Below are 55,113 nucleotides of genomic sequence, written 5' to 3'. Positions count from 1 at the left end.
CTCTGGACTCCAAGAAACAAACTGAGGGTTACAGAAGGGAGGTGGGGTGGGGAGATGGGGTAACTAAGGGATGGCTATTAAGGAGGACACGCGTGATGAGCACAGGGTCTTATACACAACTAATGAATCAGACACTACATCAAAAACTAATGATGTACTATATGTTGGCTAACTGAACATAATAAAAAAATTTTTTTAAAGGTGGGCACATGATGTGATGAGCACCGGGTATAAGACTGATGGATCACTGAACTCTACCTTTGAAACTAATAATACACTACATGTTAACTTAATTTAAATTAAAAATAAAATAATTTTTTTTTAAAACCCAGGATCCAGGACTTCCATCCCAGCTGTGGACCCGTTGCCAAAATGGAGGCTCTGTGCCTCACCACCTGCCCAAAGGCTCTCCTTCACCCATCTTTTTTGACATTTCTTTCTCCTCCTCCCCCTTTTCTCCTCATAATAGTAATAATAATTCTATTATATAAAGTTTATAAAATATTATAAAATATAAAATATTTACATTATAGAATGCTACCCCCCAAACAGAAGCAAAACTAAAATAATGCCATATTCCTACAACCAAGCAATTACCATTATTAACACCTTAGTGTACGTCCTCCCAAATATTTGTGTGTGTGTGTCTGTTACCAAAATGAGACTGTTATCTGCTGTTTTATTATCTTCTTATTTTACTTAATGTTTCCCAGCTTTCCATGTCAACACATTTCATCTTGTCTGACAGTTATTCCAGATTCAAATTCCACAATTTGTTCCCAAAATGACAACCCAATCCAAGGCCATATTTTGCCTTCATGTCCCTTAAGTGTCTGGATCTAGCACAGTCCCTCTTTTTTCTTTTAATGACTCTTAATTGTTAAAGAGACCCAGTCTGTTGTCCTCTCTCTCAGCTTGCCAGCTTGCCACCTTGTCAGGCCATTAAGCTTGTTCTTCAAGCCCTGAAATTGAAACCTGAGAGTTAAAGAGTTGATGAATTTAAGCTTTTATTTTAGCTAGGATATATAACAGATGATATTGTGCTTCATGTGGCATTTTCAACCTATCACAGAAATACATTATTAATATACATTAGTACATAGGAACATATCCCATATTTGACAAGTGATATATTATTATAAAATATTAACTAATTGCTGCCCTAATCCCTGAGTTAGGATAGGAACCGGAGACTTTTACCAGTAATTAAAACTCTTTGTACCCCTTACGACAATAATATGAGCTTTGTGGTATTATTTTGTCCTTAACATGTCTAGCTCCTAGCAATCATATACCTAAATGTATTCATAACAACTGAACATCCTTGACAAAATCAATAATTTTAATAGAGGGGACAAAATGACGATTTTCCAATTTTATCATTCCTTCTACATTCTGATGCTGGCTTTTTTCTGTGAAATAGAATTTTCCCTCATCAGTTGGAGCTGTACCATTACTCTAAGATATATTTACTACAGGAAAATTGGATAAATATTTAATTATCTTTAGTTACCCATTATCAAAGTAAGAAGTCAATTTACAGGTCATCTCAAAATGATGACCTATGAGGTCTTTTGACTTTCTCTTTTGTATCTTTATATAAAGACATGTGGACTTTATCAAATCCACTGGATAATTATTTTTTTGATGTTCAAATTGTAACTTTGGGCAGTGGCTGGACTTCCTATTTTTAGTTTTTTTTTTTTTTTACCATAAGTTTTACAGATAAAATTTCTTCCTCCAGACTCTATCCTAATCTTCAATGTATGCTTAATATTTTCTTTTGCCAGTGTTCTTCTCTGTCATTAATTTAGGTAACACTCTTTATTATATATCTGTGTTTTGTTGCATGTAAACAATTTTCAACCTTTTGATTGTCAGCTCAACAATTCATGATCATAAAAAGTATTTACCTCCAGGGGCGCCTGGGTGGCTCAGTGGGTTAAAGCCTCTGCCTTCGGCTCAGGTCATGATCCCAGGGTCCTGGGATTGAGCCCCGCATCGGGCTCTCTGCTCAGTGGGGAACCTGCTTCCTCCTCTCTCTCTTTCTGCCTGCCTCTCTGCCTACTTGTGATCTCTGTCTGTCAAATAAATAAATAAATAAAATCTTAAAAAAAAAAAAAGTATTTACCTCTGGTCTGCCACATCAGTAGTTTTAGTCCATTACCTCTATAATTTTGAAAATCGTATCGCTATTGTTTCTTCTACTGTCTTTGTCTTCATGGAGAGGTAGGCAGAACCAAGGCCTGATGGGTTTTATACACCAAGTTGAAAATTTTCGCCTTTAACCTGAGGCAGTGGGAAGACACTGACCAGGGAAGGGGAGTATAATGATTCAGGCTATAATATGGAGAACTGAACAAAGGTGAACAGGACTAGAGCCCGGAGAACCAGTTAGGAAACCTCCTCACCAGATAACCAGGTAACCAGATCTAAGAAAGTGGAAGTGCAGATAGAAAGAAGTGGACAGATCAGAAAAGTGTCCAAACAGGTTTTGATAATTATTCACACACACAGGTCAAGGAAGAGGGAAGAGCCAAGGATGACCACACGTTCCTGGCTTGAGCAACTGCATGAGCAATGATGCGTATTCATTGGGATGGAGAATGTTGGATGCAAATCTGGCCTGAGGGGGAGGATGGAATGTTGCCTTTACAAATGCCAACTTTCATCACAGCTTATTCTCTTTTTTGAAATATTTTTAAAAGATTTTATTTATTTGGCAGAGAGAGAGAGAGAGACAGCAAGAGAAAGAACACAAGCAGAGGGAGTGGGACAGGGAGAAGCAGGCTTTCCGCTGAGCAGGGAGCCCAAGGTGGTGTTCGATTCCAGGACCCAGACCCAGGACCCAGAAGTCATGACCTGAGCCACCCAGGTGCCCCTCACAACAGCTTACTCTAATATAAGCAACCACCTTCCCAACAAATGCACTTTCCTACTCTAGAAGGTAGTCACATACTATTTCTACTTGAAATTGCCAACATTTCCTCATCCTTCTCTTTTTGGACAACTTCCTCATCCTCCCAGCTAATTCTACCAACCTGCTTATCCACACACGTTGAATTCCATTCAGCTTCAGTGGAGGAGATGTGCCTGCTTCCCTTTATGTCATGCCTCTATTTGCACCCTAAATCCTTCTCCTCTTAAAATACTTAAGTTCTTTGCACTGGCAAGTACTGATTTTCTCTTTTGTGTCATCTTTTTCTCCCTTTCTCCATGTGATTTCCATCTACATGCTACCACCCATGTTTAAAAGAAAACTCTTGACCCCACAACCCCTCCAGCCAGCACCCTTGAATTTCTCAGCACCCCTCAAAGCTCTCCAGACATATCCAAGTAGTTATGTTCACTGCTGTCTCCTTTCTCATCTTCTGTTTTCTCCACATTCTCTCTCATAGCTCCTCTCATGTCAGGTTTTTTTTCCCCACCACTCTGCTAACAGTGCTCTTAGCAGATCACCAGTGATGTATCTCCTATAAAAGTCAGTAGCTGCTTCTCTGCATCATATTAGACTTGTCAGTAGCAGCAGTCCAGCCTGCCAGGGCCTCATTATTCACTCAACACATATTTATTGAGTGCTAACTATATGCCAGATACAGTTCTAATCTTTGGAACACACCAGTGAAGTAAAGAGAAAAAGAACACTTCCCTCTAGGAACTGATATTCTATCAGAGGGAGGCACTTAATAAGCAAAACCCCGTAGATAACTAAGTTGTGTGGTTAATTATAGTCAATAAGGGCTGGGGAAAAGAGGAAACAGAAGTCAGCAGTGATCTTGTAGAATTTTCCTTTAACACAAATATGACTAAAACCGTATGTGACACTTTTTATTTTTTAAAATATGTATGTATGTATGTATCTAAGAGAGAGAGAGAGAGCAAAAGAGAGAACACAAGCAGGGGGGAGGAGATAGAAGGAGAAGCAGACACCCCACTGAGCAGGGAGCTGGACACAGGACTTGATCCCAGGAACCTGGGATCATGACCTGAGCCAAAGGCAGATGCTTAGCTGACTGAGTCACCCAGGTGCACCGTGACAATAGTATTTAATGTCAAATCCTAGGATATGTCTATATGTCCCTGTAAAATAAAAATGAGTCACATTTTCATCTGCAATCCTACTTGAGTCCATATTTTTCTCCCTCCTGTTTCTCTTGGATTTGATGTGAGGAAACTGCAGGAAAGAAAATGTAGAAACTCAGGAGAAAGGATGGTGAAGAGGTGGCATTTCATGGTTTGTGATACTTAGTATTGGGTTTTGGGCACTGGTAACAGAAATAGAAGTGACCAGACCTCTAGGGCATAAGCTAACTCATTTTTCACTTCTTTTTAAAACTATGTCAAGTATTTTCTGGCAGTGGCAGAACTCAAAGAATGATAGCATGGTCAAGGACTAGAATTTTCTATAGGTAATGCTTTTTGTTTTAATCTTAAAGAAAATAGGAGGAGTTAAGATGGTGGAGGAGTAGGGGACCCTAAGCGTTCTTCATCCCTTGAACATAGCTAGATAAATATCAAATCATTCTAAACACCAAAGAAATCAATCTGAGGACTGAGAGACTAAAACTGCAAGTCTGTAAGTACAATCATGGAAGTTAGGAACAATGGACAGTTGATTTGGGGGAGATAAGAGCTGCAGGGGCTGCAGAAAGGAGGGTGCCTGCTTCAGAGACTACCATAAGTTATCCTAAACAGCAGAACATAAAATCTGAAGTTTTAGAAGTCCACCACTGCCGTGTTGTGCCTAGCTTAGCAATGTTCCTATGGGGAAGGAGAGTAGAGACCTAGGAGCAGACAGTGTGGTCTGAGGATCCCCTGGTTCCCACAGGGAGAAAAGGTTCCCTTACTTGGAGTGCATTTGGGAGCAGTAGCAAATCCTCTCTGGAGACAGAAGAATGGATGGTGCCAACATGCTGTACTGTTCCCAGGCATAGAAGCGAGGATGCTGGCTGAGAGCAGAGAATCCTGGTGCACCTTTCTGCTCTGCTTTGCCATAAACTCTGAACCACTGGGAAGTTGTGCAACTACTTTCCTGGGACAGGCTGGCAAATGGAAAAAGTGTGGCCAGACGCTACCCCAGAGAATCAGCCCATGACCTCGCCACATGAATCCCTAAAATTTGTTGAGTTTAGAAACCCAGCCAAGTACCTGAGATTAAACAAGGAGTACTGTACAGCCTGGCAGGCTGACAGCTCAAACACAGAAATGGTGAAGACAGGGACGCAAGAGGGGAGATTGTTTGCTCTTCTGTGAGGGCTTCTTGAAGAGTGGCAGGTGCGAGCTCTCCTTTCCAGGCTGAGAAGGTGGAGTCATACCATTTTGCCCTCTGCCCACCAGCACTGACTACTTCATTGAGCTAAACAGCACCACCAAGTGGAGACCAGAGCTACTTACACCAAGCCCCTTGCTCAGACCAAGTCTACTGATCAGAGTGCTATAAAGCGTCAGCTCTAGAGGAAATGGGATCTAGCTTCCTTTTCCTTTTTCTTTTTTAACTTTTTAAATTTTATTTTCATCTTTTTAAAAGATTTCATTTATTCATTTATTTGTCAGAGAGAGAAAGAGCGAGAGAGAGAGCGTGCACAAGCAGGCAGAGCAGCAGGCATAGGCAGAGAAGGAAGCAGGTTCCCTGCTGAGCAAGGACATGGTACTCAATTCCAGGACCCCAGGATCATGACCTGAGCCAAAGGCAGTGGCTTAACCCACTGAGCCAACCAAGTGTCCCTATTTTCATTTTTTTAATGTATATATATTTTTTACTTTTATTTTTTGGGTCTAGCTTCTTTTAACAAGCAAAGCAACACACTTAGGATCTAGCTTTTCTTTTTTTTTTGTCCTGGACAAAATAATGAGATGGAGACATTCACCCGTAAAGAAAGAACAGGACATAGAAGTTATAGGCAGGGATTTAATCAATACAGATATAAGTAAGATGTCTGAACTGGAATTTAAAACAACAATTATAAGGATACTGGCTGGGTTTGAAAAAAGCATAGAAGACATTAGAGAATACCACACTGCAGATAAAGAAGAAATAAAGTCTAGTCAGACTAAAATTAAAAATGCTATAACTAAGATGCAAACCTGAATGGATCCTATAAAAATGAGGATGGATAAAGAAGAACAAATCAGTGATATAGAAAATTAAAATTATGGAGAATAATGAAGCTGAAAAGAGGAGGGAAAGAAAGGTATTAGATCACAAAGGTAGACTTAGGGAACTCAGCAACTTCTTAAAATGTAATAGCATAGGCATCATAGGAGTCCCAGAAGATGAAGAGAGAAAGGAGGCAGAAGATTTATTTGAGCAAATCATAGCCAAAAACTTCCCTAATCTGGGGAAGGACACAGTCCTCAAACTCCAAAAAGTACAGAGGCCTCCTATTAAATTCAACAAAAGCTGGTGATCACCAAGACATATCATAGTCAAATTCACAAACTACACAAACAAGGGAAGACTCCTGAGAGCAGCAATGGAAAAAAAAAGTCCTTAACCTGCAAAGGAAGACAGACCAGGTTTTCAGAAGATCTGTCCACAGAACCTTGCATTATATATTGTAATGCTACAATATATTCACAGTGCTGAATGGGAAAAATGTGCACCCAAGAATACTTTATCAAGCAAGGCAGTCATTTAGAATAAAAGGAGAGATAAAGAGTTTACCAGCCAAACAAAAACTAAACCAGCCCTGCAAGAAATATTAAAGGAGACTCTTTGAGTGGGGGAAAAAGACCAAAAACAGCAGAGACTAGAAAGGAACAGAGAACAACACCAGAACCACCAACTTTATAGGTAACAATTTAGTGGCACTAAATTCATGTCTATCAATAATCACCCTGAATGTAAATGGGCTAAATCATCCAGTCAAAAAACACAGGATGGGGCACCTGATGACTTACTTGTTTGAGCATCCAAATCTTGATTTTGGCTCAGGTTTTGACCTCAGGGCCATGGGATCAAGCCCCCCATTGGGCTCTGCACTCAGTGCAGCAACTGCTTCTCTCTCTCCCTCCCCCTCTATCCCTTCCTCTCTATCCCTCCCCCTGCTTTCTCTCTCTCATACACACTCTTAAATAAACAAATAAATAAAATCTTTAATAAAATAAATGCATACTTTCCTTAAAAATAGAATATTTTCATTTAAAAAAAGACAAAAGTATAAGATTGGATTTTTAAAAAAAAGACCCATCTATATGCTGCTTATGAGAGATTCATTTTAGACCTAAAGACACCTGCGAGTGAAGGGATGGAGAGTCATCTATCATGCTAATGGACATCAAAAGAAATCCAGAGGGGCGCCTGGGTGGCTCAGTGGGTTAAAGCCTCTGCCTTCGGCTCGGGTCATGGTCCCAGGGTTCTGGGATAGAGCCCTGCATCGGGCTCTCTGTTCGGTGGGGAGCCTGCTTCCTCCTCTCTCTATCTCTCTCTCTGCCTGCCTCTCTGCCTACTTGTGATCTCTGTCAAATAAATAAATAAATAATTTAAAAAAAAAAAAAAGGAAAAAAAAAAAAAGAAGTCCAGAGTAGCCACCCTTATATCAGAGAAACTCAATTTTAAAACAAGACTGCAAGAAGAGTTGAGAAAGGGCATTATATCATAATAAAGGGGTCTATCCACCAAGAAAATCTAACAATTGTAAATATTTATGCCCCCAACTTGGGAGCACCCAAATATATAAAACAATAACAAACATAAAGAAACTCATTGATAATACAATCATAGTAGGGGACTTTAACACCCTACTTGCAGTAATGGACAGATCATCTAAGCAGAAAATCAACAAGGAAGCAATACCTTTGAATGATACACTGCCAGATGGACTTAACAGATATATTCAGAACATTTCATCCTAAAGTAGCAGAATACACATTCTTTTCCAGTGCACATGGGACACTCTCTAGAATAGATCACATACTAGGTCACAAATCAGGATTCAACAAGAACAAAAAGATTGAGATCATACCATGCATATTTTCAGACCACAAGACTATGAAACTTGAAGTCAACCACAAGAAAATGTGGAAAGACCTCAAATACATGGAGGTTAAAAAACATCTACTAAAGAATGAATAGGTTAATCAGGAAATTAAAGAAGGACTAAAGAAGTATATGGAAGCAAATAAAATGAAAACACAATGGTCTAAAACCTTTGGGATACAGAAAAGGCAGTCTTAAAAGGGAAATATATTGCAAAACAGGCCTACCTCAAGAAGCAAGAAAAGTCTCAAATACAAAAACCTAAACTTACACCTAAAGGAGCTAGAAGATGAATAGCAAATGAGGCCTGAAGCCAGCAGAAGAAGGAAAATTATAAAGATTAGAGCAGATATAAACAATTTGGGAACAAATAAATGAAAAAACTCCAACAGATTAAGGAAATGAAGAGATGGTTCTTTGAAAGAATTTATAACATTGATAAACCCCTACCCAGACGTATCACAAAGAAAAGTGAAAGGGCAAAAATAAATAAAATTGTGAATGAAAGAGGAGAGATCATAACCAACACCACAGAAAATTACCAAAAAATCACAAGAGAATATTATGAAAAAATATATGACAACAAGTTGGGCAATCTGGAAGAAATGGACAAATTCATAGAAACATACAAACTGCCAAAACTGAAACAGGAAGAAATAGAAAATTGGGGAAGACTTATAACCAGTAAAGAAATTAAGTCAGTAATAAAAAATCTCCCAACAAACAAAAGTCCAGGACCAGATGGCTTCCCTGGGGAATTCTATCAGACATTTAAAGAAGAGCTTGTGTCCTTATCAAATTGTTCCAAAAAATAGAAATGGGAGGAAAATTTCCAAATTTCTTCTTTAAGGCTAGCATTACCTTGATTCTAAAACCAGACAAAGACCCCACCATAAAGGAGAACTATAGGCCAATATTTCTGATGAACATGAATGTAAAAATTCTCAAAAAGATACTAGCAAGTTGAATCTGGCAGTACATTAAAAGAATTATTCACCATGACCAAGTGGGGTTTATTCCTGGGTTGCATGGATGGCTCAACACTCACAAATCAATCAATGTGATACATCACTATAATAAAAGAAAGGATAAGAATTTTATGATCCGTTCAATAGATGCAGAAAAAGCATTTGACAAAAATACAGCATCACTTCTTGCTAAAAAAACAAAAAACAAAAAAAACCATAAAACCTCAACAGAGTTGGGATAGGTAGAACATGTTGCAACATCGTAAAGGCCATATACAAAAGACCTACAGCTAATATTATTCTCAATGGGGAAAAACTAAGAGCTTTTCCTCTGTGGTCAGGAATAAGACTGGATGTCCACTGTCATTATTACTATTTAACATAATACTGGAAGTCTTCCCTCAGCAATTAGACAACAGAAGTGATGGGACTTAAGAAGTGTACTTGTGATGAGAACCGGGTGGTGTATGGTAGAGTGTTGAATCATTATATTGCACCAGAAACTAATATAACACTGTATGTTAACTACCTGGAATTTAAATAAAAACTTTAAAACAACAACAACAACAAAGCAATCTGACTCTAGAACCCTTGCTCTTCAAACTATACTCTGCTGTCTCAGTAAATATATGCCTTAATAAATTGTTGTTGAGTGAGTAAATAAATGGAGTATAGATTTCCAGAAATGCAATTTATGGACCTCAGAGTATGAGCATTTTTTATGCCTTTAATGCATATTGCAGTATAAGCTATTCAATATGCTTTTAATTTTTTTAAAAAGATAGTATGGAAAATTTTACATATAATATCATAGCTGTGAAAACAAAGGTGCATAGAAGAAAAATTGAAAGAAACACATCAAGATGTTAAGAGTGGTCATATTTAATGGGTACACATTCATGGGTGACTTTTTTCTTGCTTCTAATTTTTCCAAAATTTCTGTAATGCGTTTTTACTTTATACAAACACATTGAATAAATATAGCTTGATTTTTCTGTTATATGTGCTTTTCTGCCTATAGTTGGTTTTGAAAGCAAACCTTTCTAAGTAAAGATAATTTTCATGGCTATATTGGGTTCTTTGTTCTCTATCAATCTTAAAAAGGAAATTAGAATCATAGGCAATTTGCCTTCCTGACATTATTGGAAAAATTCATTTAATCTAACCCCTGGTGCTAGTAAGCATTTCTGATAGTTCCCATCTAAGGACAAAAGAACTATTGTACTCCTACATCCGTTTGCAAAGCACTTTTTATTGACTGGTTTTGCAAAGACTTTATCAAATTGTTTCTCAAACAATCCTATGATGTTGTAATAAGTCCCACAAAGACTTGGATATACACACACCTACGTGAAGGCAAATGTTATAATTTGATATATTAACCTATGTGTTTTATTGCCCAGTACTTGCTGGTAGTCCAGCCCTTTCCCTAGTTCTAGCAACAGGGAAAGGACAGTGTAACAGAACACAGGTGTCAGTGTTTGGCATAAGACTTTTGAAAGATTAGGCATAAAGGAGACCTCGATAGAGCAAAGAGACAAGAAAGAGCAAAGTAGTCCCACTTCTTCCCCATCTGGGTCCACAGGCTGCAAAGGGGGGAAGGTGAAGTCCAAGCCAACAAGAGAGCTTCAAATGTTAACAAAGGAGTGTCCTGGATAGTGTGGCTCTGCACCCCAGATCCCAGAGAAGTTTGAGGGATCTGAGGGAAGAGAAAACCCATGCTTTGCTTCATGGGTAAAAACAGAACAAGCCTCATATGGTATGGGAAGAGTGAGAATATTTCCAATGAGCATAAATATAATGATGACAAGGAAAGAAAGGTGACCAGATGTGATTAGTCCTTAAGCGCACTCTTTCTTCTGCCAACTCCAAGTTGCTGTAAATTTTAGTTCTAGAATTTCCATTCAGTTCTTTTTTATAGTTTCTGTTTCTCTACTAAGATTCTGTACCTACCCACTTAACCCTTAATTTTTTTTTAACCTAGTCTCAAAATTGGCTTTTATTGACTGCATTTTGGGTTGGATTTTTTTTAATTTTTTTTAATTTTTTTACTTTTTTATTTCCAGCTTTATGAGAGAGGGACTTCCTGACAATGGTAGTATCAGAATTGGGTTAAGGGATGACAAAAATCTAATGTCAAAGCAGTCACTTGAAGTAGGGCAGGGCATCATCTTGTTAGAAATGGTGCAAAATATGTGATGATCTCCAATCTTCAAATAAGGATAGTTACAAAACCCTTATGGAAATATAAGAATATATCTCCAATCTTCTCCAGTCTTAGACAACTGGCAAGACCTGCCCACTTATTCGACAGTAGAACTGGAAGAGGATTTAAAACATTAGGATCTAACTCCCTGCTTTCTGCCAAGAAAGACAGTTTCCTCCAATGATTAACTTTTTCTAAATAAAAAGCAGCTTTCTTGAATTTCCTAACATAAAGGTAACACATATTTATAGGAAAATCAGCCAAAACAGGCAGGCATAAAGAAGAAATTACTACTAACATTTTGCTGAACATCCTTTGAGATGCTGCTCTGTGCAAATATTTATGCATATAATTTTAAATGAATGAAATAATAAACATGATTTTAACTCAATATGTGGTAAAGATTATTATCAAGAAATACAGAGACACATCATCCTTTTTAATGACTATATATTCCCTTGCATGGGTTGTACCAAAATTTATTAAACCAGCCCTTTAGGGAATGACATTTAGTTCTAGATTCTTAGAATAATGAACATTTTTCCTGTTCTGTGTCTGTGTGTGTATGAGACAACTTTGTGTATTTTCCAGATTATGTCTCCTTCAGGCAGTACACTTCTATAACATTATTTCTGGGTCAAAGCATATTCAAAGTTTGTGATAATTAATAAACCATTCTTACCAGAAAGGTTGTACCCACACTCACACTTCCATCAACAGCGAGCCCCTTTCTCTCCCTTTGGTCATACTGGATATGTGTAATCCTTTCAAAATTTATCAATACGTCAGGCAAACAGTAACATCTAAATTGTGTTGAGTGACTTGCCAATGAGCACTAATGCTCATTGAGGATGGGTATTGTGCTGAGTGCTCCCTTCTGGCCTTAGATGGACAGTGCGTGCAATATGCAGAGATCTGTAATGTAAATGAGATGGTCTGGGCTCCACACTCCTAGCTTTGCACTACCTTTGTGTATCCTTGGGTAAGATACTCAACTTTCCTGAGTGTCAGTTTCTTGAGCTGCAAATGAAAAACTCGGAATGGGTGTTCTTGCACTTCCTCTCTGGCTGTAACAGGGGGTAGACGTGAGTTCACTGCAAGATCTGCAGCAGACACTGCTGGCTGACTAACCCAATGCCACTCCCAGCCCCTTCTCCCCGGCCTGCCTCTACTCTGGAAGAAGCCGGAAATGTTCAATAGCCTCCTTTGGAGCTAAGGAGTGGCCATGTTACCAAATTCTGGCTAATGAGACACGAAGGGAAGGCTATGAGGGTACTTCTGGAAAAGCAGCTTTTCTGATGAAAGAAACAGGCACAAGAGAGAGCAAGCTCACAGTGGCTGTGTCTTTCTCATGCTCTGCTTTCCGTGCAGACTTGATGCCTGGACCTGTGGGGCATGCGGTAGCTTTATACTGAGTGAACTCAGCTGAACAGGATCTGTGCTTCAGAATCCTGGCCAGTTTCAAGGCTAACATTAGCCACAAGAGAAGTGTTGTATGAGACTGAGAAGGCATCAGGGAAGCAGCAGCCATGGTTTTCATGCTCTGAAGGACAATGCAGGGCTCCAGACACGGTGATAACTCTGGTACATTGTCACTGATCTGCCAGCTCACCTTGCTGATATGAGGCAGCACGTGGGCTCCCGCTGCCATCAGATCTCCTTCAGCTTCTCTGCATCCTAAGCCAAGTGCAAGTGTAGCCCCATGAAGGGTGCCAGCTTCTCCCACAATACACTTGCATTATCAAGGTCAGAGGTAGTAAGAGAGACACACAAATCTGTTCTGTCTTTGAAGATTCTAGTTGTTCATGAATTCTAGTTTAGCCCTGTAGGTCTCAAGCCTGTACGTGCTTTCATCCACAACCAGCTTTCTACCCTGACCACCATTCGGTCTGACCTATGGTAACTTCCGGTTCGGTCAGGGCTAGACAGCAAACAGCTTTGCATGGCCTTCTCCAGGAGCTCCCACAATCATGTAGTGTCTAATGCATCACTCTCCAATAGAGCTTCTGTGATGACAGAAGTGTTTTGTATATGAGCTGCCCAATATGATAGCCACTAATCACATGCATATGGCTACTGAGCGCTTGAAGTGTACCTAGTGCAACTGAGAAACTACACTGTTAATTTTGACTCATCTAAATTTAAACTGCCACCTGTGGCTGGTGGCTATCATATTGAAGAGTGCAGGTCTAGTGCCTAATAATAAATCTTTCATTCTTCATCACGTACAGTGGTTCTGTTTCTCTGGTTGCATCCTGACCCATCTGAGCAGTGACTGGTGACTACACAAGGAAGGACATGTAGACAGCATGCTAGGTATGAAAGGCTAGAGATCAGAAAGAGACTGGTTCTCTGGGAGGCTCAGCCACCTGTGACTGTTGAACTTCTTATATGAGAAAAGTAGACTCCCTTTGAACTTGCCCTGTTGGGAGCCTCATCTCCATTCCAGTCCCCAGGCTAGAGTTATCAAGGTGAGCTAAAATATTCATGGAGAGCAAGCAGGCTGTGGTAAGATGTGCTCTTCAGCACCTAATGTTTTCGGGATTCCACCATGAGGACTTTTACCCCTTGCTTATTCCCTATGCGGATCCTTCCATCTCCCAGTTCTTCCTCCTTCCCCACGTGAATATGACTTTCCTGACACAATGCAGTTACCCCCCTTTTGTCTGTCACACTGGATTTTGTTTGTTCAAACAGTTTTAAACACCAGCCCATTTTCAGGAGTCTGCAATTGTGACAGTGGGGGTGGCGGACAACCACTTTTGTCAGCTCTAGTTTCTAAAACTGTCCACTTACTAATAAGCTTTAGGAGGAATCTGTCTTTCCAGATGTGCTCTGCACCGTTAACCTGAAAGAATTAATCCTGAGCAAGAGCTTCTTTCAAGACTGTGCTTGACGAGAGTACAATGAGCAATGATTTCAAGCTGTGTTCACAAACAATTCTACACACAAGGAACATTTCTTTTTCTTTCTTTTCTGGCTTGCTTAAACAAGTGGTTATCCGTTATGGTGTTGACATAGGAAAAGGCGAAATGCTGGCAACCGAATCAAAGCAGCAGGGCAACAGACAGCTCAGCGGCAAAGTTTGGTTCCTTGGACAACCAGGCGAGCTTTTCACTTCCTCCTAATTTGGGTCCCGCCCTCTAAGTTGATCTTCCTGAGAATGTCAAAAGAAAGAGAAAAGAACATATTGGTCCAACTGCACGCGGTCTTTGGTGCTTGTTGCTCCAAATACTTATACTCATCTTCCAGGATAGGGTCCTTCTAACTTCTCTATCGTTTGGTGAGTCACTTTGCTATCCTGTTGTTGCCTTCGGTGAATTCTGCGCACACCCCACAAGTGCCCCGCACTCCCTCCCGGCCCTCTGCTGGGGCTAAACGCGTCCTAGCCAAGGTCGGCGGCCGCGCGGCTTCCAGCTCCCAATCCCGAGGGAACGGATCAGGGAGAGGAGGGGGACACCCCGGGGTCCGCGCTCCCGCCCTTTCTTCTCTCACTCCCGGACGAGGGACTCGCGGTGCTCCCAAGGGGAGTGCGCGCGGTCCACTTGGGTAGCTGGAGGGCGCTAGCCCCTGGCGCTGTGACCCGACGTCTGGGTCCAACCCCGGGCGGGTGCGGAAGCGGTGACGGCTGCCCCGCGGTGCGGGCTCCCGGCAGAGGTGGGTGCGGATCAGCTGCGGAGGCCGGAGCGCCGCCCGGATGCTGCAGCCTAGTGGTGGCCTCTCCGAGAGCACCGCGAGCCCTGGGGCCGAGTCCGCCCTGGGCGCGCAGGGGGCCGGAAGGGGGCTGTGGACTTGGGTCCCTCCTCCTTTCCCTCAGCTTCTCGGAGCGCTCCTGCTCTCAGACCCTCCTCCTCCCAGGTACGAGCCGCGAGAGGAGGGCGCATCTCTCCTCCCGGCACTCCACCATGGGCAATATCTCCGAAGACTCCTCGCGGGAGGACTGCAAGTCTCTGCAGTCGCTCCCCTCCGGCGAAAGCCCGGCCATCAGCTCGGTGATGTTCTCGGCCGGGGTGCTGGGGAACCTCATCGCGCTGGCGCTGCTGGCGCGCCGCTGGCGGGGGGACGCGGGACGCAGCGCAGGACGCGGGAACTCTATCTCCCTGTTCCACGTGTTGGTGACAGAGCTGGTGTTCACCGACCTGCTTGGGACCTGCCTCATCAGCCCGGTGGTGCTGGCTTCCTACGCTCGGAACCAGACCTTGGTGGCCCTGGCGCCTGAGCGCCGCGTGTGTATCTACTTCGCCTTCGCCATGACCTTCTTCAGCTTGGCCACTATGCTCATGCTCTTCGCCATGGCCCTGGAGCGCTACCTATCCATCGGGCACCCCTACTTCTACCAGCGCTGGGTCACGCGCCGAGGCGGCCTGGCGGTGCTGCCCACCATCTACACGGTATCTCTGATCTTTTGCTCCCTGCCGCTGCTGGATCCAGAGAAGTACGTCCAGTACTGCCCTGGGACGTGGTGCTTCATCCAGCACAGCCAGACCACGTACCTGCAGCTCTACGCCACCGTGCTGCTGCTCCTCATCGTCGCGGTGCTCGCCTGCAACTTCAGTGTCATCCTCAACCTCATCCGCATGCACCGTCGGAGCAGGAGAAGTCGCTGCGGACCCTCCTTGGGCAGCTGCCGGGACGGCCCTGGGACCCGCAGGAGAGGGGAAAGGGTGTCCATGGCGGAGGAGACGGACCACCTCATTCTCCTGGCTATTATGACCATCACCTTTGCGGTCTGCTCCTTGCCTTTCACGGTAAGTTAACTCGCTTCCTTCCCGCAGCCCCGCTCCGAGCAGCCTTCTCACTCTCTACCCTCTGCCTCCCACACTTTCCACCGTCTTACCTTTGCAATTTGTAAAACCACGTTCTGATTCTTGAGGTCTAGAGCCTTCTCCTCTCGCTTCTCACCTTTGTCCCACTTCCTTCCTCCCCTAACCTTTGGTGGCTCTGTGCTAGTGTTTCTCACACCTAGTATAGCCCCCCTGAGATGGATCCTTGACCCTCCACTAAGCCAGCCCAGACCCCCAGCCTAGAGTTAAAAGGGGGAGAGGGATAGGTCGCTGTCCGCCTCTGCCAGACTGGCTTCTGCCTGAGGAGAGGCAGGCCCTTCCACCTGTGGATGGGTATCAGCTACAGCTTGACTTCCCTGGGCTACAGTTCACCTCTAGGTGTTCTCCACCCATTGGTGCGAACTCTCCGTGCTTTCGCCTTCTCCCAACACAAAAGGTGGTACCCAACACCCAACCTTCCAACTGCCATTCTCGCCCTAGGTGAGAAACATCCCTGTTGGTAAGTTTAGAGCATTCATTACTTGTCCTAAAAGTTCAACAATCACAGACTTTACAAGTTTCCCAATTTACATATTAGGAGCATAACCCTTTGGGGCCATGTGGACATTATATTATGTCCATAATGATAATTAAAGGGAAAGATGGTTGCTTGGAGAAACCCCTTGCCGAACTCTTGCAATTCCTCTAAAGGACACATTTGTACTTCCTTATGAAATATCCTCTTCATATCACTATCAGATATATCTATAGGTGTTCTTCACCTTATAGCCATGCATTTGCTGAGCACAAAGCCAGATACAGGAATGGCTGGTCCATCTTGGGGATGGGAGAGTTAAGCACATCCAGCTTGTTCTGTGACCCAGCAAGCCAGAGGCTGCCCCAGGGAACTGAAGACAGGAGCCCAGGTTTGGGAATGGCTGCTGTCTTAGTCTGGGGCAAGCTTAGCTGTTAGTTCTGTGATGCTATGAACTGGAGCCTCCCCAGGTGTAACGCAGGTAACAGAGCCCCAGATGTGTCTGAGCATGGCCCCCTACCAGAAGCTGGGGAGGAGGAGTCTTGGTAGTCCCGCTTCCCGCTCTTCAAAAGAATAAGACTGACTAACAGGGAGTAAGCAGTTGGCAGTGATTCCCTCCTGCCACAGTCTTGGAGAAAAGAAAGAGATAGTCAGTGCCTACGTTACCAGGTCTGACCGTAGAAACTAAAGAAGTAACTTTTTCCTCACTTTTGGCCTCCATCACTGTTGATTATCTTCATATGCTCCTCCTGGGGGGGAAAGGACACTTGTCCTCCTAAATGAACTGATTCATAACCATGTTCTCTTCTCCCTGGTCCCCATTGTCCTCACACTCCTACCCCATTCTCTGTCAGGGCAGAAGCTGGTCTGAATCCATAAGGACAGGAAGGTACCCCCTTATGAAAGGAGGTAGCACTATGGGACCCCGCCTCTTCCATTCCACCCTGAACTGGGGCATTTGTACAGCAGAAGGGCTGTGATGACCAGCATGACTTCTATGCATTTATTTTACTAGTAGAAACTTTTGATGTCAGGGGTTAAATCAACTTTTTTGGGTCAGGACAAAGACGCAGAACCTGTATCTATGAGAGAATAAGCATTTCCAGTTCCACTAAACAACTTAGAATCCAACGTAGAGGCCATAAATGCCTTCTGAGTTGGGCAGTGCTGGTCTTAGCCTGATGAGAATCGGGAAATCAGTTCTTGGAGTCTCATCTGTGATTTCTGAGTGTGTATTTAAAAATACCCCATAGGGCTCCGAGGGGACCACAGACTTGTGAACAGGGTTATTATTCCCTAAGCTCTTTAGAAGAAGAGAACAGGAGGAAAAGATCTTTCCTTTGATCATGACTAACCCATTGCATAAATATATTATCAAATGTAGAGGCAGTGATTTTCAACAGGTTCTCCTGTTTTCAGGTAAATTTGCCTTTTATCATGGGAACTCAGTCATTGCTATATGTTGATTTTCAAGTCTTCCTGTGTAAACACACACACACACACACACACACACTTACATGAATATTTATTCTCCTCCTTTATTTACTATTAAGGGAAGCTCCAGAGTTGCCAAATGGAAGGGGCTTAGAGCTAGAAGTCTGGTTAGAAGGAGTAGGGTAGTAGGAGGTTTGCTTTGAAGCTGTATTTTTATTCAGATTGTCTATTTATGGCTTGAGGACACCAGATGAAGATTATGAGGGCCCCTTATGATAGTGGCATTGACACCCTCACCAAATATTATCCGTATTTGCTTCTGAATGTATGCATGGCAAAGATTCTCAAAAAGTAAAGGAAAAGCCTAGAGTGAACATAATCAGAAAGCCAGACATGCTCATCCTTGCCTTGGGGCTAACATGACATATTATCTAGATGCAGAATGGGTAACTCACCAGGTCCCAAATAGATATTTGAACTGTACCCTGAAGTTGTCTTTTAGTAAGGAAATTTACACCGACCATTGACTAATTTTACTTTGTCAATAAATTACTGGCACTTGTTAGAAAATTTCATTTACATGGCACTTTAAACCTTATAAAATGCTATAGTATCCTGATTTTTGCTATCTCCTGGAGAGCTTATCTGATGATTCCAAAGTCATAGCTACCATTTGGTGCATTCATTCTGCTATTTCAGAATGCTTGCCATGGGTGCTCGGGGAGGGGCACTTTCCCCTCATGTCCTTTTCGTCTTTTTGGTCTACATGAAAATTGTGTAGAAATGGCCCATACCCATCTCCCACACAAGGCAGGAATAATTTTCATACATCCTAACTGGGATGCTGTTAGACAAGGCAAAGACTTGTGGTTGTCTTCAGAAATTCTCCTGTTTCTCCAACAGAACATACGCAGTCCAACAAAAGTACAGTTGAGCCACATATGGGATTTTAAATATTCTATTAGCCAAACAACAAAAAATAAAAAGAAACATAATCTTCTTCAAAAAGAAACGGTAAAAATTCATCAATATCTTTTATTAAGCCAGTATATATCAAAATGTAATCACTGTAAAGTGATTATTAATGAGCTATTACAACTAATTGACTTCCTAGTTCCCAGAAAGTGCTAGCAATCTACTCTATCTCTGTCTGTTTCTTCCTTAGGATTACAGAACTGCTTTCTATGTCCCTCGAAAAGTAGGCCACATCACTGGCCCAGGAAAGAGGAGATTTCACAGCTGTGTACCCAGTGGGGCACCAGCCTTTTTCAGCACTCCAGTAGTGAGGGAAGGAGGAGAGTGGGGAATTTAAGAAACCTGGATATAATCGTGTCAATGTTATCCCAAGGAAGGGCAGGTTAGAATGACTGCTTCCTCCAGTCCCAGTCTAGGACTTCCAATGTTTGGCAGTAAAAACTATCAAAATGGAAAATACCAGCACCCTGGGATGAAGTCAAATTTAAACTTCAAATATCATTATTATCAACATCAAAATGGCTAATATTTTGAGTGCTAATTTTTTTTATACACTAACCCATTATCTCCACAACAACCTGCAAAATAGATGGTACTGCTGTTTCTTTTTTACAGATGAGGCCAATAATGCCCTGGGTCCCCCAGTTAGTGATCACTGGAGCTGGGGTTCAAAGCCAGACAGTTTAAAAATGCAGAGCCTGTCCTCTTAGCCACAGTACTAACAGAGGGAAAAGTACTTCTTTCAGGGGAAATGTGTTAAAATAGTAACCCAAGATTTCACAAAGGAATGGCGAGGATGTTATAAATTATCTGGATCACTTTGTTTTGATTCCAACTTGTTAGCTTTTTTTTTTTTTTTTTTTTGAGAGAGAGAGAGAGAAAGAGAGAGAGAGAGAGAGCTTGTGTACACACACCCCAATGGGGTGGGGGAGGAGCAGAAATGGAAAGTATCCCAAGCCGACTCTGGGCTGAAGGGTGGGGAGCCCAAGAAGCTCTATCCCACAACCCTGAGATCATGACCTGAGCCAAAATGCTCAACTAACTGAGCCCCCCACGGGCCCCCCACCTTATTCAGTTTAAAAATAAAATGGCAAAGACCTTTTTTCCATCCCGATCAAGGGACCTGAGCTGGGGCCAAGTGTGCGGTTCCTTTTTTCTTCTCCACAGTCCTATGAATTGAAAGGCTGAGACCGAGATTGAAGGAGATTGGCTAATATAAATGCTGGTCTAAATTAAGAAATAATCAGATTACCCCTCACATAAAATCTTCTGTTGGTACACATAAAACATTTCTTATGCTATTAAAAAAAAAGTATGTTGTGGTTAGGAAATGGCATTATTTTGGCTGCCCAATATGAAATCATGCATGGAACCAACAACATACTCCAAACTGTTTATGAACTAATGAGATAGTGTATAAATTAATGAATTCCTCCTTATGTTGATCAGCTGTTGCCATCATTTCACAGGGATAAATAGAAACTTTCTTCCTGAAATGGAACAGAACACAGAAAATACATCAGACCTCTATTCTTGCCTCAGATACTGTTTGTGTTTTAATTTTCAACGCATGTCAAATTGCTTGGTTCCTACTTTGCCAAGAGCTGTGGACAGCTGCTGGTCATTTTAAACTGCTTTCTCCTTGCCATTAGAATATTTTATTCAGTTCTAAAATTTCAAAAGTGAACTATTGGCTCATTCTAAAATTGTCTTCCTCTTTAGAAATTCTTTAGGGCTATAATTTCTAGGCAAATCTGATTATTAGAAATATGATCTTCAAAATACAGAACAAACTCAAGTAAATAGTTCTGGAGTTTCCTGTTCATTCCTGGAACTTTTCACATAAAATGTAACGTGAATGGGAATTGTAAAACATATAAATTTGTTGATTACGTACATGCAAAATACCACAGTTCTAGTAGGGATAAAAGAGGAATTCAGAATTCTTCATGTATAACCACAGTGAATTTGCTGGTAATATTTTAAGTTATATCCATGAACTACTGGAAACCCCTTTATCATTTCTGCATCACCAGTGATATGCTTGGGCATTGGTGAAATGATTTTAAAGCAAGTGACTTTTAAGAGAACATTCCTCTATATGAGTGCTTTCATTCGACACCTTTTCCTTTGCCTTTGTAAAATGGTGGTTGTGAGTAAAGACCCAGTTACACTCAGTTTTTAAAATTTAGACAGCAAGAACCATAGTCCTTTTCCCCCCAAAAAAGCTGTGCATTATGTCTACACCATTGATCAAGTCGTTCATCACTGCTATTTCAGATGATTAAGGCCAAGTCCTCAGCTTAAAGAAAAACAGCTTTTAGGGATGGTGTATTTCTTTTTTTGGCATGTCAAGAACTCATCACAGTATTAAGTTAAAAATAAAGGGGGTGCCTAGTTTGCTCAATCGGTTAGCGTCTACCTTTGGCTCAGGCCATGATCTTGGGGTCCTGGGTCCCACATCAGGTTCCCTGCTCAGTGGGGAATCTGCATTCCTCCTCTCCCTCTGTGCCTCCCCACTTGTGTTCTCTCTCTCTCTCTCATAAATAAATAAAATCTTTTTTTTTTTTTTTTTTTTTTTTAAAGAATGGAATGGAATAGGATAGGATAGGATAGAAATGGTAAGGAACTGATGATCTCCAGAGATACGGTGCTTAGGAGACAAGTCTCTTTCCGCCTAAAGGTTTAAGACCCAGTTAATCTGCAACTTTGTCTGCTCAGTTTCCATTAGCATCTCCTGTCCTCTATTTGGTACTTTCTGACCACAAAACCCCATCCTTATCTTGAGCTCACATCCACTGTGCTTCAGTCTATATGACCAAGATATAACAAGCTTCATTTTTCTCAGATATATTTGTTGCCTAAAATTGTCCCCCTCTAACAGAATGCTAGACTGAAGTCATCTGCAGTTAGGACACATGGGGGATGGGAAGGGCCACGAATAGGGAAAGTGCATTGCGGAAGGCCAGAACTTCCCATGGACAAAGCTTCCTCTTATACTCCACAGACAGCACTTGGATCACTTTGAAATCATTTGTAAAATCTTGCCTTCTGGGGAGGGTCCATCGTGCTCATCATTTTTTTCAAAGAATTAAGAGTCATTACCCTGGAATATACAAGCCCAGAACTCTAAACTTTAGCATTAACTCTCTTATGTCCAGCCCTGGGATCACCTGAAGCACAAGGCAGGGAACACTCTTAAGTATCAGAGCCCTATCCATGCCCCAGTCTTTTTTTCCAAAAGGACAGAGGCTCCTGTTCCCTCCACCACAAAGCACCTGGGATTTGAGGGAAGGGATGTCTTTAAAACCTCATATACCTGGAAAATACTGTCCCCACAAGTTTTATGTTAAAAAAAAAATTTTTTTTTATCTATAGCAGACAACCAAGTTTTTTTTTTTTTTAAAGATTTTATTTATTTACTTGAGAGAGAGACAGTGAGAGAGAGCATGAACGAGGAGAAGGTCAGAGAGAGAAGCAGACTCCCCATGGAGCTGGGAGCCCGATGCGGGACTCGATCCCGAGACTCCAGGATCATGACCTGAGCTGAAGGCAGTCGTCCAACCAACTGAGCCACCCAGGCGTCCCCACCCAAGTTTTTAAAGAATGGATCATATGGGGACGCCTGGGTGGCTCAGTTGGTTACATGTCAGCCTTCCACTCAGGTCATGATCCCAGGGTCCTGGGATTGAGCCCTGCATCTGGCTCTCTGCTCAGTAGGGAGCCTGCTTCTCCCTCTCCCTCTATTCCTCCCCGTGTTTGTGCTTTATCTCTGTCAAATAAATAAACAAAATCTTAAAGAAAAAAAAAAAAAAGAATGGATTCTATAAAGCCATAGCCAGGCCACCTGAATGTCTTTCACAAGGCAGGTAAACATATGATAATCTGTGCCTGCAATTTAACTGTGCAAAGTGTGAAGGAGAGAGGGGGTGCCAGGGTGGCTCAGTCGATTGAGCATCCAAATCTTCATTAAGACTATTAAATCACTGGGCGCCTGGGTGGCTCAGTGGGTTAAAGCCTCTGCCTTCGGCTCAGGTTATGATCCCAGGGTCCTGGGATCAAGTCCTGCATCGGGCTCTCTGCTCAGCAGGGAGCCTGCTTCCTCCTCTCTCTCTGCCTGCCTCTCTGCCTGCTTGTGATCTCTCTGTCAAATAAATAAAATCTTTAAAAAAAAAAAAAGACTGATAAATCGCTGACCTCTACCTCTGAAACTAATAATATATCACGTTAATTAATTGAATTTAAATTAAAAATGCAAGTGAAAAATTTAAAAATAATGTCTTAGTAAACATCCAATGCATTTACACACACATATAAATTATACATGTGAAGCACCATGCAGACATTTATTATGTAGATTACAAAAAAATGTGTGAAGGAAAGAAGAGTCCTAAAGAAAGACAAGTAGATATAGCCATGGTTTTTAAATCGATAAACAGGAACAGTCATACCCACAAACCTTTGTGACACCTTTGCAAAAAGGGCTCTTACTAAACCATAGTCAGTTAGTGGTGAACTTCATGTGAGACTTTACATCACAGGCTTTTTTTTTTTTTTTTTAAGATTTAATTAATTTATTTGAGAGACAGCACAGCAATGGGAGCAACAGAAGGAGAGGAAGAAGCAGGCTCCCCACTAAGCATCAAGCCTCCAGACAAGGGCCGTGATTGTAGGACAGCTTGATCCCAAGACTCCAGGATCATGACCTGAGCTGAAGGCAGACGCTTAACCGACTGAGCCACCCAGGTGCCCCACATTGCAGGCTTTTTATGTAGATGGTGGCAGAGAGTGTATTGCTTAAAAGGAAAGTTCTGGTCCCACTTCTTGAGCGTGGTTCTGTGACTTCCCTACTTACCTGGAGTGTGATTCGGGGCATGGTAACTAATATTCTAGGCCCTGATTTCCTCCTTTCTAAAACAGGAATAACAGTATTTTGCAAGTTGGTGTAAGAATTAAACAATAAGACCTACAAATTGCTTAGCTCCGTGCCTGGCACACGTAGGCCTTTTTTTTTTTTTTTTTTTTTTTTTTTTAAGATTTTATGTATTTATTTGACAGAGAGAAATCACAAGTAGTGGAGAGGCAGGCAGAGAGAGAGAGGGAAGCAGGCTCCCTGCTGAGCAAAGAGCCCGATGCGGGACTCGATCCCAGGACCCTGAGATCGTGACCTGAGCCACCCAGGCGCCCCCATGTAGGCCTTTAGTAAATTTTCACTGCTCTCTTCATAGGGTTCCATTTCCAAAGGAAAATCATATGACATATTAATAACCAGAAACTGGATTCTGCAAGCTCAAAGTCATTTGTTTGACCAGGCCTAAGTGGGTCTTTTGATTTTAAGTGTGATAAGTGAATAATTTAAACTGTTTCTGGTGTTGGGTAAAGGTTCTAAAACAGAGGTTTTCAGCCTTGGCTGCACGTTGGAATCACCCAGGTTGATTTAAAACCTTTGCTACCCATGTTCCAGCCCAGATTAATTAAATCAGAGTCTCTGGGGGTGGGAGCAAGCCATCAGAGTAGTCTTAACAATCCTCAGGTGATTTCAATGAACAACCAAATAGGGTTCTCATTTGTTTTAACATACAGATGGAATTGCATTAACAGTAGGGAAGTAGCTCAGAAGAACTAAAGTCCTTCTGAGGAGGAGGAAGAGGAGGAGGACACAGTACCACAATGGCTTTCCACGGGAGTCTGAAAGGATTCTTTCTATAGAAGATGAATCTAAAGGACACTGAGTTTCATCCAGATCACTTTGTAGGTATTAAAACAAACTCTCTATTCTTAGCAAAGCCCTACAGAGCAAGGCTGTCCTAAGAAATTAGGAGACCAATGCCTTATCCATTAGGCTACTGGGGCAAGGCTATCCTAAGAAATGAAAACTCACTTGACTTGTGTAGCTTTTTCTCATAGCAAATTAGTGTACGCAAGAACATGTATAAATTCTATCAGCCTCTGAGGCTGATTTCCAGAATATCACTGAATGTTGCTAATTAATTGACCTCTCAGTTGTGTCAGCCTTTACTTAAAACCTAGGATCAGCTGGAGGGAGAGGGAAATGTGGAGTTATGGATTAATGGGTATAGGGTTTCAGTTTGGGGTGATGAAAACAGGTTCTGGAGGTGGATGGTGGTGAGCCAGTGAGGGGCAGCCACAAAAGGAGCACAGGAGAGGCTCGGGAAAATAAAGTTTATTCTACTCACAGGTCCTAGGAGCAGGAAGCACTGCAAGACCAAGGCCACAAGGGAAAATAGTAGCGTAGGTCAGGAGGCAGAAGGAGGAGGAGCAGAAAGACAGCTTGGGCCTCTACCAAAGAATATTGCCTCCTGGGATATAGGACCCGATGAAGGGGGGCGGGGGGGGGGGGTGTGTGTCTGGCTTGGTTACTTTGCATATCAAAGGGCTGCTTTAGGCAAGCACTTCCCTGTCTCCTAAGAATGTAGCCCTGATAATACATTATATATATACACACATATATATATGTGTGTGTGTGTGTATATATATATACACACACACAGACACACACACACACACATAAAGAATGTAGCCCTGGGGAGGGGCAATCTCTTCACAGCCAGAAAGCTTTTGAGATGTCAAAACACAAAAATAAAATAAAAAACATAGACAATATAGTTGCACAACAATATAAATGTACTTAATGCCACTGATGATACACTTGAAAATGGTTAAAATGGAAGATTTTATGGTAGGTATATTTTACAATTAAAAACAATCCCAGGGGGTGCCTGGCTGGCTCAGTTGGTGAAGGGTCTGCCTTCAGCTAAGGTCATGATCCCAGGAGCCTGGGCTCAGCAGGAATTCTGCTTCTCCCTCTGTTTGTGCTCCTCTCTCTGTCAAACAAATAAATAAAATCTCTAAAAACGAATAAATAAATAAATAAAAACTCAGGATCCACAGTATCAAAAATGGTGGACTCTAGGCAAGAGACAAGAACCAAAGGGAAAACATGGGGAGGTAGGAGAAGACAAAACTTACACGAGGAACTTCAAGGGTCAATTTCCCAGTGTCAAAGAAGAAATGGGCTTCTACAAAATCTTGACAACCTCCTGAAATGCAAATTTTAAGCATTTCTAAAAATTACCCAGCATAGTGGTTGAAAAGGAAAAGAAACAAATAGCACAGAATTGCTTCATCCTCTAAAACCATTTTTCACTTCTCATTGCTCTGTCACCCTTTAACGAGATCAGGAACTATGATACCATAGAGGTCATTTACCAATGAAAACCTGACTCATCTCCACGTGTGACACCGGAGTGCTGAGCCTTCTCCCTATTGCCCAGTATGGCTGGCCAGTTCACTGTCATCGTACGCTGTGGCAAAGCTTGACCATAAATTCCCCTGAAGACTTTTTCTCCAACAGAGTGTCAGTTGTATGTGTGTGTGGTAACGAATATACTTGAATCTATCAGACTTCTGTATGCTCTCATCCCGAATAGCTAAACTCCCAGATCGCTTCTTAGATATACCATATAAGTAAGTATTGTATACTTCTCAGCCAAAATAGTTTGGCTGACAAGAAAATGATTGCTTCCTTGCATGTTCCCCCCTAACTTTCCTCTTTTCTGCATCATCAGGGAAATTCGCCATTCCTTCTTCTTTTTCCTTGCTGATGTGCCAAGCCTTTCCTCCACTCCCTATTCCAAGATTCTCTGGCATAAACACCTATGGCTGCCAAACCTTCCCGCTCTTGTCCTAACATAAGCAACCCGAAGATGACTACTCTTCTCCCTCCCTGCAATGCGCTTTGTATATCCAGTTGCCAGATGTCTGCAGAATAAGTACCAGGGGGAAAGGAAATAAACCATTCCTTTTTCTGGCAAAGGAGTGTGGAGGAATGAAGTCGTAGCTCTCTAAGGCACAGGTTCCCACGGCTAAGAAAGTCCCTAGAGCATTACAAAGAAATTGGTTTCAAAGATTGTGTATGAGGGGCACCTGGTGGCTCAGTCGGTTAAGCATCTGCCTTCAGCTCAGGTCAGGATTCCAGGGCCCTGGGATGGAGCCCTGAGTCCAGCTCCCTGCTCAGTGGGGAGTCTGCTTCTCCTCCCTCTCCCCCCAACCCCTACTCCTATGCTCTCACTCTCTCTTTCTCTGTGTATCTCAAATCTTAAAAAAAAAAAAAAAAAAAAAAAAAAAGACTGGGAGTTATTTCCATTTATTTTCCTCTTTCTGTAAGCTGTGTAATGTTTGATCTTTATCGAGCATGTACTTTTCTCTTCCTTTCAATCTGACCAAAAAGCTGCATTGATCCCAAAATATATAAGGAATCACAAAATAGCTGGTATACCCATTTGAAAACAGCAGTCAGCGTGCAAAGATGTGTCAGGGCTCCAGTATTTGGGACATTGTTCTAAAGCCCTTTGTTCTAATACAGGCTATCTGAACATGGCCCATGGTTGAGCCCTTTACTAGTTCAAGGAAGTTGGAATTCATGTCCTGACTCTGCCAACTAAGCAGCTCTGGGAACTTGGGCAAGTCACCTAGCTTCTCTGCATGTTGGTGTCCTCACTGATAATCTGGAGGTTTGGACAATGTTGTGGGGTACTTACTGAGCAAGCACTGTTTTAATTTACGTACACATACTACTTCCTGTCATCCTCCCAACAAACCTAAGTAGGTACATTATCGCCCATTTTAAAGATGTAGAAACTGAGGCACAAAGAGTTTAGTTTTCTTTCCTGTGGTTCCAGAGCTATCCAGGATTGAAACCCAGGCAGTCCCACGTCCAGAACCCATGCTCTAGGTACCTTTTTTCACTGGACTGTGATAATTAAATCAGATTAAATATTTGGACGTAAATGTAACATACTGTTATTACCTCTCCTGAAGTTCACTTTCTCATCTGTCAAAAGGAGACAATACTTATATTTCACAGGTTTTGTCAGGAATAAGCATGGAAATCTACAGAGATTTCACTACCCATCTGTCACCACCCCTGGCCCACAAAAAAACCATTTTGCTCTTAAATCCTAAGAAATTGCACACACTCTAGGCCTGTCTATGGATGCAGTATAAAACTAATATCATTTTTCCTCTTTGCTTCTTACAGATTTTTGCATATATGGATCAAACCTCTTCCCAAAAAAACAAGTGGGACCTCCAAGCTCTTAGATTTTTATCCATCAATTCAATAATTGACCCTTGGGTCTTTGCCATCCTTAGGCCTCCTGTTCTGAGAATAATGCGTTCAGTCCTCTGTTGTCGGGTTTCATTAAGAACACGAGACGCAGCACAGACTTCCTGTTCTATACAGTCAAATGCCAATAAGTAGATTGACCTTCGCCGACAGTAGTTAAGAAGTGCTTCGTTAGCCAGCATCTGGAAGATCATTTTGAAATGGCTGCATGGAGAAATGAAAAAAGTAAGTTTACAAACCCTAATAAAACAGAGTGAACAAACCTTTCAGCAGCGGCTGGGGCTACAGAGGTGCTGACAAGGCACTTCATGGAAGTTGTCAGAAGGATCTGTAAAACCTGCCTTCAACGAGCAAGTCAAGGAGGTTGGTCTTTGGAGGAAAAACCAACCGCGTTCAGGATCGAGTTGCCTTTTGATTTAAACTTCCCCCTTGAGTGAGAAAGCATGTGGTTTTGAAATTTGTTTAAAACCCTAAATAGTTACAGTGTTTTCTATTTTAATCTTCTATGCTACTGCTGTTATAAACACGCAACCTGCAGTCAGACCAAATGAAACTTTGTGTGTCTCCTCTAGGAAGGCCATGTGTGGAAGCAGCTGAGACTGGTGTCTTGTGTTGCTTAACAAACCCTTTGTTTGGCCAATGAATTTGGAAATCACAGGCACTTTGTACCGTCCTATTTGTGTATGTGGGAGGTCTCTCTGGTCACCACGGTATTATGCGTGGAACAGTGGGCTCAGCTGGTTAACGTCACCGTTTCACTAGTCCTCTAGAAGCTGTGTGTCAAAGTATTAGGTATTTATTTTATAATGTCCATTGTGCTAAGGGTAATCAAGAACACTTCTGGAATTTTCCTCTCAACAAGAAATAATAGGCTATTAAAAGAGTTTTAATTCTGATTAATACTTTTCATTCTCTTTTCAGGGAGGGGAAATGTGGCCAAATATTAGAATTTAAAAAACTCTTCTATTGCTCATGTTGTGGCTGTGACTAATATCTACTTGATAATATGACTGTCTTGTAGCAAAACTCATGCATCTACATTTTTATCCAGGAAACACAGTTTGACTCATACTATATAGGAAATCATGCAATAGTGAGTCATATCTTAATATGTTTCTAAATCTAAACGTTTAGCATGGTGTAAGCCCAGCATCAAAATATTTCAGTGAATGTGTGCTTTTTAATCATCTTAGTTACTGTGTAAACTCATCTGAAATGTCAGGAAAATAAACTATGAAACAAAAATGGAAAATGGGATACTATTTGATGAATTCCCCCAAATAACAGTTTCTAGAGTAGATATAATATTGTTAATAAGAGAAAAGTGGAAAAAATATATTTATTTTGGCAGACAAGTTTGTAAAGTGTGGTTGTATTATAATTTAGATGTCAAAATATTCAGTATAGTACTTGGTATTAGAGCATTTTTTCTTTCCGTACAGCATGATCTTCCAAACAGTAGAACCACCTTATTTATTTATTTATTTATTTATTTTGCAGTGCATGTTATTACAGGATAGCTGTTATTAAAAAAAAAGAGAGAGAGAGAGATGCTAGTTTTTTCCAAGGTCTCATTGAATTGCTTACGCAAAACCATTTCCTATAAGTAGTTATCAAACTAGCTAATCACTTAAAGTGATTCCAAACCAATCCAGCATCAGACACAGTCTATGTCAAATCAGCTCTTATTTTTAAAAGAATAAATAAATGGTTTGTTTTTATACTAATTTAAACAAACCAGGCACAATTTAACTTAACTGAAATCTGGACATGTAAATAAATCTTCCCTGGACACAAGTTAAGAGATTGTTCTAAATAGGATTAATTATGCTCATGGGTAATTCGTAAACATAAAATTCTGAAGTTACTTTGAATCTGGAAGATTGATTTCTTTTATCAAATGACTGTTTTTTCCTCCAAATGAAAAAATGTTAAGTACAATCCTTCACTCCACCTTACCACTGCCCCAAAATTCTGGAATAATGCCTGAGAACTTAAAAAAAAATAAAAAGCACACTTGGACATAGTATCACTGGTAGGAACACAATGATTCACTCTGGGGGCCCAATATGTAAGAATTTAAGCCATTTACTTAAGAACTGGTAGATTTCTAGTGCTTTGTTTCCTCATGTACTCCTGTTCCTTGCACTGTGTTAAATGGCTAAATCCTGTTGTTTTGTCTGCATATACATAGTAGGAACTGAACATAAAAATCCTATGTAATAGTCAATCTTGTATTACTAATGGCGATTTAAAGGTAATAAAAAAAATTACTTAGAATAGGTATGTAAATATTTCTTTTCTAAAAAAAAATCCCATTCCATCAGATAAACCTGTTTACACTTGCTGACTCATTTTCAAATTAAATAAAAAAACACAGAGCTTGGGCTGGTATATTAGAGAACTGAACTGTGATTTTAAAAAGACACCAATTTTATTCGTTGTCCCCGACAGTCAGTGGGATGAAAAGGGAGAAACTACAGTGGATTTTCACTTCAGAATGCCAGCCCTCACTTTGGGCGTCCAGGAACTAGATGGGCCAGAGTAGTCAGCCCTGAGCTGAATTGTTTCCAGTTCCCTGTGGCCCGGGTCCAGGGGGACCTGGGAAATTCCGGTACTGAAGTGTGGCTTGAATCTCCAAAGATCTGATAGACGCTATAGAAAGCCTCCAAAAGACCAGAATTTCAAAGCGGTTTGGACAGAGCCAGAGCAAAGCTCTAGAAATGGCGCCAACCCCAAACCACCATGTTGGCAGAGACTATAAGCCCTGTGTGGCAGGCAGGGAAAATCCAGTCTGGGTTACTGCATTCTCAGTGTACTTCAGTTAAATTTTTGGCATCCCTGTCTGCTCATGCCAGAGCACTTTGAAAGGGTTGTTCTAATGTTCATGTGATGTCAGCTCTGATTGGAATTGAGAAAAACCCAATATATTCAGGTTTAAAATTTGATGACATTGAAAGGCAGGGGAGACAATTAGCTTGCACTCATGTAAAGGTTTGTTTCTTTCATTTAGCCCAAACTCATGGTTTTCTGAGCCATTTGCAGATGGAGAAGTAGTCTCCTTGGCAAATGAGAAGTTTCTATGTGTGGGCAGACAGTGCCTACTCATGTAGGTGGTGTTGCAACTTAAGTCTTTGATGACGGGTCTTCTGCCCCATCACACACTTAATTTCATTGGATTTCCTCCCTGAGGACACATTTATAACATAACTCCAATCATCTAACAGCATTAGAATTGATTTTTTTAAATTCACAAAACATTTTTATTACCATACATGCACACTATGGAAATGAATATTATTTTAGCAAGTCACAACAGCTTTAGCCTATACAGGGGACCAAGGACATGGACTGGGCATTAATTTTTAATTCAGCAAGTTACTTTTTTTGAGGGGGGAGCTTTTCCCATTCTTTTAATTGTTAAGTAAATTTTCTTGGATTATATATTTTTTTATTCCCTATAAAATGAATGTACTATTCAAATCCAGTTCAGGTGGTTTAATTCTGTGATCCAGCTGCTTCATTTCTAAAATCTGCCATGAGTCAAATCAGTGTGAACTTTCCAGCAAAAAAAGAAACAGCATACTCCAAAGGAGTAACTGAGGACTACTGAATGAAAGGAATATTTACAGAGGGGTGGGCAAAGTTAAAGGAATGAACAAGGGAGGGTGAGTCGTCCCTCACAAGCTTTACCACTCCTCAGCTTGAAGGGACAAGGGAGGTGGGATCATCCAACTGGAACTGTAGCCTTATGTAAGGAAGTAAGCAAAACCGCTGCCAAACCACAGGGAGGCAACAAGGGGACTACGTTCCTGGAAGATCTCTCCTCCTACTTCCTACTCTTCTGCCTGTTTCTCCCATTGGCAAAACCCAACTGTAATCCACAGAGTCAGGGGAGCCTGGGTAAAGTAGACCATGAAGGCCTTACTACACGGCGTGAGTAGATTTAGAGGGGAAGTGGAGAATATCCAGCATAAGCAAATTAAAAATACGTTCTCCTTTCATTTTTAATTGCACCAACACAAAAATTATAACCACAGAGTGAACACCCTCTCTTTCTGCCTCCTACTCCACATATCCCCTAACAGGCTTGGGGTATAGGAATCAGCCCCACCTGTATGAAAGGGGGTAAAATACTATAGATTCGTTCATCAAAATATTGGTCCTAAGCCCTGCTCTCCTGTGGCTCAGCATTTACACTTATCTAACTTTTATATCATTGGAGAAAGAGAAGGGGGATCAGACCAAAGCATCTTTGTGTTTCCCCTGCCCATAGCAGCATCACTATCTCTAGAGAGAGCAAAGAGAGGGAACCATGTACTCTGGTCTAGAAGTGAACTGGAGCCTCATTTTTAAGGAGGACCACTAGAGCGAGAAAAAAAAAAAAAAAACCCTCACTTAGGGGCACCTGGGTGGCTCAGTCCATTAAGCGTCCAACCCTTGGTTTTGGCTGTCATGATCTCATAGGTTGTGGGGTCAAGCCCCATGTCAGGCTCCACGATCAGTGGGGCATCTGCTTGAGGACTCTCTCCCTCTACCTCTCCACCCACTCATGCTTTATCTCTCTCATAAATAAATAAATCTTAAAAAAAATAAAAATAAAAACCTCACTTAACAATGCAGGGCTGGTCATTCCCAAGTTTAATATAGCAGGTATGGGTCTACACAGCTGTGATAAAGAAAGAATATATGTAGCAATTCTGCATAACTTTAAATGCTGACAAAAGTACAAGGAAAAAGCAAATTTTAGCAAAATGATAAAAGAATAGGCAAAGTTTGACTCCCAAGCCATCTGTCAAAGTTACCCTTTCTGCTACCAGAGGATCTGTCTATATTCTTCCTTTACTCCCATCCTTTCACGCCTTTCCAGAGCTCACCTTTCCTAGCACAGACCATCTCCTCACTGCCCACCACTGGGTCCCCCGTCATTTTCTTTCTTTCTTTTTTTTAAAGATTTTATTTATTTATTTGACAGAGATCCCAAGGAGGCAGAGAGGCAGGCAGAGAGAGAGGAGGAAGCAGGCTCCATGCTGAGCAGAGAGCCCGATGCGGGGCTCGATCCCAGGACCTGGGGATCATGACCTGAGCCGAAGGCAGAGGCTTTAACCTGCTGAGCCACCCAGGCACCCCCCGCATCAGTTTCGATGCACACACTCAACCTTTGTCCTTTCAGCAAACTCTAGATTTATTCAGGGGTTATTAAAGATTTGCCAGACTGCTGGGACCTTTTCAGACAAGTTATTTAACCTCTCTTCCTCTTACTTTCCTCGTCTGTAATAGAAGGATAATGAAATTATCTACCTCTTCAATTATTCTGAAGCTCAAAGGAGTGAATACATGCGGGACCTTCAGCATGGTGCCCGGACATGGTAAATGCGAATAAGGTTAGGGATTAGTATCATCTCAGAAGCCCAGTTCAGCGCCCCTGACCTCTTCACACACCTCTGGCTCGGAGCGCTCATTCCTGGCGGGGGTGGTGATGGTTGGGGTCATGGCATCTATTTGTTGACTCTGGGTAACTGTCAAGGATAATGATGATAATAAGCATGTCAGATAAGTTTGTATTTCAGAGAATGCAGCGTGGATTGGCACACACGGGACAGTGTAGAGGAATGGGTAAGCATTAAAGATAGGAGAGCAAGAGACACAGGACAACAGGACACATTAACATGGCTCCTGTCCACTCAACAGAGCCAAGTAGGGGAACTTAGAGGAGATAGTACCTGAAATATTACTTGAACAGGACATGTTATGTGTTGGGCAACACTCTGTTACAAAGCTGGAACTGAGGGGCCACTGGGTGGCTCAGTCAGTTAAGGGTCCAACTCTTGATTTTAGCTCAGGTCATGGTCTCAGAGTTGTGAGATCGAGCCCTGCATAACGTTCTGAGCTCAGCAGGGAGTCTGCTTGAGATGCTCTCTCTCCCTCTCCCTTACCCTTCCCCCTGCTCACACACACACACACACTCTCTCTCTCTCAAATAAATATGATTTCATTTACTTATTTGAGAGAGAAAGAGATTGAGAGAATGAGTGAGGGGGAGAGGCAGAGGGAGAAGCAGACTTCCTACAGTGCAGGGAGCCTGACATGGGACTCGATCACAGGACCCTGGGATCACGACCTGAGCCGAAGCCAGCTGCTTAACTGACTGAGCCACCGAGGCACCCTAAATACAATCGAAAGAAAGAAAGAAAGAAAACTAACTGAGCAGATTTCACTTACCCATCATCTCCTAAAGATACCCAGAATAAGTCCAACGCATGTGCCACAGACAACATTTCATATTCCTGAAAACAGTACCCAGGACCTCTCTAGGCAAATATTTCTGATTACTGCAGCTGTCGCTTATGGGACATCTCACCATTTTGGGGCGTCCCCCAGATCTTATCCGAGTTATCAATGTCCACCTTAATATGCTGCCAGAACCAAACACAAACACATAATTCTAAACTAGTCTTATCAGTACCAAGCGCTGACCCATCAGTTGCTGACTTGATCTGAACATTATATTCTCATTAATGAACCTGAGTATTACAAGCCTTATTAACACCCAGGTCATACCTTTATAACCTTCAACAAATGAAAGAAGCACAGTGTTCCACTTTACATAGAGGAAAACTGAGCACGGGGATGAAGAGATTTGCTCACTAAGGACATTCTTATAAGATCCCTCTTATGATTATGGTGCTGATCTTGCCACATTACATCACATAGTCATTTGGTTTCTCATTAGTCATTTGTCTATAAATTCTTGGATTTGTTCTGTAGGCTAGGAATAATGAGATTTGATCTTATCCGCTGAAACTTGTCTTTTATGTTAAGAACTTGGTCCTTGACATGATGTGGAATTGGATGCCCATGCCGGGGCACAGAGAATAATCTCTTTCCTTGGAAACGGAACTCACTACTTTCAGTCATCCAATGCCAGAATTAACTAACCAATATTCATTTCAGTTTTAAGAGTATGCATGAGACATCATAAGTTAAATGCTTCAAAACTCAACAGCTGCATAATTAAACCTTTGAAGACACGGTTGAGACTACCTTTCAGCTTGTAGAAAGCTTCTTAACATATCCACATTGTGAAGATCCCAGAGGAACAAGCCAAAAACCTCAAGCTTTTAAAAATCCAATGTTAACTTTTCATGTTTTTAAAAATACATGACCTCGGTTACTTGTAAAATGAAAGACACAATAACCACATCACAGTAGGCTGTACACTTCTTTGACCTGTAAAAATAAATCCTTCGGTGTAAGTATACATTCCAATAAAAGAAGGACAAGCTTAACCTAAACTACGGATCTTTATTCTCTTTATTACCTATTATGGTGACTGGGGAGTCAGACGCCCACTTCTAAGACAAAACACTAGCTCAGATGTTCACATCTGTCCATGAAATGCCCGTTTGGAAAACTAAGGAAGATAGAGTGTCCTCCTTCTACAAATTTCTTCTGTGTTCTCAATTAAGTTAAATGAACCACGATGGTTGTTGCAAAGATATACTAAATGAGGAGATACAGTTATCCTGTGTTATCAGTATTAATAGTGTTTTTAAGTGCCTTGCCTTTAGTTGACCTACTTGACCATGTTCAAATAATATTTGGAATCCTTTGTAATAGGAATTTGGGATTAAGAGACAAATCACGTGGGGAAAACAACAACAATAACAACTTGATAGCTTTATCTGTAAACCAGCAGTCAGAGTGGTAAAGCTGGGATTGGAGTGCAGACATCAGACTGGTGACATGATGTGTCCCCATTCCCTAGCACCCTCTCCCACCCCTATCCCCAACTCCTGACTCTGGCCCCCAGGCCATTGTGCTATGCCTGGTGCAGACCAGCAAGCTCCCATCTCAGGTTACTTCCCTGGCTGTTGTCTCTTCCTGAAATAAATGCTCTTCTCCCAGACAACCATGGCTCCCTTCTTCACTTTCTCATCTTCAAAGTTTTACTCCAGTGGAAGCTTCTCAGTGAGGCTTTCACCAAAGACCCTTCCTCAAATTACACCATCCCCCACTCCTCATTCCCTTTACCCTCGTTTGTCTTTTTCTAATATGAGTGACCTTAAACCTACCTCAAGGTTGACATATTTCTAATTTTCATGGTCTGACTCCTTGTACTAGATTGTGAGTTCCAGGAGGGAGAGACTGCTGTGGCTTTTGTTTTGATGCCCAATGTTTTAGTATTTTCCAGTCCATTCAGAGGAGCAGCCTGGCAGGGATTATCAGAGCCCAAGGGGCATGAAGAGGCTATCCACACAGGGGGTGAACTGGCGTAGGGGCTCCGAACCAGAGTGGGAGAGTAGGGCATCTTTGCAAGGGGACAGCCTAGCAACAGGGTTTAGGAGCCTGAGCAGGTTGAGAGGGGCACTCATTGAGGAGGCCACCTGACATGGGCTGTCAGAACCCAAGTAGAGTGAGGATAGGTATCGGGGGGGCAGTTGGGGGGGTCAGACTGGGACAGATTGAGCAGAAACATGGCGATGTGAGGAAAAGTGTGATGATGGGGCTGGGAGACTGGTTACAAATGGGTTTATCAAACGAGCAAATATATTAAGGATAATGGAAATCAGGTCTGTCACTGTCAGATATATGAATGCTGTAGTATTGTATTGGAATTGGGGGTATTGGTATTAACTCCTATTTTTCAATTTACACAGATAAATATAGAAATAAATACATATGTGAGTATGTGCGTGTGTTTTCTGGTTCTGTCTGCTGAGACTAACAATTGTCTTCCCCAACCAATAGCAATAAGCACATCTACCATACAGATCCTGATCTCTAAATGCCGTTTTCCTCTAAAAGGAACCAAGGCTCCTTGGAGAAATATCTGACCCTAGGTTAAGGGCAGAAAAAGTGTAAGACAAACCAGGAATATCTGATTGTGCAAGAAAATTAGTGTTCAAGGCAAGAGGAGCCATAAACAGGATATTTATATGGTTTCAGAGTACTCCTGACAAAATAACTATTAATTACAAAAGGGAAAGAGTAACTTTACCGTGAGAAATGCTGACAGACCCTAATTTAACCAGGCGATCCAAGTAAACATCCTCAGTAATGAAACCCATTTGTACTGTGAGCCAGAAGATGGGACGCAGTAAGAACACGGTGTCACTTCTTCGGTATTTCTCCTTGTCAAAACTTTGTAACCTGAATCTAATCATGAGGAAACACCAGAGTAACCCAAACTGAAGAATATTCTTCAAAATCCTGGCCTGTTAATCTTCAAAAGAGTCAAGGTCGTGAAAATCAAGAGGAGAGTGAGGAGCCATTCCAGATGGTTCTGGAATGGCATCTAATGACAGGGCATAGTTCTGAATTAGACCCCATCACTATGGAGGGCCCTGGGGCAAGTAGCCCAATTTCCATGGATTTTGAAGAACAGATGGGAGGAGGCAGCAGTGTTAACTTCTCGATTTGGGTTATTATATTGTGTTATGCAGCAGAATGTCTTTGGAGACACTCCAATGCATTCCTGGGTAAGGATGCATCACGTCTGAAACCTAATCTCAAATAATTCAAGGAAAAAAGTTACCATGTTCCTGTGAGTCTATGGTTATTTCAACATTAAAAAAAAAATTCTATTGAAACAGGAGGTACAGTCTCTGTAAAAGAAAGAAAACAAAACAAAACAAAATACCATGTTTTTTGTACATAGGAGAAATTAACAAGGTGAACTAAAATCAGAATCTAATTTCTATCACTCTGATTCCATTTTCCTCACAAGTTTTGTTTTTGAGATGTGAATGAGTATCTGTGAAACGAAAACCAAAACCATATATTAATGATGGGTATCTTACCAGCAGGAAAAGAGCTATTATCTTAATCTTTCCAACCATTTATCACCAAGTCAGGCTAAGCTTCATTGTGATGCTAATGGTTTGGCTTTAAGAATTTATACTCCTTTTTTTTTTTTTTAAGATTTCATTTATTTATTTGACAGACAGAGATCACAAGTAGGCAGAGAGGCAGGCAGAGAGAGAGAGGAAGCAGACTCCCAAGGAGCAGAGAGCCTGATGCAGGGCTTGATCCCAGGACCCCGGGATCATGACCTGAGCTGAAGGCAGAGACTTTAACCCACTGAGCCACCCAGACACCCCAAGAATTTATACTCCTATCATCACATTCCCATTAGGGAAAAGGAAACCAAACACATTTACAACTATGAACTGTCATTTGAATTTACAAGAGTTATTTTGGGGAGAAATGCAGCTGTCTTAGCATCCACTTAATTTTAGATCTCATAAGAGAAAATGATTCTGCCCAAAAGAAAACATGATTTATCCACCAGAGGTCCAGCCCCATGCTATGATTATTTGAGTTTGTGGACTTCTGCACCTTCCACAGAATCATCAGTTCATTCTTAACTATAAAATAGCACTACTTCAACCTTCTGATTTCTCAGTTCGACCTGCACAAATACAATTAGGTTTTGAATCTTACAAATGAAGATTATTTGAATTTCTGTAAGACCTTGTCCTCATAGGAAATCTTTCTCTTCAATCCTAAATCTATGCTTAAAAGCATAGAAAAAGTTGTGAACAGGAAAGCCAGGCAAGGGAGCAGGTTGTCAGGAAATTATTCAAAAGTACTACCTCATTCTGTTTAGTGCTCACCTATCTCCCCAGCCCACCCTCCATACTGCTCTCAATGGCATTACCCTTGGAGGCAGACTAGCACCATGGCTGTCATTTCAAACCCAACTGTTGGCATTTGCTGTATAATCTTGAGCAAGTTAACTCAGACTTACTTTCTTTCTTCCTTCCTTCCTTTCTTTCTTTTTCTTTCTTTCTTTCTTTCTTTCCTTTTTTTTTTTAAGATTTTATTTATTTATTTGACAGAGGGAGAGAGATCACAAGTAGGCAGAGAGGCAGGTGGGGAGCGGGAGATGAAGCAGGCTCCCTGCAGGGCTCAATCCCAGCACCCTGAGATCATGATCTGAGCCAAAAGCAGAGGCTTAACCCACTGAGCCACCCAGGAGCCCCTAACCCAGAATTTCTAAGCCCCTCTATCAACCCCTATTATGAGGACAGTACTTGCCCTCCTCAAGCGCTTTAAAAAAATGATGGTTGCTGTTATCATGATTGATTTTTTTAATGAAAATGTGTTCATATTATTAAGATCCCGTATTGCTAGTGTATTGACTTCCAGCCCTCTGATGTTTGAAACTGCCTTATCATACAGCCACACACGACTAGACCACCAACACAAACATCATCACACTGGTGTCTATCTAATGACACGTTACCAACAAATCTGAGGTTCACTGGGGATGCTGAGGAGCCCGGTGAAGTCAGAGATGATGCAGCTCACCAAATCTACAACTGTGTTCACAGCAAGGAATCACCAAAGCAGGAACTTTGCAGCAGAATCACTCAAGCAGGGACTTGAGCCGATGCCCCACCTATCTCCGTGTCCCGCAGACAGTGGGAGGCATCCCCACATGGCTTCTCCCCAGATGGCCTCATTACTTGCTCTCTCATTTCCTTCATGGTTCTGCTCAAAGGTCACTTCACAGAGAAAACTTCCTTGACTAATATAAAATGTCCCCATCATTCTCTTTCCTTTTCCTCTCAGTCTGTTCATGTTTCTTTATAACCGTAATTACCCTTCTCACTACCTGGCGTTAGAGTTGGGGGAGAGGGGAGGGCATGTGTGAGTGCCCTTGCACAGGAGCTTATTATCTTTCTCTCCGAGTGGAAAAAAAAAATCTCCATAATGGCAGGGTTTTGTCTTTTTTGTCTTCCACCAGAACAATATCTCATAGGATAGGTGTTCAATAAATATTCATTAAATAAATGAATGGATGAATCGAATTGTCAGCTCATAGTTTGGAGACAAAGGTCTTTGGGGAAAAAAATTCCCATATTTGCTCCAGGGAGATTTATAAGGAAAGAAGACAGCTTCGGTACAATTCATGTGAAACAAAACAGAGCAAGCAAACAAACAAACAAAAAACCCAACATAGCCTTTACCACATAGCTCTTAAGACACTTTTGTAGAAGCATATATTTTTGTTATTTCTTTTCTGTTTGTTGTCATGATGAGGCTTTTCTTTTTATAGAATAAGTTTCCAAAAATAGGACGCCACTCTCATACATTGCACCTCTAGGACCTAGGAGTCTAATCTGTAGCTCTTATCCAGAGCCAATTCACTTCTAAGGCATCACTGGCACCCTGTCATCCCCAGGGTAAGAGCCAAGCTCCTTAGCAGGCAAGCCAGGTTGCACTGGGGATGCTCACTCCCTCCTCTCACCTGAGACACCTGTGGTGTCTGGTCTCAGTGCTGACATACTTGGCAGTTTCACCCACCGTTGGCTCATGTTGCCTGTCAGTCTGCAATACCTCTGCTCCTCTGTCCTGGTCCACACCCACCCATCTTTAAGTCTCAGAGGGAGCTATTCCTGACCTTTTAGTCCTACCATGACATCAATGAAAATCAAATTAATTCAACATTAAGGTCAATAATATGTTTGTAACTCTTTGCTAAAACAGGTTTGAGCAACTAAAATTAATCCAGCCCCTGTTATTTCTCTACATATATATAGTATATCTACACATAGTATATATAATATATGTAGATATAGCATATCTACATATTATATATATATGTATACACTATACTATATAGTAATCTACATAATATATGTATACACATATATATTGTATACATATACTATGTATAGTATACATATATATACTATATGTACCTCTGAATACATATCTTCAAAATGTTTTCTTTTAATTTACAAAAAATTTCATCCTATTCTATACAGACTATAGCTTCTGAGATCCTAATTATGTTAATATAATACACACCACACCAATACCTGTGGAATCATACTATCATCTATATCTATAAAAGAAACTGAATATGGGTAGAAAAACATACTTGAGGCTAGTTGTTTATCCCCCTATAAATAATCTTACAAAAAATACATAATTTTTAAGAAAAATATAAAAAACACCTAACACTGGTTCAGTCAGATGTATCTCTGTGAAACTATCTTCTTAATTCAACAAGAACTTGGAATAAGGAAATCCAGTTTGTCCAGTCACAAAATGTCATTTTCTTTTTTTTTTTTTTTTTTTTAAAGATTTTATTTATTTATTTGACAGAGAGAGATCACAAGTAGGCAGAGAGGCAGGCGGAGAGAGAGAGGAGGAAGCAGGCTCTCCGCTGAGCAAAGAGCCCGATGCGGGACTCGATCCCAGGACCCCGATATCATGACCTGAGCCGAAGGCAGCGGCTTAACCCACTGAGCCACCCAGGCACCCACAAAATGTCATTTTCAAAGAAAGTTCCCGAGTATAAATTATAACACAGAAATAATGGTGTTATACTTAGATACATTATTTTGCATGAAACTTTCTCAAGGCAAAACATAAAACTGGTTTCTGATAAGCATCTTTATTTCTTATGCCAAACAACAGTCCCCCAGGGGTTAAAACTAGAGGCTGTAGTTTGAGTATTCTAAGGAATGAAAGATAAGATCTCAAAAGTGACATAAATAATGAAGTAGGCCAGATACCGTATACCAAAAACGTTTTAGTAGACTTCCACAAGAGTTTTGTCCTGTATTCAGACTATTTATTTTGAGTCAAGAATTTTTACCCAAGACACAGGAGCAAAAAGGGCATGTAGCTTTGGCTGAGGAAGAAACACACAAACAAAATTAGCAAATACACACGTAAAAAAAGACGCTGCACTTTAATTGTAAAGAGATCATTATGACCATATATCTTGTTTCCAAACATCATTAAATAAAAAGTGATTGCTGAGAGGATCCTTCTTCAGAAATGCAAGTGTTAAGAGGATTTTTCTTTGAACTTTTCTTTGGAAAGTTCTGTGAAAGTCAAATATTCTCGAGAAAATATTCTGGTTTTTGTATCCCATGGCTTCCAGAAAGGATTTGAGGAAAGTTACAATGGTAAATCATTTCTTATCTAATCTAATAAAGAAAGAGAAAAAGTCAACTGTCAACTATGAAGGACTGTGGAAAAATATAGTGGACAATGTCCAATGTTGGAAGATAAGAATTATTTTTCAAGTGAAGCCTTCATAAACTTTAAGCAAAAATTTTAAAACTTGGTCCAGTGAAGAAATTTTGTATGCAGTCAACATGATGTGATACACATAACCTATTTACTACCTAGCAAGACAATTATGGTGGATTTTTATTGTTAATGTAGTTAAGCTAAAACCATGTTTCCCAGAGTTTCCCTCTCTGCACAGTTCTGGTTCAGGTTGGCCACAACAGAAACTTTTTCTAGATTTGGAAAGCGGAAGTGGAGCCACAGCCATAGTTAAGCTTAGGATGTTGGCGTTAGGTCAAGCAACACTGCAGCTCATACACACTGTTGTGGGTTTGCTGACTCATTGTGTTGGCTTGGGAAGGCTGGGCCCTCAGTTTCCTACCTCCTCCCAGAGCTCTTTAGGATAAGACAGCAGCTGAGCTCACTGTACATCCAGCCCGGGCTGGGTTTATCTCCTTCAGTTTGTTCCAGTACTCCTTTGTTGCTTTAAGAGTACACCAGATCATCTTTTACAGGTTAAGTCATATCACTGAGAAAGTGGTGGGAGCCTGATAAAGAGTAATCTAGATATTTATCCTGAATATCCTTGACTGATAAAAGAAATCCTAGAAAAAGATAATATTGTTATTAAGATTTGCTTGGCTTTTTGCTCCCTTTGGGGATATTTTTAACTTTATACCATAAACAGTGTTTGTTAGGAGTGACCTACCAACTTTCCCAAGAAGGCTGTCTTTTGGGCCAAGGAAAACAAATGGGACAAAGATGAAGACTCATTCTAGAAAGATTTTTGTAGAACTGACAGCATAAAAGAGGTAGCTAGTCTCCATAGTTTGGACAGGCCATGCCCAGAACAGTGTAAGTTGTTTCATTATTCAAAATAGGGAAAAAATATACATAACTACAAAGCTAGTCAACTAGAACAAGAAGGAAATACTGTCATGGTTTTATTCTGCCAACCTGGAAGCCTAATCAATGCAATTAGACAACAAACAGACACAAGAAGGATGAAGACTAGAAAGAGACATTTACATGGGGAGCCATGGGGACATTATTTTGTCTACTACACCAAGATAATTTTGAAGAACAACCAGGAGAGGGAATTTGACATATTAGATACTGAGACTTCTAACAAAGCTGTAATAATAAAAATTGGGTGACAAAGAGATACAGACAAAACAGAAGCCAGAACTTGGTATTCAACAGAAGTAGTATTACAAATTAGGAAGGAAAGTCAATAAATATTGTTAATATGATTAGTTATCCATGTGGGGGGAAAAGATGAGATTCCTTAACTCATGATATATGTAAAAATAAATTCTAGATGATTTGTGTGGACCTAAAGGTAAGGAAAATATTAAAATATGGGCAAGGAATTTTATGACCTGAGAAAGAGAAAGATTTCTTAAACAGAATCCCTCCCCCCACAAAAATAAATTGTATACATTAAAATGTAATACTCCTCCAGGGAGCCTGGTTGACTCAGTTGTTTAACCCTCCAACTCTTGATTTTGGCTCATGTTGTAATCACAGGGTCCTGGGATCAAGCCCAGTGTTGGGCTCCATGCTCAGCAGGAAGTCTGCCTGAGATTCCCTTCCACTTCCTCTGCCCTTCCCCCATCTGGTGTTGTGTCTCTTCCCCTCTCCCTCTAAAATAAATAAATCTTTTTAAAAAATATAATACTTCCACATAATAAAAGACCCTATGAATAAATTAAAAAGACAAATCATAAATTCTAAAAGGTCATTGCTATCCATGTAACAAAACATTAACACTGAGAATATATGAAGAATATACGTCATAAGAAAGTTCAATTATATAAAAATTAACTTAAAATTAATTAAAGACTTAACTATAATGGCTAAAACCATAAAAATCTTAGGAAAAGAAAATAGGCGTAAATGTTCATGGTCTTGGATGTAGCAATGATTTCTTACCTGTTACATCAAAAGCACAACCAGCAAAAGAAAAATGCAGAAAAATTGGGCTTCATCAAAATGAAAACTTTTGCATATCAAAGGACACTATGAAGGAAGTGAGAAGAACCTACAGAATGGAAGAAATATTTGCAAATAATATAGTTAATAAACATCTAGTATCCAGAATATATAAAGAGCTATGACAACTCAATAACAAAAAGAGAACTCATTAAAAATGGTCAAAGGGTTTGAATGGACATTTCACCAAAGAAGATATAAAAATAGCTAACAAGCAAACATGAAAAGATGCTTAATAGTCATCAGCCATTTGGGAAATGCAAGTCAAAACCACCATAAAATAAAGCTCACACCCACTAAAATAGCTGTAATAATAGTAACTTTTAAAATGGAAAATAACAAGCGTTAATAAGGATGTGGAGAAATCGGAACCGTCATACATTGATGGTAGGAATGTAAAATGGTGTAGCTATTGTGGAATGCAGTCTTGGGTGTTCCTCAGAAAGCTAAACATAGAATTCCCATTATGACTCAGCAATTCCATTCCTAGAAATATACCCCAAAATTTGAAAACACAGACTCAAAGAGATACTTGTATGTCAATGTTCATAGCAGCACAATGACAAAGGGTGAAAATAATCCAAATGTCCATTATCTGTTGAATGGATAAACGTAATGTGGATTATCCACACTATTTGTACGTGGTACATACAAATCAATATTACCCGACCATAAAAAGGAATGAAGTACTGATACGTGCTACAACATGAATGAGGATTGGAAACATGCTAAGTGAAAGAACCCAATCACAAAAGGCCACATGTTATATTAGTGAAGAATAGGAAGTGACTGCTTTTGGAAGGGTGAAAACATTCTGAAACTAGATGGTGTTGATGGTTACACATCATTGTTAAGTGTACTAAACGTCACTGATGGTCAATTTTGTGCTATGTATATTTCACCACAATAAAAATAAAAAAGCACCAATGATGCATTATATACATTAAAATGCTATACTCCTATCTGGTAAAAGATACAATAAATAATGCGTAAGGATAATCCACAAACTCTGTGACCACTCATGCAGCCAAAAAGTATAATATCAGAAACATAAAAAAGTATTTTGATAACTCTATGAGAAAGTAAAATAAGAAAAATGTCTTTGACCAAAAAGACACCATTAAGCAATTTTAGATAGTACCTAAATAGCCCCCCAAAAGTATGACAAAGTGTTCAGCCTCATTGGTAATCAGGAAAATACAAATTAAAATATATTTTGTACCCATAAGACAAGTAATATTTGAAAGTCCAGTAAAGATAATACCTGGTAGGGACGCCTGGGTGGCTCAGTTGGTTAAGCAGCTGCCTTCAGCTCAGGTCATGATCCCAGCGTCCTGGGATGGAGTCCCACATCGGGCCTCTTGCTCAGCAGGGAGCCTGCTTCTCCCTCTGCCTCTGCCTGCCATTCTGTCTGTGCTTGCTCTTCCCCCCCCTCTCTCTGATAAATAAATAAAATCTTTAAAAAAAAAAAAAGATAATACCTGGTATTAGTGAGGTTGTAAAGAAATGGAATTATAGAGCAGAATAGAATAGATAGAATAAAAATTGAATAGAAATAGAATTCGATTCTAATATGTAACCAGTAGCATGTACATTGGAACAACTTTGGAGACCAATATGGCAATAGCTGATAAAGTTGAAAATCCATATATTGTACTGATCTGCAATTCCACTTTTAGAAATAAACTCTAGAGAATAGTATTTTAGTACAAGGAAATGTATACATATATGCCCACAATAACATTGTTATTGCTGAAAGGGATGGGGGAGGAAAGAGCTTTAAATAAATAAATTGTGGAATAGTCCTACGCCAGTTAGAATGAATGGCTAAACTAAACTATTCCTTATGGAAAGATCTCAAAAACAATGCTGGGTATTAAAAAAACACGTTTCAGACTGATTTATAGGATAAACTTGCATGAACTTGCATGTTTATCCTTTAGAGGGTGAACTTGCATGAAGTCTTAAAATACAAACATGAACCAAATGTTGTCATCAATACAGACATCTGTAGCAAAAATATAAAATCTTAGAAAGAAAGGGTACCCAGCAACTTCCCGATGGTGTTGTATCTAGGGACAGATGGAAGGGAATAAGGTGGCACAAAACTGTCTCTAATTTTTATGTCTTAAAAAAATCTGAAGCAAATAAAACACATTGTTAATATGTGCTAATTCTGAAGAGTGAGCACATTTTTGTTATATTACTTTCCATGCTTTCTGTGAGTCTAACATTTTTCAGAATAAAATAACCAGTAGTCTGTTAATGTTGGGAAGACTAAGTACAAAAATGTGTATATTTTGCTAAGGTGACAAAATGAACTAAATAAGTTGTATGTGTGTGTGTGTATGTGTGTGTGTGTGTGTGTGTGAAAGAGAGAGAGAGAGAGAGAGAGAGAGAGAGAGAGAGAGAGAGAACATTCCATGCGATAGAAGCAGCCAAGTTGTGTTTCTTTGAAGAGAGATCTCATAAAGACAACTTGGGGGACACACCCCAGTCAGAGAGCCCCAGACAGCACCGTGTCCCAACACTTGTATGTTTGCCTAGGACAATGTGTGCTGCAGTCAATTGAGGGCACTTCCTGTTGCTTTTCCAGAGAAGGCAGCCAAAAAAAATAACAGACCCAGAACAAAAATTATCACCTGCCCCAGGCTAACTCAGTATTTTTCATTCCCTGGATTCATTGATTTCCTTATTGACTTAGATTGGATATAAGACATCATGTTATGGATTGAATCAAACTTCTTTTTAGATTACTTTAACTATTATAAATCCAACTGGGAAAAAGTGATCTCCAATCCATTTACCTTCCAGACACCAACTCATGTTTTCTGACGGATAACAAGCGGAAAATGTTCTCACCACTCATGTAACTTGCTGTTGATTTTCTGGGCTGCACATTCTGAGTTAATGTTCAAATGGCCATTCGCAAATGAATGCTTATTGACAAAGGAGCCACGAGATTTCAGCAGTGCCACAGTTCAGAGCTCTCCTTGGTGTGAGATTGCCTGCCTGCTCAGCCTGCAGGAATGCTCCACTTACAGGCTACTTTTGCAAACTAATAAACACTCCTTCCTAATGCAAAGCTAGCTGGCAGAAGCCCTGACTTAGTGTTCTTAGGGTTTTTGAACCTTACCACGGGAGACAAAGCAGAGAATTCTGTTCCTAAGAATCATCACAAATGTATAAATATTGCATATCAGTAAAAGCTACATTAAGATGGGATTTCTGTGTGGTCAGATTGGTCAGACTATTATTTGCACAGCAGCCTTTCTGAAATAAGAAGAGAGCACTTACTCTTGAAGCTGAGTCAATGATAAAATTCATCGCCATTTCCTACATCTCATTATTCAAAATTTTCTAGAACACAACCTTTCCTGTTGGAATATAAACTTGGGGGCTGGAACATGGTTCTACCCAGCTAGCACAGGGCCTGGTGCCTGGTCGGTAGCATTTGAGAATAGTGCCAACATCAGAAGATCACATGGGTCATGGATTGCCTTATCTAACCAAGATAGAAGGAGCATGTTCTCCCCTCTAGTCTTAGATAATTGAACAATAACAACAAAAAGAACTAAAAATATTGGGATTCAAATCATCCTCAACCAAGAACACCATCTTTTTACCTATGAAGAAATCGTAAGTACAATGATTGTACTTTGGAGAAAAGACTATCTCACGCTAGAATCTGTAGCAATAAATAGCTCATGAACAATTACCCATTAATCTATGAAGAACAATTCTCTATATTGAAAGACAAGACCAAGATGCTAATTTTTATGTGTGTGCATATGCACACTTACAAAACAGGAATCATTTACTCTCATCTATAACCCTAAAGCTTGCAGACTCTAAGTGCTTGGGCCTTGGTACCTACGGGAGACTCTTTGCTAAGCAGCCTGATGCATCTGGACATGTAAATTTGTCCATAAGCAAGATGGCAGAGCTGAATGGTTCTGTGCAATAGCAGAGAGAGGACTATGCAACCTGAAGGATTTGGGAATTCAGGGCACAGTGGCAATACATTTGAAAAAGAGAAGAGCGTGAAATACCAGTGTGCTGTGAAGAAGAAAGATCAGAGAGAAAAACCCTGTGAAGACATAGCCAAGGACCAGGAGGGGCCTTTGGGAAAAAATTGTCTAATTAATGTTCAAGCTGTTTGCTATGAGATTTCTGATGTAAAATTCCTCTACCATCTCCTGAACAAAATCCTCAGTTTATGTTACTATATGAGCAAAGGCCATTTAAGGATCAAAGAGATATGCTGAGTTCTGGAGCAAAAAAGAGAAGGGACGTAGGGACGTAGGGACCAAGGTAGTAGAGGACGACAATGCCCTGACAGTCCCTCTTGGATGCCTCTTAAGAATCTCAAACTTAACATGGTCAAAACAGAATTCTATTCTGCTCCTTCCCCGGCCTTCCTCATTTTATTAAATGGCACCAGAACCACCAAGCTTCTCAAGCCAAAAACGTACATATATGCTTTACTTCCTTACCTTCACTTGCTCCCTACCTCTAATCCATCAGCAAGTCCTGCGAACTCCAAACATACCCCAAATCCATCCACTCAGCCACCCTTGTCCAAAATCCCACATCTGTACAGCCTCCTAAATGATCCCCTTACTTTTGCTTTTACCCAGCCACACCCTCCCGGCACTGACTCACGGTCATTTCTTCATTTGGCAACTATAGTGACACTTTAAACTCAAGATCATATCATTTCCCTCCCTTGCTCAAAACTCTCCAATACTGGTCCATCCTACTGAGAATACCATCTTCCTTCACCATGGCCCACAGATGTGACTCGACCCACCCTTTGGGCCACGTCTTACCCATCTCTCCTGTTCCCCTTTTATCTCAGCAGTACTGCATGACTTCTGTTTCTCAAATGCCTTGGTCACAAGAGCAACTTCTTTTCCTGGAATGTTCTTCTTCCAGATTTTTGCATGGCTAGCTCCTTTTTTAAATAAGATCTCAGCCCAAATGATACTTCCTCCAAAAATAGTTCCCTATTTTAATGCAGCCATACTTTGACTAGAAGCACTTCATCATATGAGCCTGACTTACTATCTTCATAGCTCTTTTCACTATGGAAAGTTTTTTTCACCTCCATTTTCTACTTTCCCTCATCAGAATGTGTGATTCATAGAAGAGAAACTGTATTGTTCACTACCACATCTCAAGACAATGCCTGGCACTCAGTACATACACAGTAGACAGTAGGTGAGAGGCAATACAGCACAGTTGGTTAAACATGTGAACTCTGACAGTACTAGCCATTTACTAGCTGTGCAATCTTAAGTTGCTAACTTAATCTCTCTGTTTCCTCTTCTATAAAACAAGATGATGAAAAGAGCATTTGCCTCATAGAGGTCCCCCCACAATATTTATTTATTTATTTATTTGACAGAGAGAAAGTACAAGCAGAGGGATTTACAGGCAGAGGGAGAGGCAGAAGCAGGCTCCCCACTGAGAAGAGGGCCCAATGTGGGACTTCATGTCAGGACCCTGGGATCATGACCCAAGCCAAAGGCAGACACCTGAACAACTAAACCACCTAAGCACCCCCAGCTCTCTGCCCACCATAGAGTTTTAATTTTGACTAAATGAGTTAACCTATTTTAAATGTTTAGAGAAATTCCTGGAATAATCAAGATAATACAGTTTAGCCTTTATTCACTTACTTTGATCTGCCCTTAATTTCTTATGCATACATAGAAAAAAATCCTGTATCTTCAGACTTAATACATTCATAGCCAGCAACATACACCAAATGATTTACATACTTGCCATTCCTCTTTAAAGCAGCCTAGGAAAGAATTAGCAAAGGGGCATGGATGTTCCCACCCTGTGACTAGGAGAATATGTGGTCAACAGCACATGACCAGAGGCATTTCAGGTCACAGAACTTACAAAAAGTTAAACACTTGGAAGTGTGAGAGCAGAGCCTCAGCATCCTTCCCTTGTAAACCCTCAGAGAACATATGACCTCTTCTGCAGGTATAACAATCAAGTTATTTTCAAATATATTATTACTAGGGTAGAACAAACTCAACCATATTTCCTCCATATCCCTCCCCACCACCAAGTAAGTTTCATGTTGGTAGGGTTGCCAGATAAATTATAAGACACCAATTAATTTGAAATTCAAATAAGTCAGTCATTTTTTAATTTGAAATTCAAATTTAACTGAATGTCCTATATATTTTATTTGCTATATCTGCATTCTGGGTACTAAAGGATGCTGGGCCTGCCATCAGAAAGAGGCTTTGCAACAGACAGATCTGGGATCAAATCTGAATTCATGGATGTAATGGAAACAACTTTGAACAAATTACTTAATTCTCACTGAATTCAAATTTTCTCATCTGCAAACAAATCTACCTCACTGAGTGTCTATGGAGCTCTATAAGGTAGAATTTGGGAGAGCACTTAGAATAGTGACAGAGGAATGGATAAATAGATTTTGGGGAAAAAACACAAAAAACAAAAACAAAAACAAAAAACCATTAGTCTACCTTCCATCCCATCTGGTGCTTCAGGTATGATCTCTGGCTGAGATGCTGAAAGCCATTTTTGTCCAGATAATTAGAATTAGCCTTAAAGGTGATTGAATTAAAGAAATAAAATGATACTTAAACATCATATTCCCCCATATCGATTATCTTTCATCACGATAATGCTGTAGAATAGACAATTGTGAACTCTCAGGGGCATTCAACATTAGCATCTATTCTTGTTCATAAGTCTGGAGGTTGGCTCAGAGACTGTGCTGATATGGGCTGAACTAGTTGGGCTCACTTACACTTCTGTGGTCAGCTCTCAGGTTGGCTAGAGACTAGCTGGTCTAGGATGACCTCAGCAGGGATGACTTTGTTCGGTTACCTGGTCTCTCATCCTCCAATAAGCTGTCATAGGCCAGCTCTTAAGACAAGGATAAAGGACTGAGAGAAGAAGCAGAAATATGCAAGTGTTTTCGTAAACCATTGTCCTATTGGCTAAAGCAAGGCATGTGGCTACAGTCAGATCACGTCAGAAAGACACTACCAAAAGGCATAATATATAGAGGAATGAAACAACAGGACCATTAGTGTGATCAATCTACAATGCCCCAATACATGGAATTTGTAGAGTAAAATTTTAAATTTAAGAAATTGATAAATGAAGGCATGAACAATGTAGTAGACACTTGTTGAGAGGCCTACCCTGCCCTTCACCCCTGGGAGCTGCCCAGCCTCACTTAAATGCTAGTGATCCTACAACCTGGTTTTGGCTGGCCAGCTACGGGGGGAGCCCTTGACCCAAGCTGATCCAATCACTTTCTCTCTTTGGAATTTGGGAATGGAACCGAGAAAGTTGAGTCAGAATCTGTTTGTGAGGCACCAGCAACATGTAACCTTGGGCACCCTGGGGAGATGGTATTTTGCCACATGAACTGAAGAGCAAAAAGAAAAAAGAAAAAAAAAAAAAAGGCCAGTCTCTTGGCCAATAAAGAAAGCCAAATGAAGTCAATGCTATATTAGTTTCCCACTGATGCAGTAACAAATTACTACAACTTTCGTGCTTAAAACAAACCAATATTTTTTTTTGCAGGAAATCCACTTTATTTTTTCTTTTTTTAATTTTAATTTTATTCTTCTTTAATTTTCTCTAAATTTAATTTTTTTTTCAGTGTTCCCAGATTCCTCAAAAAGTTAAAAATAGAGCTACCCTATGATCCTGCAATTGCACTACTGGGTATTTACCCCAAAGATACAGATGTAGTGAAAAGAAGGGACATATGTTCCCAATGTTCATAGCAGCAATGGCCACAATTGCCAAACTGTGGCCAATTATTTTACAATTCTGGAGGTCAGAAATCTAAAATGTGTTGCCAGGTCTGCGTTCTTTCTGGAGGCTCTAGGGGAAACCTCCCTTCCTGCCTTTTCCATCTTCTAGAGACTGCCTGCACACCTTAGCTTCTGGTTGCATCACCACAGCCTCTTCTCCCATTGTTACTTGTCCTCTTCTGAATGATTCTCTGATCTCCCTCTTTTTAAGGTCCCTTGTGATTATATTGGGCTCACCTCAGTGATCCACGATGATCTCCCCATCTCAAGATCTTTCACTTCATCCCATCTGCAGAGTCCCTCCTCCCACATAAAGTAGCATTTTCACAGGTTTCAGGGATTAGGACATCTGAGAAGGCCATTATCCTGCCAACCACAAATGCTCATGAGGAACAGAGAAGAAAGAAAAAGAAAAGGCTTCAAGAGTCTTATGCTTCGGGGGTATAGCTCAGTGGTAGAGCATTTGACTGCAAGAGTCTTACGCTTCTTGATGTGGTCAGGGCATTCCTCCTTTCTTGTCCTTGGTTTCCATGACACCTTCTCATATCCTTGTAAGAAGTCTTTTGTGGGACAGCTGCTCAGAGTGCTCCATTGAGAAAAGTTCTGAAGGCTTATTGGACTGAATGATCATTAACAATGTCTGATATGCCTGTGCCACAAATTCACCACACCTGCTGTAGATTAGAAAGGGTAGCATTAGCATGGCTGAGTGGGAAGAATAATTTTTCTTCAAAATGGGGCTTAAACTATGAAAATTTAAATCTAGGTCAATGATAACTGAACCTGAATTTAAGGGATAGCCCTGAGGATATAGCAATATATCCCTTGGGGGATATGGGAACACTGCCTTTTACCAGGTACCAGATCTTAGAGGACCAAAAAAAAAAAAAGAAGAAAGAAAAGGAAAAATTCAGCTTGGTGATTTTTCTGCCCAATACCCCCCCCCTTTAAAAGATTTTATTTATTTATTTGACAGAGAGAGAGATCACAAGTAGGCAGAGATGCAGGCAGAGAGAGAGAGGGGGAAGCAGGTTCCCAGCTGAGAAGAGAACCCGATGCAGCGCTTGATCCCAGGACCCTGAGAGGATGACCTGAGCAGAAGGCAGAGACTTAACCCACTGAGACACCCAGGTGCTCCCCTAATACCTTTCCCTTTGAACAAAACAGCTAGGGCCCCAATCACAAACCCCATAGAAAACTTGCTCCTCGGTGTAGCCACAGCCCAGAGGCAGTCTGTGTCACCACTCAAAACATTTTTCCTTGTCAGAGCACTTTCTCACAAGAGAAGGTTGTTGGCTTCAGAAGCTCCAAGTTTTGTTTCAGTCCGTTTTGTTTAGTGCTGTGTCCCAGGATCTCACTTATGCCCAGATTGTTGGTTTGGCTTTTATAGGGAATTCTGCCGAGTGATACTTAATAACTTCACTGATCACACACTCCAGTGTTCTCAGGGACTTGATGGAGCTAGAATTATGCAGTCACATTCACACCAGAAGGGAAGAAAGTTAAGAACAGTCTGTTGTGCCCAAGGACTGAGGAGCAACCAAAGTGTGGGCTGGAGGGTATGGCTTTTTTTTTTTTTTTTTTTTAATTCACGTATAATGTATTATTTGCCCCAGGAGTACAGGTCTGTGATCATCAGGCTTACACATTTCACGGCACTCACCATAACACATACCCTCCCCAATGTCCATAACCCAACCACCTTCTCCCTACCGCCCCTCCCCCAGGCAACCCTCAGTTTGTTTCATGAGATTAAGAGTCTCTTATGAAACAAGATGGGTTCAGGAGGAAAACAAACTATAATGGCTCTTTTGAAGTGGCATCAAGAATTCAAACTCTCCCAGAATCAGTAAGAACACTTAATAGGAGAGGAGACAGGCCAAATACCCTCCAAACAAAGAGACTCCTTCCTGTTAGCTACCCGGATGTTCCCTTTTCATGAAGAATTTTTTGCTCTCTGAAGATTTAAGGAGGTCTATGTGATTTAATCCCACCCCCACCCCACCCCCGGAACTTTTAAACTCTGTAGAATGAGTGTTTACAAAGTAGGATCTTTTACTAGATATTGTAAAAGAGATTTCTGTGCATATGTTTTGCCAAGAAATTCAAATCCAGTGTTTGCCAAAGAGCATAAATATACTTGGCAGAATCCAGAGGCTCAGTAGCAGAGATAAAAGTAATTGTTCCCCTCAGCCAATTGCTCACACTTATTACAAAACATTTGTCTTCCCCTGGGGTGGATTTTCTCCCCTCATACCGTCTGGCTCTGAGAGATAATCGTCCATCCTCTGGCTCAGGAAGGCCCATGAGACAAGCTTTGAAGGGGGATGCTCTGACCCCCATAATTACATCTTTATGTAGCTCCAGATGCTACAGACCCACAGAGGCTTGATTGTTGACCTGAGACATTTCAGCTCTCCGCAATCTGCTATCTTCCCTTTCAATAATGATCTATTCTTTTTTTCTTTTTTAAAGATTTTATTTATTTATTTGACAGAGAGAGATCACAAGTAGGCAGCAATGCAGGCAGAAAGAGAGGGGAAAGCAGGCTCCCCATTAGCAGAGAGCCTGATGTGGGGCTCTATCACAGGACCCTGAGATCATGACCTGAGCCGAAGGCAGAGGCTTAACCCACTGAGCCATCCAGGTGCCCCAATAATGATAGACTCCTAAGGAAGACATTTATGTTTTAACTGTGTCACCTTTTCACAGCTTTAAATTCTGACTCAATTCTCTCCCCCCTCCATAAAGAGAATATATATATTCTCTTTATATAATTGTCAGTAAGCTAAATGGGTTGTCAACACTTGGACCAATAATCAGATAATAGGAGATTTCTTAGCTTTACACTCAGTGAAGCAACTCAGGGACTGCTAATAAGGACATTCTAGTACTTTTAAGATTTCTTCCTTAACCCTTGCATCTGTCCCCAAAAACTATCACCCTGGGAGAAAAACAACCACAAGAGCCTGATTCCAAGCAAACCCTCTTTGTTCTTCCTTTTACTGTGACATGTACCCTAAACAACCAGATATTGGGAAACAATTTTTTCATACACCCACATTCAAGTCTGGTTCTTTTTAAACTGGTTAGAACGTATCCAATTGATTAGAAGGTGAAAAAAGTCTAACATTTCAGCAAAAACTTGAGTCATCATCTGTAACTAAACTTTGATACTATTCCTTGGCAGTTAATTCACTTTACTCTTTGTACTTGACAATCCTACAGCTGTATTTGTTTTT

At 40.9% G+C, this 55,113-nt stretch overlaps 1 protein-coding gene and 1 long non-coding RNA gene across 2 annotated transcripts; one reads left to right on the top strand and one right to left on the bottom strand.

Annotated features, from left to right (window-relative positions):
* Positions 1–7,488: 7,488 nt before the first annotated feature.
* On the bottom strand, positions 7,489–15,735 carry LOC309866987. Its single transcript, XR_014312903.1, has 2 exons — positions 15,646–15,735; positions 7,489–14,309 (listed from the first exon to the last, which is right to left on the bottom strand). It is a non-coding gene; the product is annotated as an uncharacterized lncRNA (long non-coding RNA).
* On the top strand, positions 14,325–28,903 carry PTGER2 (prostaglandin E receptor 2). The gene is made up of 3 exons (XM_082735191.1): positions 14,325–14,435; positions 15,011–15,900; positions 27,921–28,903. The coding sequence occupies exons 2-3, from the start codon at positions 15,058–15,060 to the stop codon at positions 28,140–28,142; spliced, it is 1,065 nt and encodes a 354-aa protein (XP_082591317.1). The 5' UTR covers positions 14,325–14,435; positions 15,011–15,057; the 3' UTR covers positions 28,143–28,903.
* Positions 28,904–55,113: the final 26,210 nt, after the last annotated feature.

This window comes from Mustela nivalis, assembly GCF_964662115.1.
Source record: "Mustela nivalis genome assembly, chromosome: 6".
Classification (NCBI taxonomy): domain Eukaryota; kingdom Metazoa; phylum Chordata; class Mammalia; order Carnivora; family Mustelidae; genus Mustela; species Mustela nivalis.
The sequence above is the reverse complement of the archived record's forward strand: the minus strand, read 5'-3'. Positions and strand labels throughout refer to the sequence as shown.

Coding starts and splice junctions, on each gene's coding strand:
- PTGER2 (XM_082735191.1), top strand. CDS start 15,058: ATGGGCAATATCTCCGAAGACTCCTCGCGGGAGGACTGCAAGTCTCTG. Junction 15,901..27,920: donor TCTGCTCCTTGCCTTTCACG/GTAAGTTAACTC, acceptor TGCTTCTTACAG/ATTTTTGCATATATGGATCA.